The sequence below is a fragment of the Harpia harpyja genome, chromosome 12, assembly GCF_026419915.1.
Source record: "Harpia harpyja isolate bHarHar1 chromosome 12, bHarHar1 primary haplotype, whole genome shotgun sequence".
In the NCBI taxonomy this organism is placed as follows: Eukaryota; Metazoa; Chordata; class Aves; order Accipitriformes; family Accipitridae; genus Harpia; species Harpia harpyja.
This window is the reverse complement of record NC_068951.1, coordinates 23,026,109-23,098,197: the sequence shown is the minus strand read 5'-3', so window position 1 is coordinate 23,098,197 and position 72,089 is coordinate 23,026,109. Positions and strand designations below refer to the sequence as shown.

General features: G+C 40.1%; 1 protein-coding gene across 2 annotated transcripts; it reads right to left on the bottom strand.

Annotated features, from left to right (window-relative positions):
* Positions 1 to 13,145: 13,145 nt before the first annotated feature.
* PXYLP1 (2-phosphoxylose phosphatase 1) lies at positions 13,146 to 71,558 on the bottom strand. Of its 2 annotated transcripts, none has more exons than XM_052803676.1 (6): positions 71,444 to 71,558; positions 54,136 to 54,267; positions 29,509 to 29,670; positions 28,455 to 28,581; positions 18,037 to 18,176; positions 13,146 to 15,491 (listed from the first exon to the last, which is right to left on the bottom strand). In XM_052803676.1, exons 2-6 carry the CDS (start codon positions 54,212 to 54,214, stop codon positions 14,560 to 14,562), a joined length of 1,440 nt encoding a protein of 479 aa, XP_052659636.1. In that variant the 5' UTR covers positions 54,215 to 54,267; positions 71,444 to 71,558; the 3' UTR covers positions 13,146 to 14,559. The 2 variants fall into 2 exon arrangements, with proteins under 2 accessions (XP_052659636.1, XP_052659635.1); XM_052803675.1 differs by lacking the exon at positions 71,444 to 71,558 and adding an exon at positions 60,870 to 60,892.
* Between the last annotated feature and the right edge of the window lie 531 nt (positions 71,559 to 72,089).

The window sequence follows — 72,089 nt, the reverse complement described above, 5'->3', positions numbered from 1 at the left end:
GATACTGGGTAATGCCTGCATTTACAAAAATACTAATGAGACATCACCCAACTGCAGATTACCTCTTTTTTCACTGCCTTTTCTCAAAATAGAGGATTAAAGCCTTTCTATTCAACATAATTGTGCAATGGGAGCACATTCTTTCAGAGCTTATGCACACCTGATCAGCAAACAGAACTCAGTAATTGCTCCTAAATGAGTAGCACAGGTTCTCTATTCAATCAGTAAGACCTTTTTGCTGATGTACTTTTACAAGGAGAGTCAACCTAAGTTACAGGACACTAGATTGATGTATGTTTATACACAATTCAGCATAAAAATTTAGCATGCCAAAAAAGTTAACCCATCAACCAGGTTGATAAAAAAGTCTCTCTTCAAATAGTATCTCATTTCTGCTGTGAATTTTATCCTGAGGAATCCTGAAGGGGCTTTGAAAAATGCAACAGAGCACTTTATAAATTATATACATTATATTATCATTTACCTCTCAGATGAACCTGAGACACTGTTTGACACTGAGCAGCATAGCTGCACAGCAGGCTACAGCTTGAAGCAGAACAGCTTTTTACATTAAAACTGCAGGTGGAGTTCAGAGCCAATGTAATTAAAGGGTCTGGAATTTCATCAGAACACTAAGGTTAAAATTCCTTTCACTACTTCTTGTAAAAGACTGTAAAACTTGAATTAATAAAAAGGTTTCCCTCTAGCCACTCTTATTTTGAATTGACATTTCTTCACTCAACTGGCAATTTCAGTGGTCAGAAAAATCACAGAGGAATCTTATTCTCAGTTAGAGCTTCCCGACAGACATTGCATGTTGAAATGAGCTCAGGATTTTCAATTGGGGTGTTGGTGAGCCTTTTCAAAGTTTGGTTCACAGCTGTGAAGGGGCCATGCTCATTTGCCTATACTGTTAGCATCCATCAGGTGGATGGCATATATAATTTTTTAATGCAAATACCATGTTAATGCTTCCAGCAAGATTCATGTGAAATTGCTTCTTCTCTTGACACCAAGAAAGCAGACTGCCATGTCAAAAAAATAATTTGGAACTTACCCACCTGCTCTCCCTACAGACACTCTTCAGAGCAGATCAGCTATCTGAGACTACAGGCATGAATCTGGAAATGCTTAGTTGCACTACCTTTATGGACAAATGTCTATTGATGGAGAACAACGAATTAAAAAAAGTAGGTTCAGGATTTAAGCAGCCTGGTGTCTGTGCATTTTTATCTCATTTCTGATCAACTTCAGTGTCTGCAGAATATGCTTTAAATTTCTCTACAGGTGGAGCAATTGGAGGACCTCTTTCCTCCACCTGGTCATATATTGTCACAAAATCTGTAGAACTTGGCAACTTCTACATTCCTGTCAAATGTTGTTGAAATCAGCCCAGGTTCAAAAGTTACCAAGGGAAAACCTCTCCCCAAACCAATGCCAGGTGTGATTACAAAAAAACCTCACTTCATTACCCTGCCTACCTTGCATACCACGGTAACAGCAACATATTGGCATTCCGTCAGACTAAGAAAACCTCTTCAACAGAAAGACAGCTACTAAAAGTGTTTGATAAGAGGCACCTAAATCTCCTCTACTGGCAAAAGTCATCTTCTGTTCCTAACATCTCAAGAAGGTAATGACCAGCATCTTTGCCTAGCTTTGTGCTGGTAAACTATACACCTCCCAGTAGTTTTAATAGGAACTGAATTGATAAATGCTGTAACAGCTTGAAAATTTAGATCAATGTTTAATGGGACAGACTGTAATCTCCTCTTGCAGGGAAGTGTTTTCATGACAAAAACTACTTTCCCTACAGGGAACACTGCTGAAAAATCACATAAAGAAATTTCAAAAATTCACATTTAGGAGAGCCTGAGGAAAGAGAACAGTACACGCAGAGCAAAGTGTACCATTCAAGCCCGATTCTGACTTGACAGATTTGAGAGCTGGAGGTAAAGCTTTTTTCCCCGTGTACTTATTTATGAGAATGCCCTATAAAAATCTGCATTTATATGCAGACACACAAACAAATGCACATGAACTCACAGGCACCATTTGGATTCTGGAAAAGCCAAACTTTGTAACAAGTTTAAATAAGAAGTTTAAAAATTTCTAAAAATAGTGGATCAGAGATGCAATAAGCCCTTCTAAATTCTGTGTATGGAAAAGAAGCCCCCATACACATGCCAATATTTTGAAGTTGCCTGAGCTGTCACTGATTTAACAGAACACTATTTCAACTTCTTTAGAAAGAGAGAAAATGGAGGGGGAAATGGAAGTAATGAAAGGTAGTAGGTTAAGACGATACAGATTTTTCCCTGAGGAGGTTTTTGGCAGGAAGCCAGGAACAAAATCTGTATTTGCACGCTCCGAGGGGAACTGAGAGGAAAACCCAGCCCTGCCAAATTCTGTCTCTTCATTTTGATGGATGAAAAGTCATCATACAGCTAGCTGTACATGACTTGAAGACTTTGAAGAAGTGTACAACTTCCAAATATGTGAATTCGTGAGTAGTTTGCCAGGAGACTACCATGAATACATGCCAGCAGTATTTTATGTGGTGGACATTAGGAACATATTTCCATAGAATCAGAGAAAAATAAAGAATGAAAGACACTTGGAAGTCACCTGTTCATCTCCTAGTTGCAAAACAAAAATCAACAAATGATCCCAAGGAGATGTTTGTATCTCCTGTTCCTAAAGACACTGAAGGCCTGTGACTTCAGTCTCCCTCCTACCAGTTCATTTCACCATTCCACTAAGCTTACTCCTGCAATTTTTTTTTCTTAAATGTCCAACTTCAGTCTTTTTTTACTACAATTACTTCTTGTCCTAACCATAAGGAAGAAGATATTATTTCCTTCCTTTTCGTAATAACCATATTTGCATTTGATTAAACTCTCCTCTCCTTTCAGTTTTCTCTTCTGGAGTCTCTCTCACTCTAGATTGTTCAACCATATTTTTGAGCTTTCTCATTGTTCTTGAGTTTCTGTGTCCAAAAGTGAACATGCTACTTGAGGTAAGTCCTTCACCAGCACTGAGAAAGTGGAAGGATTACTCCATGCATTTTGTAGGCCATTCTACTACTTTAGTGTACCATCCTTTTCTCCCTTTGACTCTCCCTCATGCAGTCCACAGACAGTAACATCACTTGGCTCTGGTTCTCCTTCTCTCACACAACTCTCAGGGTCCTCAAGAACACACCCCATCCCCACTCTGCTGAAGACCCTCCTTCTTCCCAAACTGTCCTTCCTTGTCAATTTTATTGTTAAGTATTTGTATTTGTCTTAATTAGTACCATCTGCAGAGTATTTAAAGTTATCCTTAGAGTTATTTTTAATAAATATAAATGAGAGAAATCTTCAAAGATTGCACCAGTTAGTTGAACACCATTTCATACTGATAAAATAATATTTAAACATGCTCAACAGCTTCAAGAGGGAAGAGGAATTGTGACTGTTTCCATGATAAATTGAAAGCTTAAGAGAAGGAGAATGAAACTACAGCCATGTTTCATCCTATCCATATTCATTATTTAAAAGCACATAAGACTGAGAAAACATGACCTGGATTCTGCACTGATGAAACAGAATGTCATTTTAAAACGAAACTAAAGCAACACTACATCTCCATGTCCTGGTTTCAGCTGGGATAGAGTTAACTGTCTTCCTAGTAGCTGGTACAGTGCTATGTTTTGAGTTCAATATGAGAAGAATGTTGATAACACTGATGTTTTCAGTTGTTGCTCAGTAGCGTTTAGTCTAAAGTCAAGGATTTTTCAGCTTCTCAAGCCCAGCCAGCGAGAAAGCTGGAGGGGCACAAGAAGTTGGCACAGGACACAGCCAGGGCACCTGACCCAAACTGGCCAACAGGGAATCGCCACTCAGGGACTGGCTGGGTGTCAATTGGCGGGTGGTGAGCAATTGCACTGCGCGTCATTTGTATATTCCAATCCTTTTATTATTGCTGTTGTCATTTTATTAGTGTTATCATTATCATTATTAGTTACTTCTTTTCTGTTCTATTAAACCGTTCTTATCTCAACCCACGAGTTTTACTTCTTTTCCTGATTTTCTCCCCCTTCCCATTGGGGGGGGGGGTGAGTGAGTGGCTGCGTGGTGTTTAGTTGCTGGCTGGGGTTAAACCACGACACTCCTATTCCAGAGCACTAAGTAAATTGCTTAGAGAGAGAGAGTTGGAAGTACTCAGAGTGAACCATTTATTAATCCATCAACTTTCCATCCGCAAATTAACCACAATCCAACGTCATATTTTAATTTGAAGTGCAACATCCAGAAGTATTCAAAGGGATTCCATGACATATTTCAATTTTGAGCTTTCATGCAAACTGTTCCCTGCTCCTGTTGTTTCCAGTTCTTAGTATTTCACATTCTGTAGCTTTCTCATCTCATTCACGTTATTGATATTTCTGGTCCCTGATCAGACAGGTTCCAAGCCTTCCATACAACTACGAAAATACCTTCATGACAGCCAAAGTTGGATGTAAGTCTATACCCATATTTATAGGGAAATAGACATTTGTACAAAAGCTGATAACTTTGTCAAAGCGTTCCAGTGTTGGTTTACTCCTTCTATGGATACAGCATAAATACCCTCAGGCAATAAAAAAATCATTTGAAGTTGGAGTACAACTTCAGCACAGGACAGGAACTCAGCCTGCATCCAGATTTTCTGGATGAAGCAAAAGGCTGTTTGGGGTGGCATTCAAGTTACTTGGAGGAAATACCTTCTGGGGATTTGCTGTTAGGGAGAGGAGATTCTCTCTCTCCAGATAAATCCCTGGTTTGCACATTTCCATCACAAATTATTGCTGCTAAGATTTTGCTCGCACAGCAAGTGAGCAAACACAAATACACAGGACTGCAAATACAACTGAAAGGAACATGCATCTTAGTCCATCATCCACTTACACAATCACATTCCACAATTTCTTTACTGCCACAACTTAAATGCTAGCAATTTTTTAATGTGCTCTATTAATGTCCCACAAACAGGGTTTGTTTACCTGGTGTGCAAGCCAATAACACCCAGAGTCGAGATATTTTCAAACTAATTTCATTGATGCGCATGAACAGGTGCCTGTCTCAAGACAGCACACCCTTGTCTCAAAAATCCTCATAATTATACACTTAAACACATATTCATTGTTATTTTCCTTAATGATTGGTTCTTTCTTCTTTGTCCCTCATGTAAATTAGTGCACAGATCCTGTCCACTCTGCAGTGGTACTCAAAGTCCTGTGCCAACCTCAGAGAGATGCTCAAAGCCCTAGAGGAGAGGTGGGAGCAGACCAGGGGGGTCTCGCAGCCCACCTTCGCCCATGGCGGCTGGCAGCAGCGCTGGGGCTGGCACCGCCGGGCACAGCGAGGACTCAGAGGTCTGCCCAGGCCCAGCTCCCACTTCGCGCTCTCGCATTTTTGCAACAACTTTCCACGTTCCCCGTGCCTTCGCCTTTCGGGTTACCATCATCCTATAATTGTATGCCCACACCACAACCACAGCAGGAGGCAGGACTCGCATTTTGTTCTCACGTTCACTCTCTCCACCCGCTCTCCACAGGAGGTCACCGCCGCCTCCTGCCGGAGGGAGCTCCCGGACCGGGGCAGGGGCGGCCGGCGCTGGTCACCAGGGGGAGGCGCGGGCCCGCCTCGCCCGCCTGAGGAGGGGGCTGCCGCCTCCCTCCTCCCCCGTGTCGCCTCAGGACTTTCAAGCCGGCACCTGCCGGGCCAGAGGTACCGGCCGGGAGAGGTGGTGACAGCGGCGGGGCCGGGTGGGCCCCTGCACTCGAGCGGCCTCTTCCCTGCCCGGCCCCGGCGGCCCCCGCCGCTCCCCTCACAGCGCTGTCGGTAAACTCTCCCGTCAGGCAAAAATCCCGCTCCCCCTGCCAGCAGAGGGGCGCGGGGCAAAGCCTCGCAGCCAAACAGCTCTGGGGCTGCCTTCGCCCCAGAAGGAAAACCGCAGAAAGGAAAACGGCAGTTTTAAAGGAGAGAAGCAGCCGACGTACGCTGCAGTTACAAGGTCCACAGGTAGGCAGTTTTCAAGCGCCCACGCAGACATCAGAGAACGACAAATGAAAAGGAGAACGGCTACGAAAATAAGCAGGAGCAAGTAAGCTGTGTCCGCAGCAGGAGCGTGGCAGTGACACAGCTGACGATGCAGGGCTAGATCCCCAGCAGCCGCTGCAAACCACACCACCACTGGCTACACCAGAGGGTCAGACCCGTGGCATGGAAAACTGCCCTGCAGAGGAGCTATCAAGGACAGAGAAAGGCTGTTTCCCCTCCTGCCACGTGCTTCCCGCGTTTGCAGTAATTTTTCCTCCTAGCCGGCTGCTGGCCCAACAGACAGAAGTTAAGGTCTGCATCCCGATGGAGCGCCTTACAAAAATTAACGATGGCAAGCAGTCAGTTCTTCATGAAAAGGCAAGATTCAGTCAAATCCTGTGGTTTCACGTGGATATCAGGACACACAGATACCGCCGTGACAATTAACTCCCATTCTATGCCAGTCAGAATAAGCACTGTCAGAAGTAGCACAGATGCACAGCAAGTCCTTAGAGTTAATGAGACCCTGTCTATCTCTATGTGTTTAAGCTGGCTGCCTTCCTCCTTACAACCACCACTTCAGAGCATGACTGGGTGGTTCCATTCCCCTATTAAAAGCAAAAATACTTTTATCACTCTTCTGCAGGCTGATGTATTTCAGTGTTGTTTCTTACCAAAAACCCAATTACCACATCACAGACCGAAGGAGAAGTTAATAATTAACAGGTAAAACTTTACATAAACCTACTTAACTGTGGGTTCACGTCTAAAGGGTTAGGAAGACAGCTGAGAGCACAGTAATTACTGACAAGTGTCATCTTATCCCAGCTCTATTACATAGTAATGGACATCATTTAAGCCCCTGTGGAAGAGGTTTAAGCAAAAAGATACCTCTCTGGCACTTGAGATAGGAATAAGAACACACTCAAGACATTATTGTTGCCCACTGGACAGCTAGTAATGTCAGTAGCCATTCATTATCCTTCTGATGCTTGAACTATGCATGTATGAATGTAGCAGAACAGCACTACCGCCTGTTAATCACAAAGGTTTTTGTTGTATTTTAAATGAAAGAGGCACTGAATCGGTCAAAAGCCTGTTATAACTAGCATTATCAAAGGAGAACATTAAGTATGTGACCAGTTCAAAAAGGAGAATGAAATTAGCAACCAGTGGGCCAATATCAGTTCATCGGACACTAGGCTTGGTTCCCTCTCTGTCGCTCACCGCTTTTGGGTAGACAAATTTTTTAAGGAAGAAACAGTTTTATCAGTATTACAGTCATCCCTCCCATCACCTAAACCTGCATAATCCCTTTTTAGATCACATTGTTTCTGACAGCAAAATTCTTTGCAGCTGCCAAATCCAGTAGCCCTACAGAAGCAAGACTGCTGCAGCTCTGCCTACCCAGGTCCAGCCAGTCACCAGTCCACCCTGGACCCTTTAATCTTCCAGTTACCTCACACACTCATGCATACATGCCAGCACTCACACATACATGCTACAGATACCCCTGTAACTGGCCTTCAACGTTCATTCTGTCCCATAGCTGGTCCTGGATCCTTGCTCTCCTGGCTAGTATGCTTAAAACAGCTGCCTGTTTGTAGCTGCTCCAGGGAAGATGCATGCAAGAATTTGCAACAGAGGCCACATTTTCTACTTCTGTCATGTATTTTTCTTCTTTTATCTTGTGAGTCCTGTTTTGCAAGGACCTTCAATAGCAACAACTTCAGCTCATAAACTTTTCCTCCCCACATTCTCCAATGACCATCTTTCAATGGCATCTTAAAGACTGACAAACAGATGGGTTTTTTTTTTTTTTTCCTCTACCATAAAGACTATTCTTAGAATGAGATCTGGACTGCTTTACATTTCAAATGTCATCACTCTTTTTTCATCCTTCTTTTTTACTTTCAACAGAAGAAAAACTTTTAATGATTTTTTTGTCAGGGGATCGATCCTAAAGGAATAGCTTAAGAGTAGTTCTAAATCACTTTTGAAAATGGCTGTCCAGGACTTTTGGAAACAAAGGGCTTAATGGTATTTGGTTTTAGTTTGAAGGAACTTTGCAAAGTTCAGAGCCTGTCATATCTCAACTACTTGAATAATGACATAGTACACGCACGTGGCATAGCTCCTTTCATGTAGAAAAGAGAAAGAAACCAAAATACAAGGCAAGCAAACTACCCAAGACCAAACCAGCAAACTGACAGGGAATAAATACTCTGTTTTATAATTCCATATACTATAGGCTTTACTAACTTCAGAACTTGCTCTGCTGAAAAGAGTAGGACTGAATTTGGTCCAGAGGATAGCAAAGCTATAGTGACCTGGAGAATATACCTGTGTTCAGGTATGTTCTGTGTGAACAACTTGCTTCAAAATAACCATCACAGTTGTCATCATTATTCCTACTTCACCCCACAAAGTTTCGAGCATCTTCTATAAATAAACAACCACTTAAATCATGGAGAAGGAGTCCTCTTTTTCAGACTGCAGGATGAAATCCATCTACAACTTACCTGGTTTTAACTCTACTTTTCCACAGTGTTGTAATTTCAGAGCAAAGGTGTATTTTTTCCCAGTTTAATTCACACAAACCCATTTTTGTACAACAGAAAACCGCCACGAGAGGGCATCCTACTTCTTTCTTTCTTCAAATCTCTTGCTCTCAGACAGCATTTTCAAAGAGAACCTTCTTTCTGTACTACTTTGCACCCGAGTATTTTGCATTTAGATGCCTTCTCAGCCACTCCCAAATATAAAAGTAGAATATGACAGCTAAAACCAAGCCATTTGGCATTCATAATGTTCAAGGAGCATTTAAAACTAAAGCTATTATACCTATCAGAAGTGAAACAAAAGCGGGGGCAGGGGGGACAAACTGCACATCAGCACTGCACTTAAAAATAAGCTGAATTTTATGAGGAAACATTTCACTCACACCACAAGTACTCAACATGTTTAAACATCAGTTTCTAAATACTGTGTTTAGCACACAAACAAAACAACCCACTCCTACATCAATTTCAAAGCAACAAGAAGATCTCAGCATTCCTTAAAGCAGAAGCTTTTATTTCTGCTCTATCATTTGATTGAAGTGTGCAACTGGATAAGTCAATTTTTCCCAGTTGGTAGGCCTAATTCATCAATGCATCCCTACAGAAAGGGTATTCATCAATTCCAGGATACATAAATTCCCACCAATTCCTCTTTCCATTGTTCAAGTAGTTAAATTTATTACCTTAGCCCAAGTATAAATCCACTCACAGTTGCAAATTGTATCATAAATTAGGCCAAACTTTAAAACCTAATAATTAGTCAAGTTTGATAATGCAGTTTGCTTATCATTTTGTCTCCATAGTCAAGTCAGAGGTTTGCGAGAAGGATCTCAGCTCTGCAGCTCTTTCTTTATGTATATGCAGAAGACTAATAAGATTCTTTATAATAATAATTAGCTCTTTTTTACCTTAGAGATTTGGTAATGCCTATCCACTGACCCTCAGACATACAGGTAAGCAGGTGCTAGCAACATGGTAAGTTAGTTCTTGTTCACACTGACTGATAAAGGAAAAAAAGGAAAATTATTTATGACATTAGCACAAAAATATGAAAAGACAGGAAAAGATACCTTTTGCTGCAACTGATCTGCATCTTCAGTCATCTAAACAGTATGAAGAATCTGACCCTCCTGTACCTTGAAAATTTTGCTCCAGATCGTCCTTAAATTCCCCAATCCAGGTTTCTTACCACTGCCTTGACCATAGTGGAAGGCCATTTTGGTGGAAACAGCTATTATACTCTTTATCATGCCCAGTACAAGGGAGATGGAGCTACTGGAGAGTCCCCACTGAAGGGCCACAATGATTAAGGGACTAGAGCATCTCTTCTTATGTAAGGGTAGGCTGAGAGAGCTGGCACTGTTCAGCACAGAGAAGGGAAGGCTCAGGGGGAATCTCATCAATGCATACAAATATCTGAAGGAGGGTATAAATAAGAGGGATCTTTTCAGTGGTGCCCAGTGACAGGACAAGAAGCAGTGGGCACAACCTGAAACACAGGAGGTTCCACCTGAACATAAACTACTTTTTTTTTGGGGACTGTGAGGGTGACTGAGTATGGACACAGGTTGCCATGGGAGGTTGTGAGGTCTCTAACCTTGGAGATATTCAAAAGCTGTCTGGACAGCAGAGATTCTGCAATATTATAAAGGTATTAATTCCTGTTGGCGTTCTGGAGAAGTTTCATTAACACTTAAGTATACATATGTTTAAAGTAAGCAAACCATAAGAATACACCGCAATGATCTGCATTTCCCCTAGAAACAGGAAAAGTTACTTCCCTGTTAATTTTCATGTAATCTTGTTTCTTCCTTCAAAGGAAGGACAAAAGCACGCAGGAAGATCAACGACCGGAAACGGTCAAAATAACGTAGGTGCCTTTTCACTATACTGCGCGTACGTGGCCCTGATTGTACAAACTGTTATAGATTGGATTGTCACGGAGCCACACACAATCAAGTCCAACAGGTGTTAAAGCTCAGATTTATTCTTCAGTAGAAAAGTTAGTTAGAACTCTGGTAACATTTGTAAACCACAGGCTCAATGATGTAAGGGGAATTAGTACTACACAGCTGACTTAAGAATCCTTAAAAGCGATGACTCAAAATGCACGTATCACTCACCTAAAAGCTGAGGGCTCTCTCCCTCGAGGAGTTACCTGGGGCAGTGCCCCGACCCAAGGGGGAGTCCCCGACTGCAGACCCACTGCTCCAAGGAGGACTGATTCCCACATGTCCTCCAGCAGGACCCCATTTATACCCTTGTCGAATCTGACCTGTGGGCATTTAATCCCTACTGGCCAAGAAGGTCACCTCAGTGTACCTGGCACGTCTCGAACGGTCAATTCAAATTTCAACCTGTGGCCTCTAGCGTTTAGGTTTTTTTTCTCTTCTCCCTGCCTGCAGAAGTTTCGTATCCTGCTGGGGGCAGGGGGGGGGGGAAGCGTACTGCCACATGGATGCCACAAGAAAAACTGACAAAGACAAGACATCAACAGCTATTAAGTGCACTCCTTCTTTCACCTTGTTTCATTCCGTTATGGCCAAACACCTCTTTTCTTATACGTTTCTCTATGCAAAAGGGTTACATTCAGCCTGTGCTCCTCCATTTATATACCGTATACTTGTTCTTTCTAAAGTCACTCTGCACCACACTGACTTTCTTAAAAACATTGTTAAGGATCATTCTTTTATTCAGAGACCGTGCAGTAAGGAGTGACAGCAGGGGGAGTGCTTGGCATCAACAATGCTGGAAAGAGCATGACGTATTCCTACACCCACTTTTCCACTCTCCTTAAACACAAAAGAAGTTTACAGGTAATGGGGATCAAAGGCTGAGGAAGAGAGAACAGAAATGAGGAATGAAATACCAGTTCCCATACCTCTCTATGCATAAAGAGAACTCTGGCTAGAGGATAGCAATACTTCATATTCACTGTTATCACCATTATGAGGGACACCCTTCAACATAGCAGCATTGATTGAGATCAGACATCCATAATGGACAAATATTTATCTGGGGTAATCTGAGGAACTGCAGCTACTAATAGAATCTGATCTTTCGGCATCTGTCTCACTTTCTTCTTGAGGTATGCCTACACAGATGAAGACATTTCCTAGCACCCAACTTAACTGATTTACCTAGGGGGATTAACCCCAAGGTTTACTTAAGACTTCAAGCAGAAAGCTTACTATTTGACCAGCAACCAAAGGTCCATAAAATCAGTGCATTTTTGCTGCTCTACAAAAAAGTTAAGCTAGAAGTTTGGAAAACAGCTGCAATGTCCATTAATATCTGGGATCTCAATGCTTCTTTGAGCCCAACAAATGAGAAATCCACTCAAATTCACATCTCCTCCAATTCATGGATGCATGTCAAAACCCCTACAACAAAGGGGATCTTTCTGCACAAGGAAATCAAAACAAAACAAAACAATTCCATGGTCTGCCTTCAGAAGAAGATGCAAGGTTAGATGCTATTCCTAGCACAGGCTTTTGAAGACACCAAGACTGGTATTTGCAGAAGCTGTTAAGGGTTCAAAGTTTCTAAATAACACACTTGAAACACCAATGGTATGTCCATGGTAATGTTTTCTGCACTTCAGCATCATTCCTGCAAATGGTCACCAAACAGCATCAAAGCTCCAACAAATAACACTCTAAAGACCTATAGCTGCCTTTTGCCGATAGCTCAACAGCTAGCTCTTCGGAGTATTTGGTACTTATATTAGACAAATGGTCCAGCTCATGTAGTTTATACAAAGCAAGCTCAACTTTCAGATTCTCTCTTCCTGTTTGCCGTCCAGAACACAAACATGTATAATGACGTCGTGGTTTCAGCCCAGCCGGTAACAAAGGACCACACAGCCGCTCGCTCACTCCTCCCACCCCCCTCCGGTGGGATGGGGAGGAGACGGAGGAGAGAAAAGAAAAAAAAACCTGGAACCTCCAGGGTCGAGATAAGGGCAGTTTACTGGGACAACACAAAAAAAGGTTACAACAACAACAACGGTACTAATGAAAGAATATACAAAAAGAGTGATGCCCAGTGCAACTGCTCACCACCCGGAACCCGACGGTCCACCACTTCCCCCACCGAAAGTCGAGAGCCCTCCCCCCGGCCCGCTCCCCATTTATATACTGAGCATGATGTCACGTGGTATGGAATAGCTCCTTGGCTAGTTCAGGTCGGCTGCCCCGGCTATGCCCCTCCACCTCCCAGGTTCCTGTAAAAATTAACTCTATCCCAGCTGAACACAGGACAGATGACTAACAGAGCTAGTCTCTTAGACAGAAAGAAAACATTTCCCAAAGTTACACATTCTAATGTGGTACAAAAGCCCCAAATTTTCTATCATGATTTCTATTTCAGTATTCATGAAACATTTACCTGCTCCTTCTCAGACTGGGAACCAGAACATATTAAGTGCAGAAGTTACTAATGAAAGAAGCTGCTTAACAATACACGCTTATCTTGTTACTGCAAACAGCTGAGTCACAATAAATGTAACACACAAGTATACAAAGAGTCCCCAAAATTTTATTTAAAGAAATGTGTTCAAATGCAGCATTGAAAACAGAGTGGAATGCCAATAGTCAGAGAACTTATGCTGAGTTATGTTTTCTTTGATAAACTAGCACCATTGAATCACAAGTCACAGACTAAATTATTTCTAGAAGTGTAAAAAACCTTCACCATTATAAAATTTCTATGAGTTCTATTAAAAATTGGTTCTCAATTTACTACTCCTAAAGAGATGAAAGCAGTCTGAAGTACAAGTTTTCATATCTACCCATTGTTCAAGTTACCCATAAAAGACAGTTTATTCTTAAGTCTAAACATCCTGATGAAGGGGAAAAAAATGCCTAAGAGCGAGCTTCACAAGTCTTTACAAACTAAACAAGTAAGAAAGATCTACTGTGTTATAAATATACACAGTACAATATGTACAAGTCTGATCTTACAAAAGAAGAGCTTCCTAGTCCATAAAAATACTAACTCAACTACAAAATTTTCTTAGTCTTCAGTTAAGCGGTCTCAAGCAGTCACTGTATCAAATTCCTAAAACACTGATTTGTTCCATAGCACACACAACAGCTTGAACACATTCACAATGGGAAAGAGCCCAACACTTCACCATAAAACTGACTTCTAATTTCCCACTCAGGTTTAGTGGTAATGTTAGCATTTGCTATCTATTTTAATGTCACAAGACCTTGACATATTTCTAGACTGTGTCTGAACTATTCAAAGTGCTGAAAGTGCAATCAAAGAATAGAGTTTTGTATCCTTTTTCCAGTACACCCTTCTCTGGCACTGGCAACAATAGCCAAGTATTTATAGGTCTGCAAGATCAAAAAGGCACACGCTCATTTGTACATGCTCAGGTAAGTATGCCCAGATACACGTGCACTTTGCTTTAAAGACCTTCCCTAAACATTAAAAGGCTTCTTTCTGAGTAGGGAGCTTCAAGAATTCCTTACAAATGGTTTAATGCAGATGCCTGGAATTCATAAAGGCCTTGACACAAACTGCCTAAAATGACTGAGACGGTGGTGAAAAAAATAATGGTTTTGGTTTTAAACTTATGGTATCCAAGTATTGCTCTGGAATACAGAGAAACGAAGTCTATGCTCTCTCACTCTTCATCAAGCGACGTCCGGGTTACAGTAGCCCATGTGATTTATCATTACAGTTAACACAGCATATGTGAGCATACACATATACATAACACTCCCTCAGTATTTGTTCCTCTGTTGGAGACCATCTGCAGTCTGAATTAAAATGAAACTATTCAAAGAATGTTTCAAGCAATACCCTTTTGTACTTACACATACAAGTACAAGAAATCACAAAAGTTAACTGCACCTCAACCAGAATACAGACTTCCACTGATACACAAGTTAACGTTGCTTCCTTTTCACTTTCCTTCCCTACAGTGGTCTTCTACGACATGCATCATAATAACTAGTGCTGTTAAAAATTAAGAACATATCCCTCTTGACAAAGTTGACAAATTTTTCTAGTGGGCACATCGGCTTGCTGGAACGTTTATAATAATCCTTGCAAAATGAGGTCTGGAATGTGACATCAGCACCATTATACAGGATGCGGATAAAGTGCTCTTTGGGTCTCTTCCCATCCTGCCACAGCTCAAAAACTAATCTGGCAGCAAATCTAGGAAATCTGGCCTCTGTAATGCCCAAGGCACTAAGAACAGGTGACAACGTGACATCATGTGCAGAGTAAAGAACAAATACTTCTTCTTTCTTGCCTTCTGCAACACGCTGCAGCCGATTAACAGTCTGGTTGAGGAGAGGATGAGTAGCCAATAGTGCATACAAGAAATAAAGTTTCTTTTCCTGTCTTTCTCTCTCATCCTCCAACTGATGTCTTTTGATTACTTTGAAGTGTTCCATACCAATGCAGCCAGTTTTGGTACACGGAAAACTGACATTGTGGCAAAAATAGCACAAGAGAGAATCTATTGGGTTAGAAGCTCTCAACTGCCTGGTGGGAATGCCTACAATCTTTGCCATATCCACATATATTTTCTCCAAATCATTGTTTTTCACCCGTAAACTGTACTGCCTGCGCTGTTCCTCTTCTAGGTAGTGGTTTCGCATAGGACAGTCGCAGCTTCCAGAGCAAAAAATGGTGCTCCACTGATGCCTCATGTTAATTTTCTTCCAGTCAAAATCTGGCAAAAAAGTGTAGAGCAGCGCCAATGCACTCTGCAGTGTTCGACTTTTTCCTGTCGTCTCCAGGTAGACCTGTTTTGCTGTCCAGTCGCTCAGAAGCAGTTTATGTTTGCTTATATAAATTTCTCGTAATAGTTGTCCATTTCGCAAGTGTTGTACAACCCCTGAAAGAGAATTTTTTAAGAAATTACAACACGTGATTAGAAACTTCTTAGTTTTGGAGAAAAGAAAATACAGCTAGCAGTCTTATTGATAAATGAACAATTAGTTTAAAAGGTTATGAACTTCAAAAACTGAACTTCACCTATGCTTGACTATTAGGAAAATTGCATGAAATATGAGATACCCGCTATTCTTCAGTCTCTCAGACTCTAGGAGCTAAACTGAGATACAGATAGAAAAAGCTGGTTCCATAAAATTTGTTTAAAATCTTAGCGGTTTAATATTTGTTCTTTGGACTAGAGACACAGACTGAATGGGTCTACCATCACTATAAAAGAAAGGTGGCTATGAAGATGGATCCAGACTGCACCTGAGTCAGGTTTTCAGATGGGCAGTGAATGCTGCAAATTTATGGCAGCCAGTAAAACTACCAGCAGTCAGGAACTGAATACAGAGAATGTAAACTAGTGTGTAAACTCACAAAACAGAGTGGTGAGGTGTGGCAATCACATCAAACTTCCTTCTCCATCTTCCTTCAGGAAATACCCAAACTGCTTGATAATTCTTACACTAATGCTCTGCCTTTACCCAGCTGGAAGAAGGTGTGTATCCTTCTCACATCCCAAAACCTTTACTCCAGAATCTACCTTGCTTGTGTTATCCTCCCAAAGCAGCAAAGCAACAGGCATGAACCCTTTATGCACTAGAACACCTATATAACTTGGTACAAGCAACAGGAGTCCCAAATACTAGCTCAGTTACAAGCCATGTGCAGTGATGAATCCAGCGTCACACACCACATGCTGTATTAGGAAGAGTTCCTTGGTAACCTGGCTAGATTTCTCCTGATGTCACTTTGCGAGACTTGACACTGGCCTAACACAAATACTTCTTCTGATGGGATCCCAAAATATATGAGGATTTGACAGGCAAGTTTTGGACTAAAAAATAGATTCCTTGAAAGACAGTTGGCATGAGAAAAATGGTGCTAGCTCCCCAAATATTCAACGCTCTTTTCATTCTCTCTAGTCAGTCTCCAAACCCATTGACTACCCAGAACCACTATGATGTGCTCTTTCAGTCACTGGTATTTAAGATAAAAAGAGCAACACAGTTAAAAGCAAGGTGTGGGAATAAAACGGAATGGATCAATGGTAAAATCTGAAAAGACACAGGAGAACAGAGAAGTACTATTAATGTGAATTTTTAAATTAAATTAATGAATGTTGAAGAGAAAAATCCACGTGACTAACCCTTTTCACAATCACATTTCTACCCAGTTGTGCAACAGTATCTTTCCACATGTTTGTGGGAAAGCACTTCTGTATTTTCATTTTTGACGCACCAATATGAACACATGCAGAAAAATACGTGCAGCAAACAAACACAGGGACTTCAGTTCATACCAGTTCAGCTGGCTTTTCTGGGTGGAGAACACAAACAATTCCAAGAGCTGTGGAATCTGGGTAAATCTCTTTCTTACAAATCAGCAACTTGTTTCTATACTTCTGTCTTCTTACCTTTTGCTCCCCTCATATTTTCTATTGCCTGCTGACAGCAGCCCCAGATCTTTTCCAAATGGCCCTTTTATCACTGCTCTGATCCAGCACTACCTTGTTTCCCTCTCCAATCCTAAACCTTTTGTCTCTTTCTAATATTCCCAATACCCCCAGCACCACAATACTCCCAGCTCTCCACATACTTTCTTCTACACAGTCAAATCCCTGACTGTAACACTTCCAGTTACCACCCTTCTCCCCTACCCCTTTTGTACAGATAAACTAAACAGTATGCTCACTAGCAGAGTTCAGCAGCCTTTCTCTCAGTGGTAGTATTGATGAAGTCTCAAAACTTCATTTTTTGAAAAAGTTGTTTGGAATTTAATTGCTGATATTTCCCCATTTTCTCCCAATAACTAGCTCAGCAGAACTGATAGATGGAATAAGAAAATAAAACTTCATTTTCCTGTGGTGAAAATACACATAAATAATTATGCCACAAAGCACACTCTTAGAACTTCATTACAAAGCTTGGGGGTGTGGGGGGAAGGAAGAAAAGCATCAGATATGTACAGTTTTTCTATTTCCATAATACAAGCATCAAATGTGTCTATTACATCTGAATCTCTTGCAGGGGACACAGTAGTTACATCACAGGTAAAAACTGGCAACTAGGTGTTCTTCAGTTCCAGGGCCATTCTGAATTACAAACCAATCAGCAATAGAGTACCAGATCTTCCTCAGGAGGGATTGAGCAATGCCATTTTTCACAACGGTGACAAGGAAAGGTGCTCCAACTTGTTACAAATAAAAAGCGTGATAAATCTGTAACAGAACTGGCAAGCGTGGTTTCTAGAACTGTTAACACTTTTACAGTAGAGAGTCTAATACTTTATTCATATCCCAGCATAACCTAGGCTATAACCAACATTATAAGCTTCCCATAAAAAAGCATTTATTTCAATATAAAGAAAAACAGAAGATCCCTCCTCCTACAGACTGTATTTAACAGAGCAGAAGAAAAGATAAAGCTACTATGGAAACTTACCTGTCTGTGTAAGCTCTCCCATTTCACACAAAGAATGACTAGGGTAACGAGGCAGGCTACTTAGGGAACCATCCATTTGGGCTGCAGACCCTTTGGACATATATTTAATGAAAGCTTCAAGCTGAGGATGAGAAGGCTTCCTAGAGAGGTAAACCAAAATGTGAAAACTTGCAAAAGCATATGGGAAAACAGCTCAAGAGAGTCAAGTATTCTAAGTATGTCAGCTTGGAAATTTCACGGTGTGAGATTATTTCCCACTGAGACAACATCTGCTTTTAGTCAGGACTTCTGCAAGTATGCAAAAGAAATCTAACTACTTACTAACTACCAAAGACCTATAGGGAAACCAATATCTTGTCATGTTAAAATTATGATACCATTTGGTAAGTAATTTGGAGAGATTTTTTTTGTTTTTTCCGAATGCAGTCACTAATACTGTTGTAAATTTAAAAAAAAAATCCTTACCAAAAAAATACTCTCTCCAGTTTCTGAAGTACCACTGCATTTTAACACCACAGCCAAAGGCACTGACAATCTAAATGGGTTCAAATAACCGATATTTTAAGTAGATGATCTTGAAGGAAGTTTTGTAATGTACAATGCTGACTACAGACTCAGCCTTTATTTCTAATTACTTCAGGCTTCAAATCAAACAGCACATGTAGCCTCAATTAAGTGGTACCCAGAAAGTTGTATCCAGTGGCCCCATTAAAATTGGAAGTCATTGTTTTGGGTATTGTACTATTCCCCAGGAAGAAAGAGTCCAACACTGCTGGACACTTAAACAGATAAGATACCCCCCACAATGGAAGTAATGAACACAACTAGAAAAGAGATACATGCAAAAAAGTCTACGTTAACTCACTGAAACATAATTCAAGTCGGAGAAAGAATGTTTAGATCTCCTAAAGTGTTCTGCAAATTTCAAATAGACTCAGTTCACTGTTGTATGGCTGTGCTGAAAACTACATATACAAAAGAGTCCACAAACAATGTAATCAAAAGGGATTTAAACCTTTAAAATAATAATAAAAAAATCTATGATCACACTTCTACAACAGAAATACATTACATAAGTAGGGATTTCTTTGTTAAATGTCAATGTTCAACAAATGTCACACAGTCACCTCTCTTACTTTTGTGCAGAACTGAATCAGAAACTGTTTGGCAACCCAACTCTGCCCCAGATGGTTCTCATTTTAATAGGACTTTCAGCCTGAATATGGTAAATATTTTTTAATGTTGCTCACAAAAAAAAATTATATATATATATAAAAAGAAGATAAATCTTCTCAGATCATTTTTACAGAAGTCTGAGTTTTGTGTTTATTGTTCATATTTACAGTTTGCTAGAATGATAAACTGTTTTGATACAAAAACCTCAGGTCTAAAAAAACTTCCAGAGTTGCAAGAACCACAAGAGGGAGCAATAACACTACTAAAGTATGAATAAGTGTCAGGAATCAAGTTTACTGTAACAAAGACATTCATGCTTACATAGAAGAGCCAACTGAGAAACTCTCTTAAATTTGAGAAAGCATCTCTTGCAGAGCTATGCTCACAGCATGTGTATACAGAAGATCTCATAAGAATCAGTGCCTCTGTCAACAGAAAAGTAGCTCATTGTCAGATCATTTTATAAAAGTGGAGTTTTCCAGTATTTAATTTACCCTCAGAAAAAAAAAAAAAAATCTTGTGAGGAAAAGGTTATGATAAATTATGGTATAACTGCCAGTAAGAAAAAAAAATGCAAAATGAGACAAAAAACAAGATGAGAGAAAAAAAAAAGAAAATAATTTTTTCATTTTTACTTTAAATTGAAAGGAAAACTAGCCAATTTATGACATTCTAAATCCACAGCTTCTTCTATGTATTATAACAATGCAAGTGAAGATTAATATTTGAGAAGCAGAGGTACATAAAAAATGCTTTGTTCCTTTCTAAAGCAGTGGAGATTTCCTGTTGTCCTAAGCATACATTAGAATGCTTAATCTAGCTCCAGATGTGTATGTCAAACAGAACTTTCTGTACATGTCACTATTTTCACAGCCCAGCAGTGCAATCTAAAAATGGAAGAACTAAGTTGCAAAAATTAAACTCATTAGCAAATAGCTTTTTAGTGTTACAGACATAGCAGGCTGAACTACCAATTTTCTAAACTTTGTCCTTCAGAAAACTCTAAACACAAATAAACTGTCAATCATAATTTTCCTTAAATCCTGTTTACTTAATTAGCAAGTTCTGCAAATACATGTGCAAGAAAACTAAAAGAACTGCATTATCCATACTGCTTCTTTTGCTGCTTTGCTTACAAAAACCTGAATTCTAGCAGAATCAAACCTGTACTGATGAAACTGTCAGCAATCACTTGTGGGAAGGAAGAAAGGAAAGAAGAAAGAAAAGTATTTATCGGTGCTTTGCAAAAAGCTTCAGCTAAAAAATGGCAGGCAAGATAAACTAACTTCCAAGATATAATAATAAAATGAATAGTAACTCATAAAATTATGTATTAATGTATTAATATAGCTTTTCATACACATATGTAGATGCAAGTTACTTAACTTTGAATTATATTATTTTTAAAGTGAGCACAAGTTAAGCACATGCTTGCAGAAGTGAATTACAAAATATGACTGTTAAACATATTTCTGAATATAAATTCAAAGCTTACTACTTGTTAAATATATTCCGGGGAAGAAAAAAATAAAAATCAAACAATAGAAATAAGAACCATTCCGCTTGAAGGGGACAGACATTTCAGGCTACAATGTATTTTTTTATCCTGAATGTAATCTCTATGTATGTAACCAAATTCTGAACATACCTGCAATTCTCCTGATTAACCCTGTACAACTGAGCAAATAAAAATTTTTCTCAACAGCAAAATTTACAGCATCACTCAGGCTACTAGCTAACAAATGATTCCCCCTCCCCACCCCAAGATTTCTCTTTTATTTAGAAAATGAATCCTCCTGTTGAATTGGCCAATTTACAGATGCTGCAGGAGATGGAGTATCTAGGCAACACAGCTAAGACTGCTGGGACTGTTTGAGCAGGAAGCAAAGAAAATTACTAAGGTGTATAGTTGAAAAGACTGAAATAGCCTTAAAATTTTATTTCCATGAAAGTAACCAGAAAATAAAAAAGAGCTAAAGAGACATCCTTCTGTAATTTTTTGAACATTATGATGGTAAGCTGCCACATTTGGGAAATGTATTAATACAATAAATATTTCAAATTTTGTCAGAACATGGAATGGCTTTTCACCTAACATCACTAGTTATAGCCATACTTTTTCCTAATTTTGAACATTTATTTCCCATTTTTAATGTCCGTTAATTTGTCTTTTAATGATTTTATTTTTGTAAAATAAAAATAATTTTATCTGTAACAACACCAAGGATGCTTCTTTTCTCTCAAATAATGAAATCAGCTTATCTTTTTGTTATTTACAAACTGAACACTGGGATAGTAGAACCCAGATTTAATAGTGTAGTTTTCATGCACCAGCATTAAAATGGACCAACATTCAAAATTTAAATATCTTATTTGTAAAGGTCTTAAAAAGCTTTGATACTGAAATGTCATCTCTTCATTGCTACACTGTAACCAGTGTACACAGAAAGAAATCACACTCTGCAACTATTTGAACTATATGTGTATTTCTGCTAGCAACTGAGCTGACATCCTTCATTAAGTTTCCTTTTCCCTTGAGGAGTTTATAGATACAAAAATGTAGGTTTTCTTCATTTTTGTTTTTTGGTTTGTCTTGGGTTTTTTTGAGAGAAGCAAACACTAACTTGCTGATTGTTCTGAATTAGGACAGCCAAGTGAGAAATATAGTACCAAAGGGAGCATATGCACATGACACCTCAGAAAATCTGCTGGCAGATTTTGGATGGCTTAGCTATAATGGCACAAAATACTGCGTCAGAAACATGCATGAATATATATTTATTGCATCTATTATATACGTGCAAAGGTATGAAATGTAACTCATGCAGCTCAACATTAAGGTCAAACATACAACAAAGCCTCAAATCTCACACAGCAGCACAGCAACTTTGTTATAGGGTGGTTTTGCACCCCACCCCCACGATACTAACCAAATTCAAGACTTCAAGGTCAGTATTTAGGAACTGCTATGGGAGACAGTGGGGCTTTCTGTGCCTGGATAAAGTGATGCTCAGGCTGGGTGCATGGAAGCCTCTTTTGGTAAGAGGTTAGCTCTTTAAGCCAATTGCTTTTGTAATAATAATAATAATAATAATAATAATAATAATAATGAAAATGAATCACAGCATGAAGACCATTGCTAGACTTGACAGTTAATTCACAGAGCAAGAAGAAAATCATCCTTGTTTCTCAGGGCTGCTTGTCGCAGGACCATGCAGGAAAACATTGCTATTGATTTATATTAACTATTTGTGAAACATTTTCTTACCTAGTGATCCTCATGAGCAGAAACTGTTTTTATTAAAGAATTAAAGCATAAATAGAAATCAGATCTAGAGCAGAGTTTTGTTCCTCCTTTAGGCCTAAGCTGCAAATCAGACCCAACAAGGTCATTTTTGGTAAAAACTCCCCACCCCTCAATCCTTACGTTTATTAATTTTAGGACTACTTTTGATCAAAATGAATTCCTGGATAGGAACAGGCTGAGATTCCTTTAACATTCTTTCCTATCAAAGCTATTGGACCACTGAACGATTGCCTTATTTCTACTATGTATACTGCAAAATGAAGTACAGTGTAAGCCTTGTTTCTTCAACAAACCTGAAGGTCAACAAACCACAGCATTCAATCTGTCCTCTGACTCAGTCAACTGAATACTCTTTTGAAACGCTTACAAATCTAAGACTACATATCTATAAAAATTGCGATGTTAATCTAATTAAGATGAAGTACAGAATTTAAGAAACAGATGTGGAAAGACATTATCTTGATAAGGCTACATGCAACTACAGTTTGTTTAATAATTTACAGGTTCATAAAAATTCAAGAGTAGCATAAATAATGTACCTTCACCATGACATAAGATGCTACAGAAAAAGAAGTATGTTTGTTAAGATTATGATTAAAAGAGAAACTGTGATAGAAGAAATACTTTAATTATTGAGATCAATTACTAGGAGTCATTTATTTAAAAGCTAAAACTGAATAGTTAATCAAGTAGAAAACTAACAGCAGATTACCTCAGGAAAGAACTTGAGGTAGACACTGATACAAAGGAGATATCGATTTTTTTTTTCCCTTCCCGAACAGCATTTATCTATGCAAATGTCACTTTTGATAGTAAATGCAGAATTTGTAAAAGCCAAGAGGACCAAACTTCTCACAAGGAGCTGCAGAACCTTCAAGTGTGTCACTCAGTGACCACGCCAGGCACACACCAAGCTTCTGGACAAATGAACATTACCTTTTTGTAATGATATAATACCAGATTCTGTCTGCTAACTGTACCAAAAGCAAGCCCCTTTTCTCTTTACTCACAGTGCAAAAAATGATGTTATAACTTCAAGCAAAAATAACATGTGTTTTCCGTGGTGTTCAAGTAGACAAAGTATTAGATCAAAGGACTACACCGTTTCCTTTTTAGAAGGCAAATGAATGGAAAGAGCCATTAAAAACAACAATAGATTACTGTAGTCTACAAAAGAGAGCCTAAATACAGCATTAGTACCGTTGGGGCTTATTTATTGATAAAGGTCTTACAGCTTTTACAGTTCTATAACAAACTCTATAGTGATCCAGTCTACTTGACTGCTCTCCTGAGTCTTTACAGAAGTCAGAAAAGTCCTCAGGAGACCTGCCTTCACCTAATTCTGGTCTGGATCATGCTTTGACCTCACTCCAAGTCAAATCCACACCTCCTTTAGCTCACAGTATGATACTTGCCTCTCCCACAATTGTCTCTCTCATTTTTCTGGCAGTTTCAAGACATGTGCATATTGAACCTAAAATTCAAATATTTGTTACTAAGCTTCTTATGATTACCATCAACATCTCTCAAAATGCCTTAAAGCATATGCTAATTAACCCAGCATACTATCAAATTATAGCAGTCTTCTGAAATCATTTTAGCATCTTCCAAAAAGCATTTCTTCTTTATCTCATATACGAACTCAATGAAGAAACATTGCATATTTTTTTACTTTTGACACTATAAATGTAAGATACAAAGGGAAAAAGAAGTGGGAGATTAATTTATTCCCCCCATAAGCACACACTACAATGAAAGGATTTTCATAACATCATTCAATTAATTTTCTTGAGGGAAAAGAAGTATACATTATTCAGCTCCCTTTGGAAATCTGCATCCAGAACAATGAAAATATAATAATATTAATCGAAGTTTTAGATGGAAGAAACCTCCAAAGCATTTAATCCATTTGCTTATATTCGTGCCACACCTATACATCACAATCCATAATTCACAAAACCAAAGCGTGACCTCAAGGCTATTTTGCATATCCATTAGAAGTCCATGGGGCTGTAGCATAATCTGCTTAATTAATGAATTCCATCAGCTGAATGCCAAGACAAATAAAGAACAGACTGAATATGAGCAGCATACTTATCTGAAACTAAAGTCCAGAAAGCTTAAACAAGCCAGGCTTTCAATCAGACATCTCAACTTAATTATACAGCATCAGAAAACCTTCAGTTCAAAGGTAGCAATTATATACCTTGTAATACTCTCAATATAAATACATTTACAATCAAGCACCAAATTTACATCACAAAGGAAGGAATAGAAGCTTGACAGCCAAACGCAGCAAACAGCTTCCTGATGTTAAAGTAATAAATGTTCCATTCAAAACAATGGCATAAACAGTAATAATTCCAGCTTTATTCAGAAAGGTGAGCTTTAACACATCTGGACAGAATGATACACAGCCAACTCCTTTAATCTTTCTGCTGGCCTTTCAAAGTCAGCCCTGAGATTTTATTTTACATAAACCTTGCTCTCAAGGAGACAAGGTCTTTTTGGTTCTCCACTCATTTTTAGCAGCTGTGAATGGTAAGGAATGTATCATCTATACATTGATGTTCTAATGCTTCATAAATCAGTAACAGCCAAGGATATCGACACTGCTGGCCTCCTCGCATCCTGGCACTATGCCCTCTTAACTGCTTGACTTGGTCATTCTGTTGGCAGTGTAAAAAGCTGCACTACTTCTTTGCCTTTTATGGATAGTTTTCCTGACTCCAGGGCCTTCATGTTGTATTCCTTGCCTGAAACTGGAGTGGAAATAGCTATAAAAGCTTCTCCAACAAATACAAAACTGAGGTTTTGTGTGGCACTGTAATATTGGGAAATACAGCTACTCATCCATTGTCACTTGCAGTTAAGATCTTTGCAATAAAGTTTTCTCACATACGTTCTAATGTGACAGGTATTGAGCAAGATCAAAAGATCAGAGCCTTTAAGAACTCTGAAAGGAATCTGGATCATATTTCTTTACTTAGTATTTCATGCTGAAAATAATCTCACCCCTTCAAGGCAGGTCATTAAAAATGTTATCATAGCTATTAGCAAGAAATCAACTGCCCACAACTCTTTGGCACAGATAACTGGAGTTTCGTCTCCTGTCTGCCATCTCAGGGCTGCATATCTAATTTCAGAAAGCCAGTCAGCTTGCAGCGGACACAGAACACTGTTGGGGTTGAGCACCTCTCAAAGAATTCAAACTTCCCTTGGAGGATGTCAGATGAGGTCATTGAATGCCACTTCTTGACAAAACAAGCCTTTTGGTGGAATCTGAAGTATGAATAAAGAAGTAGCCAACATGATAGCAGAGGGAAGTTTTAAAAAAAACAAAAAAATTGCACTATATAAAAGGTTCTATACCACTACCACTTAGAAAACTTGTTCAGTATAGTCATAAAATCAGGTATTTTGGTTTGTATTCATAGACAGGCATTCCAAAAGAGTAGTCTCCTTTCAAAAATGAGGATATGGTTTTGCTCAATTTCTGAGTTTGATACTTGTACCAAGCAGCTAAGAAAGATCTAAGTACATATATATGCTCTAAAACCAGTGAAATTAGAAGCTATTTGAATCTTCTGAATTCCAATGCCATGTTAGCTATAAAAAGCAGATTCCTCATGTCTATTTTTCTTCCCATTTTGCTCTTAAAAAGGTATACATACATTTTTATATGTATACTTATATACACTTTTGTCTACAATATATACATGTCGAATATTGTATTTTTCCTCTGTTTAGAGGAAAAAAAGTTGTGAATTTTCCTCTGTTTAGATCTTTATACACAATGCAGGCAGATAGATAGGGTAGCCTGAATATAACTCAGGAGCCCCTAAATCTGTTTCCTATGACCAGGCAGACACAAAGATGGGCTAAAACTGATGATGGTTTCAAACTTCCATAGGGTTACACCAACCACCATAACAGTAGCTTGCTTCAGCAATAATGGTTACTTTTCAATTACTCATGCCAGAATAGCATTATAACACTGACTACAACTGAAGGCAGCATTGCAAGCCTTGCAAATTTCAGGACATCTACTAATAACAAGGGCAATTTCCTTTACACAGCCAGATATCTGAAAAGCAAAGCAATATATTTCAGCTTTCTTCAAAGATCCAATTTGCTGATCATTTTCTGCCAGCCTTTGTGTCCACTACCGAATGTATCTAGTTAGCAAGCCTCTCTCATCAATCTTCCCATCACCTTTACAAGTATGAGATGAGGCTATACTTAATAATTAGTTTCAGGTATTCTTTCATGTCACTTCAGCATATTTTAGCAACATTCCTACTGTGCAAATATTACTCCTGTGTTTGGGTTTTAATATACTTGAAGCAGAAACTGACACAGGACCAGATATGAAAATTGGTTTGGTTTTTTAAATGGAACTGCCATAGACAAGCTAATCACAAACCTAAAGTGTACCATAATCCACCTTCTCCTTCAGAGAGATTCTTTTGTTAAAAGCCCACTTGAGGAAAAGCTGAAAGGACAAAGTATCCAGATATAAAAGATAAAATCATAAATGCTACTGATGACAGGAAGCTACTAAAATTTTAAGGAACATGGCCCATGAATCTATCAAAACAAAAAACGCGCATTTGATATATCTAAGTCAGAAATGCACTTTCAGTGTGCCGTTGGCGCTTTCAGCATGACAGAGTAAAGCTAGTTCTGAGTAATTCTACACCAGAAAAGCAAGAACATTATTTCTTTAAAGACAGAGGAGATTCCATGCTATCCTGGAAAAAGGTATTTATTGGTATATGTACACTGCTTTGTATACCAGTAGATCAGGAGATCTACTATGCCTCTTTTCCTGAGTAATGTATGCAGCTACACAAAGCAGATGCAGTCCCCAGTCACTGAATCCCTACACTGACTCTGCCAAGTGGGTGCAGAGTTGCCTAGAGGTTTTGCTAACATATCTCATCGTTTTTCTTGATATTCTTCTTTTACCTGTAAGTATTCAGTAGGTTCACTGGAAAGTCCTCAGTTGGAAAAAAAAAAAAATAATACCACAGATCCTACTTAAAAGGAGAAAAAACGCATGTAATCAAGCAAGCTAGGACAAAGGTTGGTGATTTACATCATCACTGTTTATGTCTACTGCTCTGCACTATAATTCATCTTTATCAGTGAATAAACTCTAAACAAGAAAGAAAGGTTCTTCTACATGGAAGAGAAGCAATTCAGATCATATCTACAGCTCAGACCGGTTCACGTATGAAGGCAAGCATCAGCAAGCTACAAAGACATGATGTTAGACAGCACAGTAAATCATGTTTTAACGGCAGGCAAACACAACTTATGTGATAGTTTTAAACAGCGAGTGGTAACTACAGGAAAAGGGTAGCTTTCAAGTAGCAAACAGTGCACTTTCTGTTTAATAGTTAAATGTACAACCCCCATTTTTTTTCCCTGAACTTTGACACAAATCATTAATTTAAGGGAACTCTGATAACCTATATTTCTAAAAAGTAAGAGGAAAAAAATAATAATATAAGACACAAATATCAATTTTCCTGTGGTAGTGACAAACTGAGACCTTTTTGTATTCACACAAAAGGAAGCATGCTTAGCTGAAATGGTAGAGACATTTCTCAAACACTGCGCTTATATTTTGAAAATGTGTAGAAGCTTATCTAAGACAAATGGTAACCTAAATATTCAATTAAATAGCTTTTGCTTTTTAAAGAAATACCAAGAATTTCTTCTGGTCTGAACTGGTAACAGGTAATAGTTCCTGTCTCAAAGGAAGTATTGTACACCACTGATACAGGGTTGGTTTATTTTAATCCACAGCAATACACAAAGATCAGAAGTCACAATGTACTTGAAGCTGCACAAATTGTTTCCTGAAGAGGAACAAAATAATTATCAAGCAAAACACACACTTAATGATAAAAGCCAGGAATTTTACCTGCTAGGCAGCAACATACAGTCAATGTCAGGTCTCTTTGTCTTGGGAATGGCATATAGCGGATACCTATCGCCATGTCGAATCAACACTTGAACTGATACTAGCTTAAAATAATGAGGTGCATGACCTAAAGTGAAGAAAGAGGGAAAAAAAAAAATAGTATAAAAAGTTAAGTAAATGTTACCTAAATCTTTCCCCTGCACATGTCTTATTTAAGAAAAAAAAGCATGTATAATTAGCTGGCTAGCTTTGGTATTGCAATGAAAGAAAGCCCCCATAAGAAATGATAACTTCCTGTCCCAAGAAAGATTTCACTTTAAATTGCAAGACAACTTATACAAGACTCAGGTTCTTGGCACATTCTCCATAGTACATCTAAAGTCCAACAACCATACAAGACATTATTCAAGCACTGAACTCTGACAACATGATAAGGTTACTCCACTTTTAGGATGCCTCTCTTCCAGACCCCTATCCAAGTAGGATAGTGTAGTGACGTAGTGACAGGTTTTGCAGCATGCCTAATTTGGAGCCTTTTGATATACTAATTTGTAATTTATTTTATATGCATTAGTGGGATATGCTAATAAGGGAATTCATTCAGACTAACTTGCTGCTGCAGCTGCTATAGGGTGAAGAATGCAAATGTGCCTTTTAGCTGACTATGTCTAATGGTTTGGAGTTCCAAAATTAGTTATTTCTGGAGTTTTTTCAGAATTCCAAGTCAACTGTTTGCAATGCAGCTCACTTGTAACATGAATTACAATTCAGATATTAAATATTTATATCTCTTCCATGCCTTTCAATTTTAGGCCTCCAGTTGACCATTGACTGATAACAGAACCACTTCCAAACATCAAGACAACAGAGAAGATACAAAGGAAAAGAAAGAGGAGGAGCATATTTTGAATGATTTAACGTAATTCAGCAACCAACTAGCGTTTGCTGTACCTTCTCCAAGCACCAAAGAACTGACAGTGCACAAAGTTATCCTTTCCAATGACAGCACATAGAAACAAGCAACTAAACTGTTGTCTGCATTCAAAAAGCTTACCTTCCATGCTGCGTTCAGCAATGGTGGGAATATTGCAGTAAACACGAGCTTCATAAACAGGATCTATTGCAGGAGGCTCAGTCAGCAAATCAGGCATTATTCTCTTTCGGCTTTTAGGATTCAACCCATCTTCCCTGATGGGGTTTACTGGGATTAAATGCACTGAAAGATACAAAACATACACCATATACCTTTAGGAGGGTTTAAGGACATATAGGACTATGACTTTTTTTTTTTTTAAAGTAATTACGCACAAAGACTATGGTTTCCATGAAAGGATGCCACTGTACGGTACAGATCTTTGTTGTGAATTTTTCATGATTTACATAGTCAAGAGAGCTCTTTAGCAAAGTCAATACCTGGCTAAGACTACAGAAATACCTCTGGATGTAGAACAACTCTGCCTTCTGCACTCTTCTTGAAGCTGCTTTTTCTGTCAGTCTCTCATGAAGGTCTAAGAGCATGAATAGGAAGAAAAGGGCCATAAAAAAGCCAGCTGCCTCTCAACGTTGTAACTTAAAAACTGACATTGAAGGATATCAGCAAAAGACACAGCACAGTTACTATGATGGTACTACAAAACCACTGGCAAAACAAAGTAGTTCAGATTGAAGGGGCTGGATTGTCCATCATTTTCCTTACTAATCCCTGCCCTTACATGGCTACCTTGCCAGCCTTAAATAATCTGACTTATCTAAAGAAAACACACACAAAATGTATTTGTTGAAATGTAACTGAGACTACCACAAAAAACATTAAATACAAAGAAATGCAGTTAATGCTTACACACAGCAGGGAAATTAACAGAAATGCCACAAGTCTTCCGACATGTAGAAGCATGCTGAAGCTATCTGAATTTAAGGCCAGTGTTGTATTGACAATGTCTCTTTACCTTGACTTGATGTGAAAGCACCAGTTCATTTATGAGTCTTACAAGACTACACTTGTAATAACAAATGCCCACTTTTTTTTCTATTAGTATTCTCTGGTATTTGAACAGGGGCACATTTAGAGGTGAAAATGAAGAAGAAAAGTGTTTGTATTTTTACCCCTATTAGTCATCTGTGGTGAGAGGTAAAAAAGACAGACAGGAGAACAAATTTTAAAGCAGAATTTTACTAATTCTTCTGCGTCAGTTCCTCAGTTGCATCTTGACTCCCAGTCCTAATTTTAGAGGTGAATTTGTTCCTCAATAGAGAGTTGTGCAGACAAAGAAAACCAATGAAGACAGCAAACTGAAGTGAAACACACGAAGGTTTTAAGAGCATGTAGCTGTTAATGTAACACAGACTCTTCATTCTTACACTGCACTTTAAATATTTTTATGTGGTTTCTCTTTGCCTGCCAAACCCAGAATTCAAGCATTTTCCATACCCTTGCTAGTGCTGTTGACATGGCTAATACCCACAAAGTACAGTGACTTTAAACCTTTCCTTAAGCTTTTTCAGATTTTGCATACAACGGCCCAGAGGACTGTGCTTGGTGGGAACATTAAACTGTAACTTTGACTTTGGCCACAAACTGCAGAGCTCAGCTGCCATTCCAGCATTTATTTATCAGAATCATTTTTTAGCTCCTTCCATGCTAAGACTCACATGATTGTGAGACATTGCAAAGCACTGACCAAGAAACTAGCAGTAACGCAGAGCCTTGGCAATGTCTCTCAGAGGTTGATAACTCTGGCTTGAAGGGGGCTTGCAGCAAATTTCTATTTGGGGTATAAATCCCAAACTTAAGAATGCATTACAACAGTTGCTGGACTCTGCAAATAAACAGCATTACAAGACAGTAGTTGCCTAAAGAGTACAAATGGGAAATTACAGCAGTTATGTTACATTGGTCAAGTTTCCTAGCCAGAAAAGGTTAGGAGCAGCAACTCTCAGCTTTCTGTTAACAATTTTCTCTAGAGCAACCCACGACATTGCTGCTGCTCACTTAATGTCACAAAAACATACAGAGCTGGCTTAAGTACTCATGGAGGTAATGTAACGCAATTCAGCTTTGACCCATGAGTATTTCAGAAGACAGGGGAAACCATACCCCAAAAGCAACAACTACAAACTCTGGTGCTAAAACTCAGTTGGGAGATTGTCATGGTTTAAGCCCACCCGGTAACAAAGCACCACACAGCCGCTCGCTCACTCCACCTGCTCCCAGAGGGATGTGGAGAAAATACAAAGGCAGGCTTTTGGAGATAAGGACCGGGAGGGATCACTCGCCACTTAGGGTCACGGGCAAAAGACAGGCTCGACTTGGGGAAGAAACAAGATCAATTTCATTGGCTCCCAATCCCATCAAAACGAGGACACTGGGAAGCGCACCCGGACCTTAGCACACCTTCCCCCCAGAGGCGCTACCACCCTCACCGATGGGCTCGGCCTGGGCCGCAGGCGGGGCCGGCTTGCAGCCGGGGGAGCTTCGAGCAGCTTCGAGCAGCCGCCGTCCCGGCGGCCCCTCCCCGCTAACAAAAAAACCCCCGCACCACACAAACCCATAACAGAGATTTAAAAGCAAAATAAGGAACCTAATTTTTTATCTAAGGCAGTTTTAACTACAAAAAACCTGAACAGATCACATTTTTGCACTGAGACTATTAACTACAGCAGTGAACAGATGCAAACATTATCTTATTAAGATCAAGTGCCTACAATTCACAGGGCCAACATTGTGTTTGCAGATAGCAAGTCTCATTTCTAATCAAACTAGTTGAATAAATACTTTAACACTGCCAGACAAATTTAAGAACAAGGAAAAGCACTAAATCTTAAGAATCTACTCTATTTAAAATATTAAAAATTAATATTAAAAATAGCACCTACAGGATTATCAGATTATGTGTTTGAAGTTTAAAAAGCCACAGAACACCCTTAAAGGAGACTCTTAAGTCAACACTGCAGTTATGGGTGCAACATAAGTCTATTTTGTGGACTGGAAATGGAATCAAGATTAAGAATAACAATAGGTCAGGTCATTAATTAAAAAAAAAGTTTATTAAAACCTATCATATTCTAAATGCTGCTGCTAATTATATTTATTAATTACTTAGTAATAGCTGGTAAATATTGCCCTTACTGTATAGTGAATAAGCTTGGCTTATACCAGGAAAGAAGGGACACAGCATTTCCCCACTAAATTACTACCACCCTGTCCACATCCAAGTATCTCCGATAGGGACGGACTAAAGGAGCTTCTAATTTTGAACCCACCTGGGGCATAAACATGTTGTCTGGATTTCTGAACATAGTTGAGCAACCTATCTAGTGAAAAATGTCCCTGCCCATGGCAGGGAAATTGGACTAGGTCATCTTTAAAAGGATCCTTTCAACACAGACCTTTCCATGATTCGACTTAAATGATGCAAATTATCTGTAGGTTTGACAAAGAAAATTATCAAGGTGGTCAAAAAACTCCAGTCACCTAAATAAGCACTGTCATAACAAGTAGTATTTACTTCTAGTGCACTTGAAATAACACGTATTGGAGGGGGGGAAATAATAACAAAATCAACCAAACTAGCTATGCAAATACCTGGGTCTTCTATTTAACTATGCTAAATAGAAAAAGAAAAAAAAAAAAAAAAAACCCGTATGATCTGGGCACCAGTCTAGGCAGTGTACTGGAAATTTCCACTGAATGTATACACATAAAAATAGCAAGTATTTCAGAAAAGGGGGAAAACAAGACCAAGGAGAGGTGAATTCCCATTGGAAAGCTGCCTTCTGTTTGCTGAGCCTTATCAGCACAGGGAACCTGAAGAGCCCAACCAGCAAGGCTGGTCCTCCTCTCCCCTTGTTAAAGCTCCTCACAAGCTGTAACAATCCTGCTGTTTCAGTGCTTTGGGATGAGGACGCCAAGTAACACAGCCCCTCTTCATACTTCTGCCTGGTCCAAACAATGACAGAGATATTTTCCATACTAACAGCTAAAGTCTCAGTTGTCTCTCAATTGTTTTTGCATCTTCTGCCATTCCCTGGACATTGTTAGTGCCTTGTGTATTTATGTTTTCTCCTTTCTCCCTCTCTTTTCAAGTCCTTGGGCTTCTTGCTCCCTTGCTGTCTTCATTTATCCTGCTTCCTAGCTGTCGAGCCCTTCTTTGCATGCCTCATCCTCCCCAGCTCCCTGCTGCACAGAAGGCTCAATTTGTTCCTCCATTTTGGTACCCCTTATACCACATAGAGCAGTTATTCAAAGTTCTTTGAAGAGCTGACTGTCTCTCTGTATCCAAGTATTTCATTACTGAAGGTCCTCCTCTGCAGTGTTAATCCCACCTCTGTCTCCCAAATGGGTTTTCTGGTCCATATGTAACCAGCAAACCTACAAATAGTATTGGACTGATGCAGGTCAGAGGAGGAAAGGAGAAAAAAAAAAAAAGTCCCTCTTTTTTCCAAATTCTGTGCTGCTTTCAGCTGTAAATCGTTACAAGATCAGAATTCTACTATGTAGTTTTCACACGACTTTTTATAGATTAGCACTATTTTATATGGCTTGCTCTCTTAGTTCACAGTAACATGCACTTGCCGAAAACAGGTCTGCCAATGTGTATGTAGTCATACTTAAATCTTTGATTAAGGGAGTTTTTGAACAGGATTTTTACACTGCTGTGCCTTTCAAAGCTCGTGTTTTACTATGACAGGAATACAACAACATAAACCAGAAACAAAACACATGATTTTGATGTGCATTTCCCACAGCCAGGGCAGTTAGTAAACTATATCTGAAACATATTTGGTGATCTAACTGGAAACTTTGCCAACACTGAAACTATAAAGAATACATACATATTATTATAGAGGTAGTTTGACAACAAAAAGAGAAAGAAAATATATTTTATTTCCCAATATTCATAAACTTATTTTTAAAACTAAAGAAGCTACATAGAAACTACTTTGAAACATAATTTTTAAAAAGTTTAGGAAAAAAAGTAGAAGGCTTACAGAAACAATAAAATGGAAGAGACCTTAATGCAACTCTGCTCGGTGTCCCACCGATTTAAGATTGTTTGAAACATGAAGTGAAACTAAACACATGGGCTGGTATCAGACAAAAGTAAGACCCGATTGAACAGTCAAACAGCAAATGCTGTCCTGTGAGAGACGGAGAGGCACTAATCACACGGTAGAAGAGCTAAATACTGCTGTAGAATCACTCCTTCAAGAATTTTTGCAGCTCCAAACAGAGATAAGATTTTTTTTTAAGTTGACAGAATTCAGAGGAAATAAAATCCAAGCTCTAAGTTCAATTAAACAGAAAACCTCCAGTAATTTTTATTTTAAATCAACCCACAGCACCTTAAGACCAAATTTTAAAGTTAAGTTTGACTAAGAAATGTCTTCATAAACAAAACCAATGGCATCTGAAATATTATTACATATGGTTTTATTCTCAGTGTACATTAAATATGACCTATTTAAAGAGCAAGAAGCTAATTCATCTGACTTCCATACGCCCCCAGTTCCCAAATGCCACAAAATATACCAAAAAAGACAAATATTAGACAAGTAGTTTCTAAGCGAGAGACAAAATCATTCAGAAGTGCTTTCAGTATAATGATTGCAACAATTAACTACTCGGCAACTAATTCCCTCTGGAAGAATGTCAAGTTTATCAAATCAACTATTGTACTCAGGAGCCCAAGCAGGGAGCCAGTCTGATATGAATTAGGGCTACAAAACTGACATGAATTTAACAGAATTCAGTACAGCAGAAAAACAAACACAAAGCAAAGTGTAGTTCATGAAGAACACCAAATTAAAAGCTAAATCATTCCATCACCAGTTTCTCTCCCTCCTGCAGTTCTAGTTTCAGCTTGAAAAGCAAAAGGTATCACCACTGTTTATCAAGAAGAAAAAGATTTATCCATGAAAAAAATTTACCTAAAACCAGAAAGATAGGCAATAAAACCATTTTCCACTTCTGTTTTCCCATGTAGCTCCAACCAGCCTGAGAAGCAGCAGCACAAGTAGCCATGTTAGTCTCAATTTTCTGGCTAAACAGAGACCTGAAGTTTTAATCTTTTATAAAACAGAAGGTTCTTTCAGCCACATGCAAACATACTATTTAAAACAGTCACATGGAAATGAAGCCACACAGCAGAAATGCAAAAAAAAACCCCCAAAAACCACCAACGCAAACCACTGTAGGTAACCTCATGCTAATAAGTAAAGAAAATCAAATGCGCACGTCAGCACAAAAAGTTATTTATCCCTCTTCCACCTTTTTTTTCTCCTCCCCTTTCTGCTCCTAGCAAGGCACTAACAAGGCTGCCTAGCACTGAGGAGAACACCCAGGCTTCTGAAATTCTGATGATGAATGTAGACTTCTCTTCTAGTTGCTCTCTCTCTGAAAAAAATGGAAGCTAGAAAAGGAGAAGTGTAGGGAAGAACAACCGGGAAGAGGCAGGAATGCTTCAAAACAACTAAGATGGGGGAAAAAAGGTGAAGATGTGTGCAGCAAGAAAAACAATCTGGAAAAAGTAGGTAAGGCAAGGCACACGTGGGCTGAAAAGCTCACAGCGCAACGCCTTTGTGAGTTCGGAAGCGAGGCAGCCTGGGCACAGCGCTGCGTGAGCTCCGACACCCTGCCAGCGTCGTCCCTGCCGCCTGCGCTCACACCTGAGGAGCACATCCCTGGGGTCACTCTTGGAGCTCTGCTTGGATTACAAATGCATATTTAGACACCAATGAAGTTCAAATATACCTGTGTGACGTACAAGCCACCTTTCTCGTTTTATTCTTTTGTACAGCTAAATAAAGGCTTTGCAAGTCTCAAAGGCAAGATCTGTATTAACACTGAGGGCCTTCATCCATAACGCACAATGCCACAATCACTAATGTGCTGTGTTTGAATGCTGAGTAATCACACAAACAAAAAAGGCTTATTAGCCTCACACTGGTCAAACTATCAAATGCTGTTACGAAAAACCACCATAAAAATCTTTAAAAAGGCTTTCTAAGCCTGTGAACATAAGCTTCTAAGCTTCAGATTTTATATTTATATAGAATATAAATGGAGCTACTAAACTTTTACATTTGCCTTAAATTTTCAGTCTTTTAATTTATTAAGAATGTGCAGTTTAAACAAAAAACCTCCAGTAATTTCTTTTTAAATCAAACCACTTGCCGTACAGAACCTGATGACAAATTTTATATTTATATAAAATCTGTCCACACTGAACTTACAAAGTGACAGTCCTCAGTACCTCTGCAGTCTCTATCCCTCAACCATCTACATCTGAACCTACTTCTTTCACCACATCCCTGCTTCCCCTAGCATTTGCCCTTCCATTTTCTCCACTTCTGCTGTGTCTTCTGCCTGTCCAGGAGCACGAGGAGCAGGGGGCCCCTAAAGCACAGATGTATTTATTCTCCGCAGATGGCTCCCTGTGCAACTGCTGCCCTTTCTACTGCAGAGCAGGCTCCAAGGTTTAACGTTTTCTTCCCACAGTGCTGCTTACTTCTCTGAGCACCACACCAAAGGGGAAAAAAGAAAAAAAAAGAGTGAAGGGAGCTAGGGAGGAGGTGGGTACCAGAGAAGAACAGCACAGGGCTGGGTGGGACATACCTAAATTTAACCTAGAATAGCAACAAGAAAAAGCTCTGCCTTGACAAATCCCTGACAAGCAAGCTAAAGAAGGGTCCTTGGAGTGTAATTTCTCCACAATACTTCAACCTAGCAATAGTATGTGTTTCAAGGTCACATAGGTACAGCTTTCAGATCGCAACTGTAGCTGGGCAGCAGAGGTAAAGCACTTCTCTTCTTACATACTTACAAATGCTATCAAACCAAAGGTCTGAAAATGGATCACCCAAAGTACAGATTCATCAACCTCATTACAGAAGCAGGCAGGAATTTCCAACCTCATGGTATCAACTGAGCAGTCAAATGGGAGCAGTGAACAGAGACTACAGATCCCTTCCTCTGACTTTCCAAGAATTTGCAAACATTCAGCACTAGTGGTGAGTTATGGACCGAGATGTTCCCAGGCACATATACCTATTTGACATACATTCAGTTTCTCAATTGCTGCTGCTGTTCTGCCTTCTGTAAGACAGATCATAGTAATTTAGAGAACTTTCAAGGAGTCTGTTGACTTACAGCACAATCCTATATTTCAAATTCTAAGACAGACTTTAAAAAATATTCATTAGAAGTATTTATAAGTGTAGTAACCAAGTAGCAGATATCATTGAATAAAAGTTCATTTCAAGCCAGTGCTTCTAATCAAAAGTGCTGAAAAATGCTTGCTATGGCAGCCTTGAATACAAGCACTTCATACTGCAGAGCTACAGATTTCTGCAATAGCCTTCATTACAGCGCATTTTGACACCAGAAGTTAAAGCCCCCTAGAATAGTTCTATTGATCCTATCAGGTAAACATAGATATCTCCCTTCCTACAGCAAAAACATCAATTACTTTTGAAGACAATGAGAAATGCTGCAGCAGACATGTGGAACAGAACATCGTATTTTGAATTCTTATATATAAACATTAATCTGCCAGGAGAAATTGATTAAATTCACAAAGTTTTTTGGTTTTTTTCTTTTCCATTTTGTTGCACTGATACTTGTATGGTAAATTTCTGCATTACCTGGGTCAATATTAGAAAAGTGCTGCTTTTAAAATCCTGTTATTTAGTGCTATGTTTATAATTCCTCATGTTCCTTAAACTACATCTTCTGTTTCAAAGTGACAACACAGAAGTTATAGTCCCATTTCTTCCCAAATTACTTCTTGCGATTTAATAAAGACAAGAGGTGAACTTCCCTTTTCTTTTGCTTTTGCAGACCCAGTCATCATAGAGCCTGAAGCACCAGTTCCCTCACCGCACTCCCTCCACCTGGAGAGTTCAGCCACAGTCAGTCTTTGTGATGGGTTAACCCTGGCTGGACGCCAGGTGCCCACCAGAGCCATTCTATCACTCCCCCTCCTTCTCAGCTGGACAGGGGAGAGAAGACATAACAAAGAGCTTGTGGGTCGAGATAAGGATAGGAGAGATCACTCACCAATTACCGTCACGGGCAAAACAGACTCAGTTTGGGGAAAATTAACTCGATTTATTACCAATCAACCAGAGTAGGGTAATGAGAAAATAAAACCAAATCTCAGAACACCTCCCCTCCACCCCTCCCTTCTTCCCGGGTACAACTTCACTCCCAGATTCTCTACCAACCCCCCAGCAGCACAGGGGGACGGGGATGGGGTTTACGGTCAGTTCATCACACGTTATTTTCTGCCGCTTCATCCTCCTCAGGGGGAGGACTCATCACACTCCTCCCCTGCTCCAGCGTGGGGTCCCACCCACAGGAGACAGTCCTCCACGAACTTCTCCAACGTGGGTCCTTCCCACGGGCTGCAGTTCTTCACGAACTGCTCCAGCATGGGTCCTTTCCACGGTGTGCAGTCCTTCAGGCACAGACTGCTCCAGCGTGGGTCCCCCACAGGGTCACAAGTCCTGCCAGAAAACCTGCTCCCTGGGCTCCTCTCTCCACAGATCCGCAGGTCCTGCCAGGAGCCTGCTCCAGCACGGGGTTCCCACGGGGTCACAGCCTCCTTCGGGAACCCACCTGCTCCGGCGTGGGGTCCTCCCCGGGCTGCAGGTGGATATCTGCTCCACCATGGACCTCCATGGGCTGCAGGGGGACAGCCTGCCTCACCATGGTCTTCCCCACGGGCTGCAGGGGAATCTCTGCTCCGGCGCCTGGAGCATCTCCTCCCCCTCCTTCTTCACTGACCTTGGTGTCCGCAGGGTTGTTTCTCTTACATGTTCTCACTCCTCTCTCTGGCTGCCAAATACCCCCGTCCCAACTTTTTTTCCTTCTTAAAAATGTTATCACAGAGGCGTTACCACTATCGCTGATTGGCTCGGCCTTGGCCGGCGGCGGGTCCGTCTTAGAGCCGGCTGGTATGGGCTCTCTCGAACACAGGGGAAGCTTCCAGCAGCTTCTTACAGAAGCCACCCCTGTAACCCCCCCCCGCTACCAAAACCTTGCCACACAAAACCAATACAGTCTTCAACCCCGAACACGGTGGGGATGGGAGCAGGGCAGGCAATGTGAGGAACCTCTCTCCTCCAACTGGAAGAATACTCATGGGAAATTTGAATTAAGATTTAGCATAAACAGATACTGTTTTTTCATGGCCAAAGAGAGAACTTCAGCATTGCCTCAACTGTTCTTCAGCACAAAAGCATTCTGCAGCCTCCAGTAGGGAAGCTCAGCCCACTGTCACACATGCTGCATGACAGTTTTTACAACTGACGTACATATTGTTATACGTTTTGTCTGTGAGAGGAGCAGTGTCATTCAAGTTAGGTACATAGGTAATGACTGTTGCCCAAAACTTCACCTGAAGCCTCGCTTCTTATTTTAATTACCCAAGACACAAGCTGCAGTCAATCACAGTCCCCACTTGGGCAGAGTCTCACTAAGGAAGCACTGTATGCATCCCAGGAACAGCAAAACCTAGACGGCAGCTTGCACAATTCTGCATTGCCCACTGGAGTGAGCGCATTATTACTGTGCTAACTTTACTCAACTTCAGCATTAAGTTATCATCATCAAGTTGACCACTAGAAAACATCAGCCCAAGCCACATTTGCTGTCAATAAATACCTAAAAGTAAAGGCATTTCAGCTATCTTTTAAAGACTGTCAAAGACATCATTAGAGGAAAAATTGCAGCAGACAATACAACTAACAAGACCAACAGCTATAGCAACTCACTATTATTCAGCTCACAGTGAAAATAAAAGAAATGCTCTTTTTGGTTTTCCTGCTACATTTTCATTTGTAACCCCAGGAAAATCACCTGTCCAAGGCTCAGATGGACATTATCTACTGGAAATAAGAAATTTAAAGAGATGCTACCTACAGTTTTCTATTTTCCATTATTTTTTTCTGGTTCCTTAAGCTTAGATTGATTTTTTTTTGCAATAACTTCTCTGTACTACAGGGCAATTTTCCACTTGCAAGTCTGAGCCACTTTTAGTTAAGTAAATAAAAATGCTATTTCTCTGTTTAAAGTGTAGGAAAAACAAGTATTTCAGAAGCATCCTGTATATCACAGGTTTACTGACAGAAAATGGAAACTCAGGAAGGCTAGGAGATTGCAGATGTACATCAGCTAATCTACTAGAAGTCAGATCTGATTGAGGGGGAATGAGTGTGAGCACTGAAGTGTTTGGTTTTTTGATGTGAGTGTTTTTTAAAAAAACTAATTTATACTAGGCTATGAGGAAAAAAACCAAAAGACTTCACAATGGTCTCCTGCCGTGCACAAGCTCAAATACAAGATAAGCTAAATTTTAGTTCAACAAAATGGAAGCCTATACATATGCCCCAGTATGAGCTTTCACGACAGTCCCTTCTTTCTCCTTAGAACAACCACAATATGATTGTAGCTGCAACTTGTAAGTGCATCTTAAATTTACTAATCAATATTGACGTAATTTTACTGCATGAAATGCAACCAAAAGCTTATTCTTCAGTCAAACACTAGCTGAATTTTCAGCTTTCTTGGTTTTCACATTCCTAAAGTTTTCCACTGGAGATGCAAATCTCCCTATGGACAATTGAGAACTACTATAAATTGGATGCTTTTCTTAGCTGTTTTTCACAGACCTGGACAGAAATAGCCAAATTCCCTACCCCTTTCCAGGAGTGGGTCAAGGCCTATTTGTCTGCCTATTTTCTGGATCACAAGTTGGGAACTTCTTTAAAGCTTTTCCTTGTCTTGGGGCAATTGCCAAAAGTAGCCTTCTGCTCACAGAGCCATAGCTCGCAGTTACTGACCCAGGACCTTATTCCTTATCAGACTCAGGCCTTGTCTGTGTACTCATGTTCAAAAATAAATAGAACAACTACAAGATCGCCATGCACGGTAGCTCTACCAGCTTTAATCAACTCACACCAGAATTTCTGAGAACAAGTTTCTTATTTCCAGCTGCATTAGCTGCAGGCTTTGCTGATTTTTTACAGGGTCCCAATCTGACTTACACAGGGAAAATAAATAGGTTAAGAAAATCTTTTTTGCACCAAAGCACAAGATGGCATGCCTTGTAGTGTTACATTTTTGAAACCAAATCTAATCAGACACGTTAAATTATACAATGGGTGCTTGCATATATTGAGTCTAGATGTAGCTCCGAAAAGAGCTTTATATATTAGGGTTCCTCCCCGAGTTGTTTTTCAATTGACAATTCAGAAGGGCATATGGCACTGCTTAAATAGCTTCCAGGATTTTCAGCTTGACAACAATAACACAGCAGTGCTGACCGCAAAGTGCGAGCCTTTTCAAGTTTTAGAGAAGACAGTTATTTTCCACTTCTCCCAAAATGAAAAATTACTCTCTACATTTTATTGTATTTTCCTACTACACTGAAACTCTCAATTGTTTAACATGGAAAAGATTTATATTTTCATTAATTAAATGCACTCCTTTCTTTAAATTAAATATATATGCATAATAAAGCTTTTCCTTACCAGCTTCTCACTAATTACCTCACTGCTTGCCTCTGCAGTCCATTTGAAGTGTATGGGGAAGGTTCCTACTAAACATCTAGCCAGGCAGACAGATTTCCTGCTCTACAAACACATTACTCAGGTCAGATATTGCTCATGCTCCAGGTTATTAAGTGACAAGATGCAAAAAAAGCCCCACCACTGCTTATGGAAAAGCAGTTACGTTGGTCCCTTGCCTACCACAGGCTCGTTAGGATTCACAAATGAGAAGTGTTACATAAACTGGACCACGATGCTATAGATCAAGTCATTCCTATCGATGTATCTGCATAGCTGCCACATCTCATCAGGCTGCGAGATGACTTCGACTACATCAAATCAGTGACCTGAGGGCCACCAAACAAGGCTTAAGTATACAAAGACTAAGTAGGGGTTTTTTATGGCCCAAAAGCATGATTTTTGTAAATACAGTAGATCCAGCCACTGTTACTTATCTAACAAGATTCATGAGCATTACAATAAGATTTTAAAGCTCTCTCCTGCTTCTGTCTACAAAACTTGGCAACTGGTAAAGGAACTAATCCAGCTGAATTGTCCTGGAACAGATTTTCAACACAGCTTTTATCAGCAGCGTTCACAAACTGTTGGCAACTCTTCCCATTTCCATAGTATTGTCTCAAAATAAAGGTCAACATGAAAACATAGCTGCAGGACACAACATACTGAATGCTACTGCCATATTTTGCCTGTGGGTGGTGACCTTTGTTTTTTCTTTTTGTCCTGTTTTCTGGTTCTCACCAATACTGGAGTGGTGCAGCAGTGATTACATCATGACTGAAAAAAAGATGCTTGGCAGGTTTCACACGTGAACTGAACACAAACATAGAGGCTAACTACACTCAGTGTTCAACATAGCAGAAGAAAACATGGCAGAAAGTGGTTTTTCAGGAACATGGACTGCAAATCCTCTGGCTTCAGTGAGCTTTTCATCTACGGCAGCTGAGAACGATACGAAAATACGCCCCATACAGTAGAGTTCAAGATAGTTCAACAGTTGCTGCTGTTACAGCTGTTATCTAGCAATCTGTCACAAACACTCTACATCTTTGACAAGGGCTCTCTGCTGCTAAAACACACGTGCTCCCCTGCACTTACTCTTTAAGGGATTTACTAACTCTTGCTACTAAGCTCTCGCTCCTCAAATGGATATGAAGAGGAAGTATGCACAATTGTTTTCTATCAACCTAGATAAAATGGCTTCCCTCCCCCCCTTTAAAAGACCAAATGATAGGAGCATATAGTCATTTAGAGCTTCAAGTACATGTCATTGCCTCTTTTCCTTAGGGCTCTCCTTCGACAGCATCCCAAAATAGGCAGAATGGCTTTTGAAATTCAAGTCAACTTTTATTAGGGCACATAGTACAACATCCAGCTATTGAAATAGAAATCACAAAATACATAGGTAAAAACAAAGAAATAAAAGGACTTAAAAGCACAGCTTTGCTCTGCCTGCTACATCTTTACAAGCGTTGCTCCCCTGGTTTCAGAACACCAAGTCAGCAGCTTTTTGGGCTGCAACAAATTCTCTACATCCACTTACTGGTAAAAGCATCTTTCCGTCACCTCTCAACAGAGCTGCTTTCTGCACTTCTCAGCAGAATCTCTGTGTCTGCACACCTGGGTCAGATACAGTAATCTCTCTCTCTCTGAAAGGGCCACCACCCGAAAAGCAGGAAAACCCACCATGTCTACAGTTCAGCCATAGCCTCTGCAAAGGCACAGGACGCAAACTGTTTAATATGTTAATGTCATCAGTCAAACACTATCCACAGACATCTGGCACTTCTCTACATCAGTGTCCTTCCAAGATAAAAAGCCTTACAAATTCAAATCAATATTTTAACTACTGCATTAAATTAGCACCTCTCTGTTTCACATCTAATCCCAACTGTTTTCTGTCCACAAACTGACCTGCTCGGAGAAGTGATCTCAACACCATATGCTACTGCTTACCCAAGCCAAGCCAGTTCACTTGTTTGTCCTTGTCAACACCAGGGCACAGAAAGCTGCCAAGGATTTGCTAGCAGCAAACCCCAAAACAACATATTTAATACAGTAGAGCCTGGCACATTTTTGTGCTGGGGAAGCCTGTAATGACAGACATAGTCGTTAATCTCAAATTCAGAGCAGTGTTCTCTGGATCAGAGAATTATTGGTATCTTTAGGACACTTGCTGTAAAACAGCTTAGAGGAAGATGGTGAATCTTATTTCTTGTCTTCATCCAGTATTACTGCACACAGTTGGTAAACCCAAAATTACACCACGTACCTAGGGTTTCCAGCTCTTTTAATCCAACCATCTCACAAAAATCATAAAGGGAGATCACTTCCACTTTCCAAGACTTCATATTTCACTGCAGCAAGTCCACAAAAGCCTCAGTCTTTTAAATACAAACTACTTAGACCCCACCCATTAACAAATAAACCACAATGCCATTTAGTAAGTGCAAGCACTGATTTTCTCTCAGTGAGCAAGCTTTGAAAATTTAAAAGGGAAGTAACTTTGGGAACAGAGATTACTCCTATTTTTAAAATAAAGCAATAAAAAACTGCCCACAGGCATTAAAATCTTCAAAATCAGTACAGCTTAAGAAACCTTATTAATCACAGAAGACACACAAGCCCAAGAACACATAATAAATTTTTCAAAAATCTTCACAGTCAAATGATGAGACACTTTGGATTGAGTAAATCACTGTATCATTTCAGCAATGAAAGCCCCACAAAAGCATAGATAAAAACAAAACTGCCTGGAAGATAAATTGCAAGAGGAATATTAAGAGGACTAAGAAGAAATGTGAACAACAACTATCTGAAGAATATTAAGTATATCTGAAACAGATACATACAGGAGAACTAGCACATCCATAAAACCAATGGTTTGCAACTCAATTTGCAGCAGCACAGTGGGGATTAAGGCAGGCACAAAGCACAGCTCAGAAAAACAAAACTATCATCAAATCTAAAGTTTAAGTAGTCGTCCGTGCTTTCCTGAAGACTGCACATGGCCTATAAACAGGGGGAATACAACTGCATTATACCCACTGATGTTAATAGAGTTTTCCTGGTACTCTCCAGTTGAGACTCCGCATCTGCACTCTGAATAAGGAGGGGAGGGAGATTTGGGTCAGAACATCTTCTATTAGCTCCCCCCAAAGTCTACTACACTTCCACAGGCTTTCGTGCAGGGAAACTAGCTATGCATGTGGTTGTAAGAGTTCAACTGCAACAGAGCTTCTAGCAGTTACACTGGCACATCACTGATTTGCAAAAACCCGAGTAGTCCGAGTCACTAAGGAATACACCCACTCCTCAGGAAGCCTCTTGGTCTAGAGATAATCCCACCTTTTGGGCCTCCACAAGTACAAGAGGAGGGCCGTTGTCTGAAGAGTGCTTAGGAGAAGCAAAGGCCTGACTCGCATCTTCACAGAACAAACCAATAGGTCTCTCTCACACAGTCACGATGTACAGCATTTATATCCTTCCTCATTTCATATTTTACCCTCATTTACTTTTACAGCCCCATTCTGCTGATAAACTCAAGTATCTAGAGATAGCAGGACTCCATGGTATGCAGAAAAACAAAGGTATTACCCACATCCTTGAAAGAAATGTAGGTCAAATTTGTGTAAATACCATACAACTACACGTAATATACAAGTCATCTTCTGGTAGAATCTATTTGTGGCATTATTCACAATTAGTGCAGGAGCCCAGTTTGGCAGGAAGCTTAACTATTAGCAACAGAGTTCACTCCCAGGCTAAATATACAGAGAGGGAATTAAGATCAATGCATTAGTCTAGGTAGAGACTGACAGAAACACTACTGTAAGCATAACATTTTTTTCTCCTACTGAGTATATTCATCTTCCTTTGTTGTTTACTATCCATTCAAAACTCAAACAATTAAGGACAGGTATGTACCTATGAGACTGTCCCTACAAAAAGTCACCGACCCTTTCACATGTTTAAAATAATTGCAATATGTATCACTATAATTATTAAAAGACTGAAGCACAATTTCAATACTTTCAAACTTTCCTGCAAGTATTAGGACCAAGATTTGAGTTGGATTTTGAGAGAAATTATGTTAAAATGCTTATTATATTCCAGTCGTGTTTCCTTCCTTCTAGAATTTAACCCAACACTGTAGTAAGGATTTGCAGAAGCCTAACTTATAACTTGCTGTTAGTTTTTGCAAAGTATTAGGCTTTATTTACAGTAGCCTTCAACCATATGTTTTAACAGCTCATACTAATCTCTGCTTAATACAGTTCAACTAACCATCATGGATGAAGCCAAAAGAAGATTTATGAAGTCCTGTAGCCTGCCAAGTAACTTCTACTAGTCAAATCTTGTCTGAAGCAACTTAACCTGACCTATAGCAGATATTTTAAAATTATTGCTCTATTTTTGTTGGAGAAAAGACTGTCACATAGTATCATTCTCAAGTATTCATCGTGTCTCCTCCCTCTTCAAGGGTTAATTTCTGGACTGGTACATTATACCACCACTTTCGAGAATCACAAAAAAGTTATTTAAATCTCCAGTTACAACACAAAAAGCATCTTTAACGAAAATCTGTATATTTACAGTTAATTTTCTTCATTCACTACTAAGATGTAAACATCCTTGGATATATTATTTGTGGGTTGTTTTTCCCTTTAATCTTAAATTCAGATTAAATTAGTACTTTCAAAAAACCCAGAGAGACTTCTCATTTGTGGAAAATCTGCCATGCTTATGAGCTTGAAGGCAAAATTCAGGAAGGGAGATATCTGGTCTCCTTTTAATTTTGTATGCTGGGTAAGACATGACAAAACAAGTTATCTGCATCAAGAATTCTAAAGTTGCAGCTTTTTAAATATAGCTGTATAAATCTAGGTCGTGGGGGTTCTTTCCACTGAAGAAATTATATTCTTAAAATACGAAACATGAGTAGTTACTGTTTGTTCATAAAGAACAGTAAGAGATGGCAAGGAATTCACCTTCTAGAGATGGTAAGGATATGTATTCTGTCCAGGAACAGCCAGAAGCTTGTATTATCTTTTTACTGAATACCTTAGCATTTTTTCCACCCTTCTCCTTCAGAAATTAAGTTCTGGAAAAACCCGACTTACCCATTTTTTTTCACAGACTTTGCATATCCCAGCTCCTCTCAGCATCCCACTGGCAGTCTCTGGGCAAGGGGCTGGGGGCGCAGCTCACGCCCCCATTCTGGTTCAGGGTAGGGGGATGGTGGCAGCTCTGCAGTGCCACAGCTACAGCTTCGCAAGTTGAGGAAGCGCATCCTGCTTTGCAAACAGAAAGGCTGAAGAGGGATGCTACAGCCCCTCGGCTTCCACCTCTATTCCCACCTGCAAGTCCCTGCAGAGCGTTTGGCACTAGCACACGCTTACCAGCCCATCGGAGCACCCGCTGCGCCACGGCTGGTCTGGAGCTAGGAGCTGAAGCAAGCAGTGGCAAGGATACCAAGCTAAGCCCGGAATGCTTCGGTGATGCTCTCGTTCAACTGTATTGGGCCATCAAGCAGGGATGCAAACAGCAGCAATCACACCAGAGGGGCTGGGTTATTACAGCAAACAGGCTTCCAAGAGGGGCTGTGCAGCAACACAGCAATGACCTCCTACAGTCGACGTCCTGGTGGGTTTGCACATGGTGCTCTCACCATCCTCGTAAAATAAGAGCTGCCCGCAGCACTCAAGCCAATAAAATAACACTCTACTGCTTTTGTTGTGGAGAATCCCGATTTCTGTTTCCCATGACTCATCTGTAAAACCAAAACCTCCAGTGCAAAACAAGATGACAGAAAGTAGAGGGAAATTATTACAGGCAAAGAAAAATGTCATCTCCAGACAGGCTGAAACACCAATACTCAAGCCCGAACCACCACAGCAGAGAAAAGTATTTAAAAGGAAAAAAAAATACCACACTTCACATGGGAACCAGCACCCTGCCAGGGTAGCGGCCAACATCCTAAAAAGCAGTGGCAGATACCAAAATTCTTTTTATTGAAAGACAAGTCTGAGGTGCTGACCAAAGTATGAAAGTACTTAGGGAAACAAACTTCAAACCAGAAGAGAAGCTCCATATGCTGGATCTGCCTGAGAGCCAGGGACTTCACGATTCCGCAAGTGCCTCAAACAGGCAGGCTCAAAAGGAAAGTCTGTAATTTATACTTGCCACAGGGTTAAATAGCTAGTAGAAAGAGCTGCTTTCCCACTACAGTTTTAGTCCTGTTGACTGTTTCTTTCCTTGGGCTGTCAGGAAACAGAAACAAAAATAAAAACCAAAGTAAACAAAGGTATATACGTTGTTGAAAAAAAAAAATTATTTACATGCATTTGATTAAAAAAAAAAGTTTACTCCTTGTCAAGTAAACTTTACGGAGATTACAAATGGCATCCTAACAGCTAACTTTTAAATTTCCTTTCAGTTTGGTCTATTCAAGGTAGTTTCAAAGATAAATAGTTGAGACATCCTGAGGAAACCCACCTTCAGGCTTCCGCAGTCAGTCACAGATGTTCTAATACACTGCAAGGTCTGTGCTTGCCCCATAATTGGGTTCTTATGTATTACACCAATCTTAAGGGGAAAAAAGAAAGCAGCTCTTCAGGCATACTTGCAATCTCCTGTTCCTGAGCTGACCCAAGGGCTAACAAGTGTAATTAACATTGACAGGGTCCTAAATTATGCCTTTTCCCCTCAGTGTGAGGCTGCAGGACCACAGCCGGATTGTGACACATCCCTTACAACACACTTGAATCCAGCTGCACTGCCATCCTCTGTCTCTGTACTATAGGAACTCCCCCAACCACTGCCTTTACAATCCGTTTGCACTGCTCTGGGCGTTTTACATAGCGCAGAGTAGGAAGGAAGACCCCAACCATTGCAACCTTTTCCTCTGGCAAAAAAGAATAAAGTATCCCAACCTACATTCACTCTGTACAGAAGTAAACTGCCCAGTTTTAGTCAACAGCATTACAGATAATATTTACAGAGACAAAAATACAGTCCACAACCTAGCACAGGTCTTTTTTCCATTCTGCAGTTTTTTCTAACAAAGCAAAACACTGAAGAGAAAAACAACAAAATTCCATTTTAGAACAGTCTAACTGAAAAGTCTATCAAAACCAGTTCCCCTTTTGTCTCTAGTACTGAAGTTTTAAATCATTTTAGAACCATGACCATTTACATAAAGAGCAGGGAAAATAAAAGCATGTGTGGAGTGATAAATACCATAAGGAAAATACGTCTCCACTCTTTTCCATAGATCTGGCCCCAAACATAAAACAGGAGGGAAACAATGACAGTTCTTAATAAAACTTTAAGCTGCCAGTCATATTTGGTTTGGAAGTCAACCAGTCACCCTATTCAATGGCTTTCCCAAACAAAAACTCTCATTGCTATAATTATCAACCAGAGACATCATAGTATGCTTTCAGTCAGCAGTGGAATATTTTTGGAGTTTTAACACTGTCATTTTTCTACACTATTTAAAAATTAGAACACTTAGAAAATTTGGAGGCATTTGCCACTGAAGAGTGTTTCCCTCTATTGCTGATCTGGTCCAGGTTTCACACTGCACAATTTATTAATAGCCAAACTGAATTTGAGGAACACATCTGGCTCCCAGTATTTTGCTTCAAAGTCCAGGCCACAGAAGTATATAAAAGATGCCTAGAACCATTAAGACTTGCACTTTTTCATCAATTATAAACTTCTTTTTAAAAGTCTTCTATGTGCCTACTAGAAATGGTAAACAACCCCAGCAAAACTATGAATAGGTTTTGGAATATTCTGGTAAGTTTTCAAACATGTCTCAAATCTATGTTCAGAAACAAAACCTGAGGCATTATTTATGTAAATATATACCCATAGCATGAAAACAGTAAGATTTACTGAAGAAAGTTCTCTTCCCCTACTGCTCTAGGTGAAATACCCAGGGAGCTGGCTAGCACCCCAGGCAGACAGGCCTGCCACCTGATGCAGTGGGAAGCAGCATACGAAAAGACTGTACTCAGATCCTGTGCCTTTTGCTCCTGTACAAGGGCATAAAGAGCACAACTGGTCAAGTCCCCCATTGCCCAAAACCTACATGACAGAGGACTCTTGGCAGCAGGAAGGAAGGTATCTTATGGCATCCACAGCAACTACATCACCTTGAAGAATGACCATTACAGTTAAAAAAAAAGTCCTTTCTCCAACTGTTTAGCAAAGTGCAGTCTGCTTGTATGTCTCCCTCTTCTCAGGATAAGGAAATGAAGAAGATTCAGCTGACATTTGATCCAGAAAGCCAATCCAGCACACAACGTTTGACAAACATGAACTGACTGGTCCACAGAGCTGCCTTCTGTATCTGTGGTACCGTGGCACTGCAGACGCAAGGCAGAGGTTAGCGTCTGCTCCAGTAAAAGTGATCCTCGCCAACCTGTCCATGTCCATCCACTGCAACTGTTGGGACAGAGTACTTTCAGCACTCAGAGCTGTTGGCTGCTGTCAAGAGAGATTTCGGGGGAAACTTTCTCAATGATTTACCCTGTAAGTTAAACAGTGTTAGTATCCATGTAAAGCACCAGCCTTGGGGAGAAAAAACAACACAGGAAAGCAGACTAGCTTAGATCGGAACTCAGAAACCGCAATAGAAGAGAAAGGGACCAAGAACAAACATCAACACAAGACACAAAGTTTTCTATCAGTCCTGGGTCCATCCCCAGCCTACCAATACTGAAGACTCTGAGGTCCAACAGTGGTTGTTTCTCCCAGCATTTCTCTGCTAGTGTCCAAACCCAAGATGTGACAACTATTGGCTCCAAGACAATTGCCCTGGGACCTTGTCTTACAAGGAAGGACGGACTTATATTAGGACTGCTGACATGACACCCATCACCTCCACTTCATCGTGGCTGCAGAAATCACTGCTTATAAAGCAGTTCCAGACCCTTTGCAGCACAGTCTATTAAAGTAAACCACCATCAATTTCTGCTTGACTGGGCTGCAAACTGCTGCAAGCAATTCCTGAACCCTCACAGCTCAAGCACAGGACAGACCATAATCTTGTCAGCCATGCCAGTGTGGGTTGTTTGTAATATTGAGTCAGAACCTACAGAAAACCAGCTGAACTTGGCCTTCACTGCTCTCTTCGCTTCAGAGTCAGCTACAACTCACAAGTCTGGCTTCAAATCACCACAGTTCCACGTGTGGACAAGAGGGGATAAAATATGAAGCATTTACGGAAGTGATGCTCTGCCCTAAAGCATAAGTTAAAAAAGGAAGATATGTACCATTTATATAATTATGCATTTAATGTTACTGTTTCACTTTTCTCAACAAATTTAGCACAGAAAGGAAGAGACATTTTCAATATTCACTGCTCAGAAAAGCAGTAGGATGTTTTAAAAGGACCAGCCCTCCTCCACAAAGCTGCACACTGCTTGCTAACAGAGAATCAATCTCACAACAGCATAAACCATCCATTTCCACTCCAAATGCTTCAGGAGGTAACTCCCTTCAAACAAAACAAAACCAAAACAAAAAGTCAGTGGCTTGGTCATTTTCCTGAGTCTAAACATATAAACTCTCGTTTTCATTCCATGATCTGACACAAATTATAAAGCAGCATAACCAAAATTTTTCTCCAGGCAGCTCAGAAGGGATCAAAATTTGGAAACTCAATTTTACAGTTTGAAGACAAAGAAAAGAAGCATACTGCTTTCAGAAAAAAGCTTTATACATGAAACAAGACTACATTACTACCACTTTGTGCAACAGTGAGAATTAAATCGCAAGGGATGCATGCCTCCGAACTATGTCACGTGTTAAGAGGAACAGATTCAGGGCAAGGAAGGACCTTCAACACGGCAATAGGAAACAGATAGTAAATAGAGATCTACTAAGTACATAGTGTCTATGTCCCATGGAGCTGGACACTTAAAATTTTCTGTCCTCCAATGCTCTGTCGCAGTAAAGTGCTCCATATCATGCAGTATCAGGCGGGCTGACAGATGTGTTCCGAAGGATGTTCTGAAATTTCTCAGGTGGGGGTTACTGCCTTATTGAGTCAGCTTGTGGGTCACCATGTGCTAATACTTGGTCCAGTTTTATCAAAACAGCAATTTTATGTATTTATATTAGTCATGGACACTGACCAAAGATTCTGCTGTAAGACAGCACTGAAACTACACTTCCATTAACATTGCACTGCAAGTATTTCCTTAAATATTTGCATGCCCATTTCATTAAAAGCTCAAGTTCAGAATCAAGTGTTTTCTTAGTTTAATGTTAAACTAGTCAGAAACTATAATTTGGAGAAGACTGAAAATTCACAGCTATGTTTAATTTGAAAGCAGCTCACCAAGCACTTGTAGACTGTAATACAATTTTGCAGGTAGTGGATTGCTTTGTGGTTGGAGAGGATAAATTGTTTTTGACTTTAAGACTTTGGTTTGGTTTTTAAATTCGCCAAACACCAGCTGGTTTCCATAATAGTTTTATATGGTGATAGAAGAAGAGAGTTTTGTCTTTACTTTGGAGATGGTCTTTGATCTGAGTTTGAACTAGTCTCTCTACAAGCTGAAGCTGGTAGAAGCTAAAATATCAGGCTACCTGTATGTCATAAACTACTTGGTTCCTGTTAGCTTGTATTGCAGTTCTCATTATGTAAAAATTTCTATATGTATTCTGGTATTGGCACTAAGCTTCATGATGGCTGCTTTTTAAAGCACCCCTCAAACATCTTCATCTCCTGGAATTCCTCTTGCACAAATGTTATCTTCTAATTAAGTGGAAAATAACTTCCTCTTTTGATGAACTGTGATTCACTCTGCTGTATGCCTACCTCCTCATCTCTAAATAAAGCTCACTTTTGTTAACAATTCAGTTTCGTATTTCAGCTGAAGTTCCTCTAGGACCTTCACCCTATACACAATTCATAACCAACCATATAAGGTCAAGGGCAGATAAAGAGCTGAATGGGCAAAACAAGCTGCAATCAGACCCACTGACATGTGCCCATAGGAGGCTGAAAAAGCAATTTGGAGCCACAGGTCCCTGTATTACATGCGCACAAAACCACACAAAAAATAATTACATAAAATCACAAAGTGTGTTTTGTTTAAACACACAAAAAAATAACATAAAACCACAAAGTTTCTTTCCCCTTCCCCCCACCCTTTTTTTATGTTGTCCATCACATGCAAAAGACACATTCTAAATCTAAAGTAATCCTCTGGGTTTGGGCGGGGGAAGGGGGTGGGGGTTTACACTATGCAAAGAAAGCACAGACCAGAAAGACCACAATTTTACATTAAAACATGATGCAAGACAACAACAACAAAGAATATTATGCTATACTACAGATAAGTGTTTTTGCTTGCCTTCTAACAGCAACTGATCACACCGACGTGTATTAGTACATAGTAGATTTACACACAACATCATTTCACCTAGCAAATGTTATCATTCATGAACCAGGTGATAAGCAGTCATACAGCACAGTGCTCATTTGTTAACGTACCCTAACCTGCATTCAGCACCACCCTCCTGCTTAGTCATCAGTAAATGACCGCCCTCTGGAATGACCCATGATTAATTGATCTGAAGCACAACATAATTTATCTTTTCTTAAACAAACCAGCCACTTGTGATGAGCCAATTCAACTGTTTAAAGTTTCCTAATGTGAGGGTACAAATAAGGAGAATTTCCAACACTCAATCCTCTCATAGCAGTTTTCTCAATCCCGTCTGGTCTGATGCAATGTAAAATAGGAATTGCAGCAGTTTTTACTCACACGTGTTTTGTCAACTTTCATGGAAGGATTCAATCACATTCAATTACTTAATTGCACTACAAAATTAAGATTTTTTTTTTTTTTTCTGAGATAGCTTGATTTGAAAAGCCTCTAGATTGTATAGTTTCCTAGATGGCACACAAAACTATTTTTATTCTTACATTTATTTTCCTATTTTTGAAAAAAACAAAAAACAAAACAAAACAAACCCAACAAATATTTAAATACAGAAAGAATGTTTAAACAACATGTAAGCATTGCCATTTTTAAACACACCTATAGACCACTATATATAGAAAACAAAAGGGGAGGACACTTACAGAATTGTAGACTGAGACTCAAAAAGGCTAATAAGGCTGCCAAAGCCAGCAAGAACAGAAAACGGTTTCGGAAAAGCATTATTATTCGTTCTGCTTTCTCTTCATTGTTTCATCTTCGTATATCAATGATTCCTGCAAACAACAAAACATTGGCAAATATATTTCAGATGTGGAAGCATCAGCTATAACAAAGAAAATTCAAATATCCCTTTGACAGTGTCAAGTTACTTCATAAAGGCAAGCGCATGAGGCAATTGAAATTGGCAAAAACAGTATTGATAAGTTGTCTTCACCCTAGTTATGAGATTAACTGTATTTCCACAAGACAGAACTTCCAAGTAAGTAAAAAAAAATTGCCATTTCCCATAAAATTAAGTTTTCTCCTGCCAACACAGGGTTAATGCTCATGGGTCAACAGTCCTTTAATAAAAGTCCCTTGCCCCTGTGCAAAGTAAATCACAACAAGAATATTATTATTTAAGGGCTCTCAAGAGCAATTTGGTAAAGCATCCCTGGAAATGAAATAATCTCGTAACATGTTAAAAACATATACACACACTTTAAACACAGGTTAAGAATTAGTTTCTCTACTGGTGGCCCTTTTACTGATACCAAGTTCACAATTCTTAAGAGAATAAAGAGTGAGAAAAATTACCAATACAACTACACAGAAAATGGAAAAGTATATTGACTTAAGATTAACACCTGGAATAATTCTGTGTAACAATATTTTTAAAAACCACAAAACAACCCAGCCCTCTCCTGAAAATACCCAAACAAGCAGCATGCACCATTAGTAAAAAAACACACTTCTCCTAGCAAAAGGACATCCCAGAGTGCACAGAATTTGCTGAAGTGCCCTGTTTTCACAGATGTCCATTTTCCCTTGGAAAATGGCTCTATATAAGGGATGGGAAGGAGGTTGTTCTCACACACACACACACACACACACTTTTTTTTTTTTAACAACCAGCTGCTTTTATGTGCAAGAGATGGCTTTTCCTAACACTGACAGCGTGTTGCAGGAAATTGGTTAGTCTTGAAAGAAATCTTTTGAGATTCCCAGATCCTTTGAACTGAGCTCTGTTTATGATGGCACATTCAAACATGGTGACAGAAAATAACTTTTTTCCCCCACCACTGTTTCTTTCTGCCCCCACACTTATTTGCTCATGCAAAGAGATCTCTCTTGCTTCTTTCCTGCTTTTGAGAATGAATAGGCTTACAATTACATGTAATTAATACATATTTGTTTGGCAAATCTCTTCTGCGCTCCAAAACCTAACCATCTTAGCAAGATTTTAATCTGTCTCTGAGCACTGATAAACCATGTAAAAATCACAATCTCAAAATTCAGAATTTTTTTTTTCCCCCAATTAATTTTCTCATTAGTATTTGAAAATGTCTCATGAATCACTGAACTTATTTTATCTATTGTGGTTAGACTTAAGAAGAGTTGTGTGATCTACGAGTTGGCCCAAGGTGATTTCCATAGTACAAAGCAATGGGAGCCAGAGCTTAAGTGGTGTTCTTCCAGAAATGAAGGCAGTGGGGCTTGCAGTAAGTGAAATGTATTATGCATGTACATTTTGCAGGATGGGGGGGTCTCTCCATCTCATTTTACTTGGAGAACTACCTTTACAGTTTTTGGAAACTGTGGAAAAATGGAAAGAACTGGAGATCCTGAGAAGCAAGAAACCAGAGCTATTACAGTATTTTTCCAAAATGCCAGTAGCACCATAAATGGCATGTGCAAGCAGTAATAAAAATAGTTTAAAAAAAAAAAAAAAAAAAAGAGAGACACAGAAGGGACGATTTTAACAGTCTCAATTTCACAAAATCAACTAAACAAAGCTGTGAAGGGTAGAAGGTATAAGGATTAGTGTATACAAAACACCAGGAGAGAATAAAGCAGTTAAACCAAACAGATGGAAGAACAGAAGGGAACCACAGGAAAAAGCAAAATTAGACTTAGCAGGGAGGAGAAGGTAAAATCTATTAAAAAGCTCTAGGAACAAGAGGTCTTGTGCACAGTCTACATTCATTAATACTGTTGATGCATAAAAAAAAAGTTGCCACAAAAAAGGAAAAAAAGGAGATCGTACACACCTCATTAGCAAAATGTTTTAGAGAAAAAGCTTAATTAGGTTTAAACCTTAATTGCAAGATCAGAAGTTTTTATATTTAGTTTTAAATGCAATATTCAAGAAATTATAAACAAGGTGGAAAGATTTTTCTTTTAAATATACTTTGGTCTGTTACCAAATTAAAAGTTGCTATGTTACAATTTATGAGGAGTAGGAACAGCTCCTGTTGAGTAGCTGTTAAATAAAAGCTTGTCAATATGATTTGTCATCAGCGCCTACTTGATATCAAGCTGCCGAGAATCAGGTGAACATACGTACGAATGAGCACTGAAGCCTCTGCTCCTCCGTGCTGGCACACAAAGTACTCTCAGGGAAACGCAGCACTTAGCCAGCACATATGAAGTGAAGGCAGTACAATCGGCATTGTGAGCACTCACTGAAGCAAGGGTTTGTAAGCTAAAAAAGAGAAAACTGAGCCTGGGGTGGCAGGGGGGTGTGTGGAATAAAAAGCTAACCAACCTTATCTCCCCACCACAGAACTATTTTTATATGCAGATAGATCAAAAAACAAACCACACAGCAAAACGTCATTTTGGGTCTTCAGAATATCCTACCACATAGCAAGAGGCTGCACATCGCAGAGCATTTGCTGCTAACATGACATTTAGAGAATATTGATCTTTATCTATTTACTCTGTGCACAGGCCGGAGTGCAGGTCGTGCCCCAGCCTCACCATCTCCACACACTGTAAGCTCTCAGTACTCAAGGGTCAATTCTATCAACAACTGACAACACTACCTCACTAGTCTGCAGGTATGGACCTTGGTTCTTTGCCTCGGAGATAAGTATTTATTGCTTTTAAAGGCGAGTAAGCACCATACAGCTGCAGAAGAGGTAGAACTCGGCACTGGGAGCAGCAGCGTCCTGGCAGCAGCTTCTGACGCTTGCCAGAAAACCAGTGATTTATGCTTATCCCTGAGAACAGGTCTTTTGCACCAGGGGAGGTTTAGACTGGATTATTAGGAAAAATTTCTTCACTGAAAGGGTTATCAAGCATTGGAACAGGCTGTCCAGGGAAGTGGTTGAGTCACCATCCCTGGAGGTATTTAATAGACGTGTAGACGTGGCGCTTAGGAACGTGGTTTAGTAGTGGACTTGACAGTGACAGGTTACCGGTCAGACTCGATGATCTTAAAGGTCTTTTCCAACCTAAATGATTCTATGACTCTCTATTTCTATGAATGCAGGACTTGATAAAGACGACCTACAGAACCCCACACTTATTTCAGTAACACTAATTATAAGCATGACACACATAAGCAGTCTAGATGTTCGGAAGGATAGTCATTGATAAAGCATCCTATATCGAAATGCAGATAATTAAAAGCCTACTTCTGAGCCACTTTTTGAAGCATACCTACCTACCCACAGAATTTATCTTTTTCTTTCACACATGATCCAAAAGTCTCAACTCATCAAAAGCTGCCAGAATGACTCACAGCATTTAGAGCACCCTCAGCTCTTACCTAATCTCACAAAACAGTGCCAACGTGCTAGTGTAAGGTGCTAGGCTATTGCATGCTCACACAAGGGTAAAAACAGTCTTATGATTGAAGGCCAGAACAGGGAGTCAGGAGAGCAGCCAAGCCTCTGCTAGGCTTCTGGAAAAAACGTGGTCAAGTCACATTCTCTGTTTTAGGCCATTTCACTGGAAAAGTTAGTAACTACCTAGAAATGCTGGGAGAGCGGCATGTCTGCTAACAGCCTAGACTAAGCACACAGCTCCCAGCAGACCAGCTGGCGTGACTAACCTACTTTTTGTTCAGCACTAGCTGGGTATTGCTAGCTAGTGCTCCACATGGAACCTTGGCCCCGGAAACCCCTCCTCCTGTGCAAGATATAAAGACGACATTTTTTGCAGGGTTGACTAGCTAAACTATTTCTTTTGATTATTTTAAATCAGGCCCTGAAAATAACTTGATATTGATGCTTTCAAAGCACTTGTGAGGTTAGACATGACGCTGAACCACCACTGCTAAATTTCTGTGCCAATTCCAATTGACTGATACTGTTACATCCTCTACATCACTCATATCCATCTAGAATACAAACCTACTATCTAGCATGAAGCCTAAGCACATTATTACATTGACTCACCATGACAGCTTAAATGAATTTACTTTATTAAAATAGCATGTCTCCATAAATAATCAATAGTACTCTTCAAAGTCTGCCTCAATAAAATTACTGTATTTATCTGATGTGGTACATCAAAATGACATTGTCTACTGAAATACAAGCAAGCAAAAGTGGTCACAATGAAACAGCAAAGAGAAATGGTGACTTTGCCCAAAAAGGAAGGGAGCATTACGTCTGTACCTAACTATATGCCAAAGACGTCCAGAGGTATATTTTGCAACAAGCTTATAGATCCTAGGAGGGAGAGCAAAAAGCATGCAGACAACATAAGGTTGATTTGGAATAACATTCATAGATAGTTTTAGAAAAAGTCACGGAAGAACACAGGGACCCACTTACTAGTCTGATGTCTCCATGCTGCAGAAGAGAGTTTTTAATTGTAATTGCTTTTTGATGCATCTTTTATCTTTCATCTACATCTGCAGGCTTATTTTCTGACAAAACCTGTTTTGAAGACATCTGAAATGAAGGTGACAGCTCCTGATACAATTATAATGAAGACTCCTGCCTTTACTTTCACTTTACTTTGTGATGCTCCATCAATTACTCCCCAGCCATTTGGCACCAGATTACCAGGCAGTACATTTTTCACCTACTAAAACCCACAAGTCCAGCATCCAGACATTCTCAGACAGCTGAAGAACTTAATACTCTTGAATTGGAAACTGCAGAAAATAGTTGTGTCAGCAAGTGGCGCAAGCCAAGCCTTTTCTTTGGCGCTTCAAAGGATTTGCTTTTTTTCCTGCAGGAATGAAAAATAGTGCCTGGGATCTTGTGGTTATGACCAAGTTGACCAGTGCTACAAAGATCTACAGCAAGCACCAGAACAGAGAGGAAACAGGAACACTCAGCAGAACCAATTATCCCATCAGCATGCCCTGCTTAGTTACTCATGCTTGTAATCATCACATTGAGGAAACCCTCACAAACCCCCTGTAGCCGACTGTAACATCAGCAATTTAAACTGGACATACAATTCCTGCAACACTGAAGTTGCATTTGCATAGCAAAGTAACAAAGCTAGCATCTGCAATATTGTTAATCATAATTCTTCATTTTCCCATCAGAAAGCAGCAAGCATTCCATTTTTTTTTTTTTAAAAGCATTTATGAGAAATAGGTCACATCACTTGACGTAAGAAAATACATTTCTAAAAAAGTAAAATCGGCTCATCATTGAAAAAATTAAATAAAACCTGCTCAGTAATGTTACTTATGTTAGCCCACCCCATGACTTAAGCTGGAAGTTAGAAACCACAAGAAACACAGAACTTGACTGAAACTACAAACAGGTCAGCAGCCTCATTAAAAAAAAAAAAAAATGTAAGTGAAGATAAGGAAAGCCATGGTAAGAAAAGGCAATATGTACCACCCCATGGTAATCATGCACAGAAACAGCAGGGAGCAGCGCCTATCCAAAAAAGCATAGCTACATGTTGATATGTAAAAACTAATAGCTACTTACAAGATAATTTTATTTTGAAAGTACTTAACATTTTAGCAGCAAGCATCTGATTAAAAAAAACAAAACTAACAGCTAAGTTGCAAAAGTTTAATATATTTTAGTATTTAGAACATTAAAATATCTACATCTAAATTTCTCTTTTTTCTTATTCCAAGTTTCTTCCTTATCTAGTCAGTTCTAAAATCCTCATACTGGCACAGCTGGTCTTGAGATGTGCAAAAGCTATTGAAAATGGCACAGCAGTATTGCCCAGCCTGACAAGGCAACCATGAAGCTCTCACTTCATTAAAGCCAAGGCATCAAACAGAGCTCTTCCTCAAACAATTCTGTCCCTCTCTACAGCACTCATTATTCTCACTGTGCAGCAAATTTACTGCTGGATTTAATAAGTAAAGGTGAAGAGTTGCTTAGCATTCAGAAGTGATGAAGGGGCCATTAGCCATACTGAAATTTGACCACACCTTGAAGATAATCCGCTGTTCTCAAAATAAAAGGTCCACTTGACTCTGAGATCTTAGCTTTTAAATCTCAAGGTGCGCAAGCAGCTAACATGGTGAACATTTTAAACATCTTTCTCCTAACCAGCTTTCAGGTTTGAGCAGGACTGTCATACAGTTTTATGCTGGAAATTCTGGGAAAGCAGCCTTCAGCTTACAACTTCAGCTTATATCCTCCAAAGGATAGTTTCCAGCTTTTCAATGCTGTCCTAGTCAAATCACCATTATGAGTTGCCTTCTTTCAGAGATCAGCAGCTAAGAGACGCAAGCAGAAAAAGTTTTTACAAAGTTTAGGTTTGCAGTTGATTTTTGTCAGTCCAAGTCCTTTAGAATGTATTTCTTTTATTTAAATTAGAACCTACAAGTCTATGAATCCCTTAAAATTGGGCAATAAAGACAAGTCATGCGGAGACATCTATATTCAAGTTATGTTTAGTGCATTAATGTTGTAGTTAATGTAATGTAATGTTAAAACATTACAACTACCCTGTATGGGTTTCCCAACATTGGAAGTTGACTTATTTTGCACCCAGAGATCTCCCAGTTTCTGGAATTTCCTTAGACTTACACCAGTTTTCTGATGAAATTATACCCATGTTTTCTTGAACAAACTGGGGAAAAATAAAAGGTGTGGGAAATGTTAAAAAGCATGAAAAGATCATTAAATGTTTGATTCTTTTACCTTTTTCACACTTCCACAGAATGCGATTTAGGCGTATCAGCTTACCTCCTCTGTACTCTGACCACTAATCACCTTGCAAGGAACCACTTCTAAAACCAAATGCTTCTGACAATTCAAACAAGAATTTTTCGAAGAAATACTGTAATTGTGACCTCTAAGTATCCTTTTTGTTCCATAACATTTCAAAATCACACTTAAAAACACCTGAATACCAAAACAGTATTTTTTTTAAGACCAAGCACAATAATTTTTGACATGTAGTCGCTAAAGGGTACGAGTACTCCAGTTATTTCTACATAATCAATAGTTCCTAGGACTATTAATAAGAAAAAAAAAACTAAATGCATGAACTAACTTAGAGATTAAGAGAACTACAGTGCCAAAATATAAGGTACTGTAAACAACTAATTCCTTTGGGATGATGCCATTGCCCTAGACCACTCTTCTCCTTCTCCAGTCTCTCTACTATTACTAAAATTATCAGTATATGTGAGAGAAGTTCTGAACAGCTGCAATTCAAATATAATTTCTATGTCCTGCGCATACTTCCCTTAAAAATAAACAAACACTTTAAATTTAGTGTCCTTTCCCCCTCTCCCCAGAACACTCACCCCTTTAGAGATTCAACTTGGAGACAGTTTGCTGCCTTCCTGCCCAGGCAGCATCTGGAAGACAGAGGCATTCTTCCTCCTACCAGCTTCACTAGTCTATTTATAAAGAACATCAAGTGTTCCCATCTGCCACAAAGATGACATGCCCCTGCCTGGAAGAACTTAAAAGAGTCTAAATTAGCTCTGACTGTAAACAAAGAGGAAAAGCAGGATTGCACGCAGAAACAATTATGGAACGTGTATTGCAACCTGTCTGTAGTCTCCTTTATGTTCTACTTTGTGCCAGATTTAGACATCTGTTTAGATCAGAGGACAAAGTGATTGGTCAGCATCAAAATTCATGCTTGCCAGCTCAGGCATTCTCTCTCTCTTCTGATTAGTACTTTTAGTCATACTTGTTAGTCACACATGTTCTGCCATATCACTTCACTCTGGGGGGCTCAGAGCCGAGACAAGAACCTCTTTGCTGAATTCTACTCCACATTAAGCGAAATACACAGGTGAAGCTCCACACTGCATCCACAGGAACCTGTGAACTCCAGTCCTTCAGCAGAGATGCATGTTGGCAACAACTGTCCGAGTACTGACTTCTCCAATTAGGAATGTTTGCCCTTCTACAAGGCTTCTGAGTTCCAAATTACATGCGTCATGCTGATCCTGCTTTCCATCAGCTGTAAAAAAGTATTCCTTTACTTTTAATAGGTGCCACACAGTTCTTTCCCTCCTTACTGTTTCCCAGAGGAAAACATGATGACTTACTCTGTCATCTACCACTGCAAATCATCTCCACCCTTTAATCCGGTCCCTTTTACAGAGACTGTTCCTCTACATATTTTCAAGTCCCACCTACCCAACGGATTACTTTTTCTCATCCTCCCTAGTAGGTTTTGGATGATCTTAATCCTGTCGGTACCTGTATATTTAAAAAACAAACAAACAAAAAAAACTCCACACCACAAAAAAACCAAACCCCAAAACCTACATAATCATATATACAACATGTCCCTATACCAAAGGTATATATAACACACACAGTATTTCTCTTTCCTTGGTTATTTGCCAAAATTGCTGTAGGTGCACAAGTTGGAAACAAGTCTTAAATCTTTTTTGGCCAGCAAAATGTTTTTATTTAAGTCTGTATTTATGTCACTGCTTGCAAGCACTAAATATGACCAAGTTTTAGTTTTCCTATTGCTGGTTGCATCCAGCATAGGATCCATAGGATGGCATTCAGGGAAGGAATGGCGATGGATGCTGTCATACCACACAATATATCTGGGTTATCTTCCTGAGCTTGTTTCTAAACCAGTGTGCTGCCAAGCAAGCCACCAAAACATAGGAATGAAAGCATGCTAGAGCAGATTTCCATCGGGTTTTCCCGCTTCAGAGTTTACAGAGATCAGGCGCTAAGCCCAAATATGCCCTTACTACAGCTGTTGTTACAATCATTTTACACCGCTGCATTTTCTAAGTTGTAATGGATGCATAATCAATTTCTACAAACATGAGAGCAAAACATGGGCCTTCATACACCCTTGGGTTTCACACCTATGCACTTTAACAGAAACAAAAATCTAAACTCAGCATGCAGTACTTTTCAGTTTTTCTAATTATGAATACATAATGAAGATTTGTTACACTCCTATTAGGTAAAAGAAAGAACACAAAGCCTACCAAATAACAGGAAAAAGCATCATTGAAAGCTGATTAATGGCATTCCCTTCTGTAGCAAAGAAAAAAATTTGGAAACAAATTTGACAAATATTTGTTTTCCATCTGACAATACAGAGAAACTGCACATAAATATAAAACTTTACATCTTCTAGGTCACACACTAGTCTGCCTTTGACCACTTTTTTGAGGACAGGGTTTATACAGAAACATATTTGCTGCAGATTGATTCTCTGCTACCGATAAAAGATTTTAGAACGTGTCCTTGCACCTCACTAAGATAAGAAAAAAAGCCCCATGAAAGTTCTGCTACCAAGAGCATTAAAAACAAGCACATGCTGCTGCCACGTGCATTTTTATAACATTTCCAAGAATCAAAGTTTCTCTTGCTGTTCCGTTCCTAAACCTCCTTTCCCTCATCTCAGCCTATCAGGACTATTCATTTTATACTACGCCTGCTACAAACCTGCTCAGACGAATCAAAAAGCCAAAAAAGAAGTCCCCAGCTCTAAGGAACCTACACGTTTTAGATTACCAAAATGAAGACTGAGAAAGGCCACTTCGTTCAACAGAAGAAACCCGCAGATCTACCACTGCTGTAAGGTCTCTCAGAGTGCAGCAGACACTCTGAATGAAGATGGATGTGGTTTTGAATTTGAAGCTGCATTTTGAACAGAACATGATATAGCATTGACTACTTCCTTTCAAACCAAAGAGAAGCCTTACTGTTGTGTTAAGTCTATCAATAAAATCCAGTCTATAATAAAAACTGTCAATTACAAAGCTTTAAACAGTCTTTAAATAACTTTGGATCACAAACCATTCCCCTTTTTAAAAAGTCAGACTTCATGGCATACCCAAACCATAAGTACTGAAAAGACTACTGCAATTCCTTTGCTAGCTTAATACCTCTTCTCTCATTTTCATATTCCTTTTAGGAATTGTTGGAAGTTTCCATGCTTTGGGCTTCCATTTTCCAGCTATGATGATTTTAAAGTTCTCACTTGGTTTACTTGTTTGAACAGCAAATGTATGAGAGCACGAAATATTTCAGAGTAAGGTGTCCTTAACTTTGGTTTCTTTTGGTCCACTTAAACCTTTAGTTCAAGAGATCCTTCCATTCAGACAAACTTCTCAGTAAGTGCTTTGATCTGGGCTTGACTACGTCTTTTTTGTTGAAAATAAGGTCAGTGTCCTACAGCTGTATACGTTACTCTGCAGAAATCTGAAAAGAGTCTAAGTCAGTAACAACCCACCAGTCCAGCAAGTTACTTTGGAGGCCCTGTGGAAACAAAATTTTAGTACCTAGGAAAATCTGTCACAAGCCCAACTCTTCGTCACCCACTTCAGGAATGTCACCATATTCCTACTCCTTTTCCTATGCAATGATAGGTCATACACGTCTCTGAACTGCAGGGAAAGTAAAAACAAAAACAAAGGAAGTGCTTTTACTTCCTTAAAGGAAACTGAACAACTCTTTTTTAACATTATTATGAAACTTGAAAGAAACCTTATGATTTTGATGGCTCCAGGCCAGAACTGAGTCTTAATTGGCAGCAAAACCATTCCAGAACATACAGACAATTAAATAATTCTTAAAAAACAGCACCAGAATGCAATTATTTTAAACTTACCATTTTAAAACGATATACCACACGCTCATAATTGTATGAGCATAGATCCTAATCGCACACAGATCACAGTCAGTGCCTGATCAGATAACAACACACCTCCAAAAAGCGCGCAAAGGCAAAGCAGTTAACGTGCTTGAACAGTTACACTTTTTTTTAGTTAAGCTTTTACTTTTTAGTTTTAATTCTTTGAACAACTCCCTCCCCTACTATAGCACTCCCCTCTGCATGCATTTCCAATACAGACCTTTGAACATGCCTCTGAACAGGAACGTGCCTCCCTCTGCTCCACTGTCAGGGGTTGTATTCTGCTGCAAATACGCTCTTCTGGCACTAACTTTTAAAGCAAACATTGCAGGGATGCACTCAAACCTAGTAGCGATCAACCAGTGAAGTCAATTTGAATAAACAGACCAGTGAAGAAAGCTCATAAGTGTAGGAAAATGTTTATTTTCCCACACCAGGTCGAAGTAATCCTGTCTGACATTTGAGATTATGTTAGTATGAAGGACAATATTTTCCTCTGCATGTCTGGCCTTCCACTCAGGATAGACGGATTTGAGAATAGAACCTGAGCTCCCAAATCTGTCCTTATTCTTTTAATTCCAGATGATCTTATGCTGGGTCCGTTTATAACCTGCCTGTACATGTATATGTTCTAATGCTGAAAGGTCACACAGCCCACAGTTCTCAGGGGTTCACACAGTTAGGTTGATTTGCTTGCAGTATTCAAACTGAATGGATTTGGGGAGATTCTAGTTAAGTCATAAGAGCTCACTGACTTAATTACTCCAAGTTCTTCAGCCTACTTGCCATCCCACCTTGTATCCCCTCTTCAGCTGGTCCTTTATCCCTCACCCTCTGAAAAACTGCCAGAATCTGAATCCACTAAATTCCCCTGGCAACTCACCCACAAACCCACCCGTAACAATTAGCTAGTCACGCCTTCAGCTTACCCTAAAACTTCACATCTGGTGATTTAGCCATTACTGACGGCTTTCCATGAAGTAAAACACAATTTTACTAACTTATCTAAATTAGACATATGAAAAACGGCAGTGCAACAACGTGATGTTGGAAGTATTTATGCAAGAGGGATGGAAGGGCTGACATTTATTTCACTACCGATTACACTTCTATTCTATCCTTGTGCTCAAGCTATATTTTGACCGTCATCCCAAAATATTTTTTCTCCTGACTACGGCCCTGCTATGAGATCTGTTCCATCCTATCATCATATGCCAGGTCACCCAACACTCCATCTTCAACCACCTCTATACGATCACAAGGATTCAAAATTACGGGGTAGGTACACACTTATGTTTCCTGTCTTCCAAACGGAAAACTTTTGTTTCTTTCTACAGGTATGCTATTACCCGTTGCAGCACCAACGGTTGGCAGCTCATACTGGAGAGAAAAAGAAAAGAAAAAAGACTAAACAGACTTTATTCAGCGATTTTGTCATCTTCCTGCAATCTAACCCTAGAATGGTGATTACACAGGTGCATCAGCAGACAGCATTTTCTGCTGCCCTTTCTTCCCCACAACACTTCGTACAACTGCCAACTTGCCTGGCTGCTGGATAGCTGAATGGGGAATAACACAGGCAACATACTGGAAAAACTGCCATGCTGCTGGCAAAAGGGCATGCCTTTTTTTTTTTTTCCTTGATCCTCATGGCAGTGGCACAAGCTAACCTCTAGAAACACACCATCTTACAGTTAGAGACAACCCGAACACAAAGGTGCAAGCAGGCAAGTTATTTCTTCAAAAGGAAAAATAAAACTAGGTTTAGGTAAACAGCACTGCCATTAAACACAATGCCCTAGCATTTAACTTGAAAGGCCCACTGCCCACATTTTTGTTGCTTAGTTCCACAAAGTTGTTTTCACAATTTACTGGCCCAACAGAAGCTCCTTATGAAGGCACCCAAAAGTCTTCACAGACAGAAATGCAAGCCTGTGTTCAGACTTCTACTTCAGGGGTAATCAGTAAACCAATGCCATAACCATAGATGCGAGGAAGATGAACAAAGCATGAAAAATATGGCAAAGTGCAAGATCCAGTGTCAGCATTGCTTTGTCCTTTTAACAACAGAGTGTACCAGGTATTCACAGGGCCTCCCTTTTTATCACCAGAGACTATCAGCATTAGGAAAACATAGTACGGTACCTTCCACGATGTAAGTAATTGTGGAATTTATCATAGTGGACATTGAGACAAAGTTATGGTGTTTATTTTTTTATTTTCACAAGGGAAGCCACGAATCATGTGACAACTTTCCAGGGGAAACTCACTTCATTCTTGGTACCTGAAAAAGTTTAAGGTCGCTGTAGAAACTATGGATGAAACAGCTGGATAACAGTCACTGACTAGTATTTCCAAACAGCATTTCTGAACAATGTCTTTACCATGTGGGACAAACAAATAAGCCTAATTATTTCAGTTTCCAAAAATCAGTTATTTTTAAGAAATATGCCAGCTATCTAGCTGTTCAATGACCAGTTTACCTAATCAATACAAAATAGCCTGTCAATCTTGCTCTGAATCCTTCGCCTGTCATCAGAAACACACGTACCATCCACCCTTGTAGCCCTCCTGGCAAATGTTCCTATTATCATTTTGCACAATGAAAAAAAAATGCTCTTTTTTTGCTGCTTAGGAGGAACTATTACATTTATGATTCAGGCATTATCTGAACACAGTAAAACGACATTATCTGATTTTTTAAAAAGAATCGTAAACACTGATTCTCACAGTACACCTTCCCACTCTTTATTTCTTCACTGAGCAAGAAAATGCCTCATCCAGCTGTAATCAGAGACCACCTAACACCTTCAAAACAAACAAGAATGTTAATTTTTAATTCTAACCTAACCCAATGCCACAAAGCAAGCCACATGGGCAAAGCTCACGTGCTCCTGCACAGACATAAGTCAAGCCTCAGGTATCCTCTGCTACAATTTTTAGACCATCAAATTTCCAAAACTTTCTGCCCTAAAGGACTCCATTTGGGTTTCACCAAAGCACAGCCTGATTTTAACAGAACATAAAGTGTTCCACAGTCTGTATGACATTTCTAGTATCTTTCTGGAAAGCTGCTACATAAACCTTTAGTCATCAGCATCCTATATGTAGCTTTATGATCAACTGTTTCCATTTCTATTTCTGTGTAATTTATACCATACATTGGCCTGCATTCCTTATGGAAAGCATTCTGGAAAGCATTTCAAAGAAAAAAAAAAATTCTTTTCAAGCACAATCTTTTTATCAGTACTGCAATATGTTAGTACAATTCCAGCAAAATTATGACGACACTAAAACCCATGCAAGTAGAAAACTTGCATGAAATCTATATCTAAAGTCTCCTGCCAGGCATTTGGCATTTCTTCCCTTTTTGTTACACAATTTAAGTTTTCATTTTTATAAATAATTTACCACCCAAGCTAGAATATTTTTAAATATAACCTTCTGAATGTGAATCAATGCACAGCTCGCTTCCTGACTCCCTCTCCCAGCAAGTCAAGATTAAAGGCTACATTCAAACACTTCCCAAATGCAATGCACTGTTTGAACAGTTTTGACCCAAACCGTGCTGCTTGTCCAACTTTTGGACCACTGAGGTTCTTTTTAAGCAAATCTTTCCTCACCCTTGAGGCTGCTGCCTAGCAGCATTTGTGTGTGCTAGTCAAGTGCTTACCAGCACAGTAGAGCTGCCATGCTGTCTTTTTGGCCATCTTATCAGTAACTATCTTGTGTATCTACCAGTAACTCCCAGAACCTTCCTGTATTACCTGTAACAAACTCCATCTTCTTTAATCCTCTCATACTACCTTTACCAAATGATTCCTTCAACACCTAAAGCCATAGCTGCATGTTTTGTGTGTGCCTCCCAATACTCCTTGAGAGAGCACCTTCATCGTTCTGCTAGAGGCAGCCTTGAAGACTCCACTCACCTGAACAATTAAGGTACCACCACCTCCTTTGTAGCAGCCATCATAAACTATAAATCTAATCATATCTAAATCATAAAGCATATGTTAGCAGGTGGCTTAACATTTAATTCCTGGGCTCATTTGATGTATGTTTCTGAGCAACACACACCTCACGGTGTTTTTTTGCATATTAATTACCGGGGGGGGTTTATTAGTTAAAAGAAAATAAAAACCTTGGGGAGAGGAAGAGAATATGCAACTAGAACTGACTATAAATCCAGATAAAAGCCACACTTAGGATCACAAGAAGTCGTCATTCATCTTTAGGGCAATAATATGCAAATACATGTAAGATACAAGGCTTTTATAACAAAAAAAAATTTTAAAAAAAAAAATCTGCAACTTCAGCAGAAAAAGCATGCAGAAAAAAATCAACCAAAGTCTAGTTTTCAAAGGTCTCCTGTGAGATTATGAAAATTAACAACAACCTACAGAAGAAACCTCACAGGACACTTAAGGTTTCTTTCATCTAAGGAGGTTGTGAGGGAAGTATGTAAAAATATACACCCCATTGTAAAACCACTGGAGAAAGCAAACTTCATGGGGGACAGTAGATTTGCACATCCTGAAGCATTCCTTTTTGTGTGCATTCATTCCAAGATGCCTGCTTTTTAAACTAAAAAAAGCCCAAAAGACAAACAAGGGTTGTTAGAGAAAAGCAAGTTCACCATTATGAAACTGAAACAATATAACTAAATATTAGAGGTACACCTCTGTTTAGGCACACAGGTACAGATACATAGGTTTAGTTAACACCAATGCAGTTTTATAGTTCTGTTGTTGTCAGACCTTCACGTGAGTCCCTGCTATTCCTCAATACTTCCTTTTTTGCAGAACAGGGAGCTCGGTTAGTACGTATTGAATCTTATAAAAATTAATGTTTCAGCACTACTGAGTTGACAAAATATTTAAGAGACTACAATTAAAAGCCATTAGAAAGAGAAGCATATGTGTTATAACCACATGCGCTACTTTTAGTTACCTTTTTGAGAAGATTAAAATTAAGCAGCTTTTGCTTTTCATCCCACTCACACCCTCCCACTCACACCCTCCCACTACAAATTCTGTCTGAGCTAATCCTCCCTCTACAGACGTCAAAACAGGGCATAAGTATTACAGCTACTTACTGCCAAAATGTGTTGGCTTAATATCCCATTACTATTGTAATACTGGCACAATAACTTATTATATGTGACAGCTTTTGCAGTTAGTCAAGGATAGAGCCACTTACCCTGCAGTTTTTTCATCCACATGAAACTATATTTGTAGAAGAGAAAATTTAAGGTCTGAACTAGGTGCTCATCTCAAACTATAACGCCAGACAAAATAAAAGGCTTATAAGGTCATCACATGCACTCTTCCCACCCCATCATTTCCATTGTCCCAGCCTTTATGTAAAGTGATCAGGTTATGGTATTTACAAATACATTGTTTAACCCCTTACTTCCTAGCATTTTTAAAAAGACTTTCACAGATTTTGGGGGGGGGGGGGGGTTAAGTGCAACATTCCGCATGAAGGCCAAGACGATCTCCTTGTCAGAACGCATTTCCGATGAAAAGTCCATGCTTGTCAAAAGGTTCACGATTATCTTCAGGAACCTGCAGCACAGAAATACACTAAAAAGCCCGTTCAAGGCTCTAAAAATATTTAGGTTAAAGTAGATACAACGAAAGGGACTGCTATCAGACACACCAAAGACAACAGGCATCAAAAAAAGGCAAATTCAAGTAAGTTACTCCACTCCAGCCACAGCGTATCAACCAACAAGAGATGACAAAGTACCAGCCCGCTGGAGAAGCACAGCACCTCTGCGACAGCACCCTTCCCTTCGGTTCGCCAGCCAAGGCTGCCAGATACGGAGTCGGTCACCGCAGAGGGACTGACGAGCCCCTCTCGGGCTCCTGCCTTGCACGACGTGTGTGCGCTCACGCACGCACGCACACGCGGTCTGAAGGCGCTAAGCTGCGCGGACCGCTCACACACACTCACACGGAACGGAGCCCGTGAGCACCGAGAGCCGGCTGGCTGCCCGCGGGTACCAACCCGGGGGCAAAGTTCATCCCGCCGAGGCCCCGCGGAGGCGGCCAGGCCGGGTGCGGGGGGGCAGCTCGCCGCCGGCCGCAGACCGCCAGCCCGCGCGGCCGAGACTGCCGCCGCCCGCAGCACTTCTGCCGCTCCGGGTCTCCCCGGTGCGCGGCGCAGGCGGGACCGAGGCGGACCCTTCCCGGCCCTCGCAGCCGGGCGCGGGGCAGCCGCTCCCGCCGCGCCGTAAACGCCCCCGCCGCACCCCCTCTCTTCCCTGGCGTCGGCAGCGGCCTCCCGCCGGAGCCGCCGAGTATTTAACGGGGGGGACTGAAGCACCGCAGATACAGCCGGGTCCTACCGCGGCACCGGCCCGAGCGCTCCCCGGCAGCGCACCCAGGGCGCCGTCCCGCCTGCGGGGACACCCCCGCCGCAGCGCCCCCTCACCTGCTCGGCGCCTCCGCCGGGGCCAGAGCTGGAGCCGCTGCCCGCCACCACGCCACGGCTCCGGCTCGGCAGCGCGCCGAGCGCCTCGACTCCTGCGAGCACCACCCCCGAGCGGCCGCGCCGCCCACCGGCGCCCCCTGCCGCCCGCCCCTGAGCGGAGCGGAGCCCGCCCCGCCCCGCCCCGCCGTGCCATGCCGCCCCGCGGGGCGGTGCTGCCCGCGACATGAAGGCGCAGCGGCGGCGGCGGAGCTTGAGCCGGAACCTGCCCGAGCCGCGCGCCCCCGCTCCCTGCCCTCGACTTCCCCGGCGCGGGACGGGACGGGGCGGCACGCAGCACCCAGCGCGGCGGGGACGGCCCGTCCGCCGTTCCCACAGCTGGGCGTGGGGAGGGGGGCGCCCGTTGCTGCCCGCCGTACTTGCGGTCCCCGGGCCGCCCGCCGAGGGGCTGGGCGGTTTCAGGCCTCTGAGGACGGCTTCTTTCCTGACTACCGTTGCGGGAGAGCAGCGAGAGGCTCCGGGACCAACAGCGGGCATCTAGTCCGAGTTCCCCCGCATCAGAGCCCTGTGTTTCCAACTTCGTGCTGCTTCCAGCGTTTGAGTAGACGGCCACCGGTTAGTTCCCTGGAGGCATAGCAGAAACATCTAA

Bases quoted from the DNA above. Each gene is read 5' to 3' on its own strand.
- PXYLP1 (XM_052803676.1), bottom strand. From the start codon at position 54,214: ATGCTTTTCCGAAACCGTTTTCTGTTCTTGCTGGCTTTGGCAGCCTTA. The intron at 18,177-28,454 runs GTAAAATTCCTG...TTACCTCTCTAG, and splicing joins TGTATGTTGCTGCCTAGCAG to GAAGCCTTCTCATCCTCAGC. The intron at 15,492-18,036 runs GTAAGTTTCCAT...ATTCTCTTTCAG, and splicing joins GGGAGAGCTTACACAGACAG to GGGTTGTACAACACTTGCGA.